The following is a 72,089-nucleotide window of genomic DNA, read 5'->3' as shown; positions in this document are numbered from 1 at the left end:
TCAATATTTTTAGTATTTCTCATGAATAAGATTGATAGCAATTCCCAATGTTTCTATTTTCCCTTGTATCATTATTTATTCAATTATTTAGAATAACACAACTCAATTTATAATTTTAGAATCTCACGGATTAATACACTATTTCAGTCATCTCTCCCCACATTATTAAATTTGTCATCAAGCAATAAACATTATTTCCTGTAGAATACAAACATCTGCCTATAAACACATCAAATTTTAGTAGAAAATAATTTTTGCTAAAGTGTGGTCCACGTTATAATGGCAGTGGAGAAAGATAGGAGAACAACGTTGCCGATCCTCTGTCTTGACAATGCTTTCTATAGACGGTAGCTGATACAGGTTTATTGATGTGATATCACTTTTTGTGTAGTAGAGAAGTTGATATTGTGGTGATTATTCATATTAAATGAAAATAAAGAAATTGTCAAAAATCTCAGATTTATTGGCGAGTTGGCCACAGTCATGGTGAGTCTGTTGCTTAAGCCTCCATTTTGTGACACCGTTAAGTGGGAGGAGGCTTTTCTAGCTGGGCCAATGGCAGGCATTCATGCCCTTGACCAATAGCAGTGACAATTTGATAATTTCTTAGTATTTTTATTTGATATTTGATGTGATATCAACTGTTCATTCTCGTTTGAAATAATGAATTATATTTTATCAAGCAATAAATAATTATATTTTCGATAAAATTTTCAAAATTAAGATGAAATAGTTTGTTACTTAATTATCAATTCTATATTGTTGAGAGACCACCTGGTAGTATTAGTTAGTATTTTTATTTAACATTCGATGTAATATCAACTGTACATTCTCGTTTGAAATAATCAATTATATTTTATCAAGCAATAAATTATATTTTCGATAAAATTTTCAAAATTATGATAAAATATTTTGTTAATTAATTAATAATTCTAGATTGTTAAGACTACCTGGCAACAGAGCAAATCGAGAAAGAGATAGCGCTATCAGTTTTGTTGAATGATAGACAAGGATAGCAATTCCATTGCTAATCAAACACTGCCATTATAACGTGGACTTCACTATATCCATAAATTCATCACATTTTAGTAGAAGATGATTTTTGCTAGAGAACAAATTTCCTGTGAAACAGTGATAATACGGACTTGATGTGGAGTTAAAATGGAAGTTTATCGCAACTCCTTATCAGGTGGACAATTTGAGGTAATAAGCCGTGAAATATATGCTAGATCATGATCGCCAGGTGGTCTTTCACAGTATATTATATGCCAAATTATATGTTGAAGCATATAATATATGCTACATTATAGGATGCATGTTGCATATGCATAAGTTACTGGACAGGAGTATATTTTGTATACATTAGATAATTTGGACTTGATGTTATTACTATATGGAGAGTAGCCTGTCAACAGCTGGAGTCACTGGATTCTCTTTCTTCTTTTAGTTCTTCTTCCTATCTTTTTCTCTTCTCTCTGATACGATTTTCTTAATTCTTCTTCACTTCATTGTTATCCGTCCCTCTCTTTTCATTCATTATCTCCCCTCCTTTGGTAGAGAGTATAGTGGGGAGGATATTTTTAATATTCTTTCCGAAGAATGGACATTGATAAGTCCAAAGCTCCGCCAATTTATGTGGATGCATAACAATATAATTATCTATAGTTATTATATTACAAATTACTTTTTCATATCAAATACAGTTCAATAATTATTTTCTTAGTCTATATTATGTAAATTCATCTATAAATTTGCTGTATTGTAAGCTATTGCATATAAGTGTATAAGCTAGTATATATTGTAATCTACATAAATAAAGTACTCAATCAATCAATCAATCAATCACTCCTCTTTTATCTCAAAGCTCTTTCAAATTAGGTTCTAACAATATTGTTATTCAACTCACTACAATTAACGAGCTTACTCGTTTCCTTATTAATATGAGCATAGAATAAACAATTAATAATATACAGGACAGTGGATTGCCTGTACATAATATACCTGTACAGTAGATTGCTATTTCTATTTTATAAGCCAACCACCTATTATTATCTAATTGTTCAATTTTTTCTCACATTTTCTCTCAAATCTTCCTTTAATTTGGAATTCTTGAAAATTCTAGAAAATCTCTTTTACATATATCACTCTCCTCCCACAATATCATAATAATTATAGTGAGTTTCACCTTGTAATGGCAGAGTTTATTTAGCAATGGTATTGCTATCCTTGTCTATCATTCAACAAAGAGGTTAGCGCTATCTCATTCTCGCTTTGCTCTGTGGACGAAGCGGCTTTCAATAATGTAGAATTAATAATTAATTAACAAAATATCCTATCTTAATTATGAAAATCCATTATTACATTATTGAGAAATATGATTTCTTGTTTGATAAAATATAGTTGATTATTTTAAACGAGGAAGAACAGTTAATATTTCATCAATAAACCTGTATCAACTACCGACTATAGAAGGCATTGACGAGACAGAGGTTCGGTATCGTTGTTCCATCTTTCTTCACAGCCATTATAACGTGGACCTCGCTTTAGTTATTCCTAAATGATAACTTTTCTTTTCAGCTTCATTCTCTTTCTCTCTCTATGTATTACCTTCTTCAACCAACCTCTTCTTGAATACTATACTTATGTCCCCTAGTACATGCTATTTCTTTGGCTTTTTCTTAATCCTTATTAATGTATATAACCATGTTTTCACTATATCCTCCCTCATTTTGTGATAATGATTATAACAGAAAAGATTTCCTAGAAAAAAAAATTAAACAGCTAAGACGGAGTATAGTATTCTTTTACAATTTTAACTTTGTTATTAATGCCAATTATAAGTACAAAAAAATTGAAAATCATAGTAGAATCATTTAAATTTTCTTTTTTATTGTTTTTTACAGTAGACTACAGTTACACAGTAGCAACCCCAACCCTAAGAAAAAACACTTTAAAGCCCACAAACACCTCCACAACCCTCTTAAAAAGCAAAAACCCCGAAATCCTCTCATGAATTGCAAATATTGAATCTAACCCAGAACCCGCCAACGTAAAGTATAACAATAACCACTACAGAGATGTGGTAAAAGCCATGTAAATAATTTTATTAATACAAGAAACCCAGGAAGCTGGCAAACTTCTTTTATAACATTTTCTTCCCCCTTCTTCTTCTTCATCACCTTCTCCTTCTTCTTCTTCTTCTCCTTCTCCATCCTCTCCTCCCTTTTCTTCACGTTCTTTTTCTGTCCTTGTCTCCTTTCCAGTTTCTAGTGCCGTTTCAAATCTTTCCTCCCCAATAATGTTTATCCTCTTCTTTACCACTCTTCTTCTTCTTCTTTTTCTTCTTCTTCTCCTCCCATCTTCTTCTTCTCCTGTGAACCGTCTTCTTCCACTTCTTCTTCTCCTTCCTTACACCCACCTCATCCTCTTCCTTCTTCTACTCCTTCTTCACCATCACACGTCTATTCTTTCCACTTCTCCGGATCTATCGCTCCCCTTTTTTTACACAATTCGTACATCAAGTCCATTCTTCAACTTCTGTACTCTCCTCTCTTTCTCACATTCCCTTTCATTCTATTCTGCCACGTGCCGACTTGTCACCTGTCTACCTGACATCTTTCTTCTTCTTCATCTCCCTTGTCATCTTGATCTTTTTTCGTCTACTCACTTACAATTTCCTTTCTGATGTGAATTTAAGATAAACCTATCACATGAGCTGTGACAATGTGCCATGTTTCTGACATAATATTATTATATTGGATGAAATATAAATGAACCTTTTTACAGCATCATGACTGAATTTTAAAAATTGTTACTTCGTGATATTCCTATACTTCAATCAAATTTTGCATTTCAATTTTGTGAGTCTATATTTTTAAGTTCTTCATTGTGGAATGAGTCCTGTCCTTATAATCATTGAACAAGTCATGACATGAAAAATTGAGGAGTGAGGGAAATGGCGGTTATAACAGTCACGAAATGGCGTTGATGACAATCTGATGTCACAGCTCAGCCAATGGGAGAGCAACTAGAGAAAGTTCTCAAAGAAAGAGGGAGGAGTCAGTCTAAATCAAGTGTAGCTGTCAGCCAATCACAGACAAGCTCTATTATGGAAGCAGTTAACTAACTGCTGAAATATTATCACTGTATAATAATTATTATTTCAAACATAACTGTTTACTACAATGTAATGACTACTGTATTGTTCATTCAATATACTGTATTCTATTCAATGAATAAATAAATAAAAAAGTAGTATCTTACATAACAAGGATGGAGAGGGGCCTTTTGCAGGCGAGAATTATGTTCCTAGTCGAGGTGTAGCATTGCACTGCAAAATACATTCACGTCCAAGGAACGTTCCCTTTTCTTGTCATAATAATCTAAAGAAGAATGATTGAGAAATAGAAAACATTACCTGCTTGGGCTGACGTTACTACATGCATTCTATAAACATAACCTAGTTTACAAATTCCGAATCAGGAAGTTGACAAAACTTCCACCTGGAGCGCTGAAAGTGGATTTTTGTAGCAGTTTTGCTGTCCCTATTTCGGAACTAGGAAACATACTCGATTGTAAAGAAAACATATGGTTTCATTACAGTGGAGTATGCTGTAATGAGAATCATATGTTTTTTGTTGTGTAAAAAGCTGTTAACCGGATTGATTCCATGCATGGAAAACAGCGTAATTGAATGATTATGATAAAAATAAATAAACAGCAGTCCTTCGTTTCATTTATATAGCTTTCATCTGATGATTGAAATAATTACTAGGCTATAGAGTAACAATAATTATTTTTTATCTTTTCGCTAATTGAAAGAATAAGACTTTCATATTGTCAATACCACTTTTATTTTTGACAATATCAAAGTCTTATTCTTTCAATTATGGAAAAATACCACAACATCTCATACCATACAATCAAATTTTCGCTAATTATTTTAGTAAATCACATCATTCTCTCTCTCTCTTTCTCATCTTCCCACATTTAATGTATTGTAATTCTGTTCTTAACGATATGCAAGTCACTCTGAATGATAAACTACAGCGTTGCCAAAATTATTGTCTACGTTTCGTCTACTCTCTCCAACGCCATGATCATATCACCCCAGCCCACATTGCTAGTTCAACATTAAAGCTTCCCAATCAAAGGCTTTTTCGAATAGTCAAGCTTGTTAGAGATATCTTGAAATACGGTAATCCGAACTATTTTAAAGATGATTTCAAATTTGTCTCTGAAGGTAGGAGGATAGATGCTTCACATTCTAGAACCGGAGAAAGTACTTTAAGGATACCCAATCATCGAACTACTATTTTCACAAAATCCTTCTTAGTCAGTGCCTGTCGTGCATGGAATGCACTTCCTGTTTCTATCAGGTCCATCGAGAGCTGAGCGAGCTTCATCCTGACTTTAAAAAAACATCTTTTGGAACAAATGACTGAAACTGTCCGGCCCTAGAACGATCACATGCCAACCATCCCCCACCCATCCACAAATACAAACCTTTAAACCTGCTATAGAACGAATTGTATATATATATATATATATATATATATATATATATATATATATATATATATTATATAAACTCATTTTATTTCAATTATCCACTGCATACTGCTGTATATTACTGAAAGTTGATTACCCTGATCTACTTTCAGCCTACTTAATTTTATTAATCAATTATTTGATCTTATCTACCTATATAATTATTTTACTTTATCAATTTTGTGTTTTTTTTCTCTCAAATATTCATATTGATTAAAACTTTCACAATATTTCCATTAATAAATAAATCCTTAGTTTAAATAATGAAATTAAAGTTTTGGTAGAGAGTTAGTGGGGTGGATATTTTTAATATTCTTTCCGAAGAATGGACATTGATATGTCCAAAGCTCCGCCAATTTATGTAGATGCATAACAATATAATTATTATCTATAGTTATCATATTACAAAATGCTTTTTCATATCATATACAGTTCAATAATTATTTTCTTAGTCCATATCATATAAATTCATCTATGATTTTGCTGTATTGTAAGCTATTGTATATAAGTGTATAAGACAGTATATATTGTAATCTACATAAATAAAGTACTCAATCAATCAATCAATCAATCTTCCGACCCATTTCATCATATTATTCTCTCATCTCTCCTGAATTTCTCAAGGTTTTCAATTTATTGTATTCTCTGCAGTTATTTTGCTCTATCTTTTCATGCTTTCATCGTTCTCTCTCACCCACTGTTTCTCCACTTTTCTTCCTTTCCTAACTACATTATATTATCAGAAGTTTTCACTCAATCACACATTGTAATCATTGTAATATATATTGTAATCTACTCATCAATCAATCAATCAATCTTCCGACCCATTTCATCATATTATTCTCTCATCTCTCCTGAATTTCTCAAGGTTTTCAATTTATTGTATTCTCTGCAGTTATTTTGCTCTATCTTTTCATGCTTTCATCGTTCTCTCTCACCCACTGTTTCTCCACTTTTCTTCCTTTCCTAACTACATTATATTATCAGAAGTTTTCACTCAATCACACATTGTAATCATTGTAATATATATTGTAATCTACTCAATCAATCAATCAATCTGTCGTGTTCACAAACTGAAGAGAATCTTATTCACCTCCAGAAAAACGGAGAAGAATACAAGAAGTGGAGAGAGAGGAAGACAGAAATAGAAGATGCGAAGTAGAAAGACAAAAAGAGAGTAAGTAATTGAAGTAAGTTAAGGAGTCATCCTCGTTGCGGTAAATAAATCACAAGGGTGTTTCAATTTGTGTGCGTCATGCGTCAACTTATAAGAGTGATATTCTCATGTGTGTTCATGTTCATTCCTGCGCTCTCTAATTGTTCGTAGAAATTTGTTCGAGCAAACGACGTGGGAGGAGAATAAGAAAAGCTATAGTGAGTTTCACGTTATAATGACAGTGTATAAAGATAGGAGAACAACGTTGCCGATCCTCTGTCTTGTCAATGCCTGTAGCTGATACAGGTTCATTGATGTAATAACTGTTCACTCTCATAAAAAATAATCATCTATTTCTAATCCTCAAAACAAGGAGAAGAGAAGAAGAATAAGGGACGAATGAGGAATGTAAAAAGGAGAACAAAAATCAAAAAGAGAAGCAAGAGATGCTTGTGAAGGAAAGGAAAGAGAGAATTCCAAGAAAACATTTGAACACGTTCCCTAGACAGAAGTGACAGCTAAGCAGTTAAAATGTTTGAAATTTGGAACGGAAATCATGCTTTCTGCCTTCTGTTGCATATGTGGTATGTGAGGGTGTAATTTGGTTTAGTACTCACATGTCAATTTTGTCTTGAGTGGAGTCTAAATGTAGGAGAAGTGAAATGTTCGTATGTTGTTATTGAATGGGAAAAACTAAGAAATTGTCAAAAACCACAGATTTATTTATACTCAGAAAGACCGGTTTCGGTTATTACACCATTGTCAATCTCTGTTAAACTGATCGATTCTATTCAATATGAATAAATACCACAATATCAACTACACAAGAAGGAATTTGTTATCTACTTTAATATAATAAAGTAGAGAATTGATTTATGAACGTAGGGGATAGGAAATTCACGAATGACGCATCATCACGTCTCAACTACTCAACTGATTAACTTGGAATTTTTCATATAGATTCCTTATTAACCGAGGATGCTTATAGATCTATTTCAAATACTCCAAGATTCCAAGTTCCTAGTTCTCTCGATCTCGGATACACCAAGGTCATATCAGAGTTTCAATACAACTGGAACTCGAGCTTTTGCTTAGGAGACTAACTCCAAACCACAGAAAACAGCATAGTATTCTGTGCATCAAACCAACAGTATTCCTCAAAATACCTCTAAAGCCAATTCCACATTTCAGTGTTCTACCGCTATTCGTTATGATAAAAGCATCTGGAGTCATTGATTCAACCCTACCAAATAGGGTCTATGAAGCTTGTCCCGTCAAATACCAAATAGTAAATTTTACCATTTGGATAATATGTCCCAATAAAAAAATCTGGTGTGGCGCACATGAAAGTTGTGTTTCCTTGCCGTTATGAAAATTTGACATCTGACGCTAGTGTTCCCGCGCATCTCAAGTCCACTATTCAAAGATCCAAGCCAGCTGGTGACAGGACAATAAGGCTGGAGACACACGAAGTATGATTTAATAGAATCAACAGTTGCCAACAGTTAGTAATTGAAATAATAACATTTTCTATAACTTCGAGCTTATTTTAAATTTCAGGTGAAAATGTTACTGAACATTAATTGAAGAGATTTTCATGCTCAACCTTTCCACTTGGAGTTTTGTGTTTAAATTGTATCTAAAGCCTGATAAAGCCTGGAAATCTAAATTCAACTTTGCATAGATGGGGCGGAGCTCCTGAAAGTTTTACAGATATGGGACTTGATAGAGCTCATCAATGGCTATTTTGGGTATAAATTTGATCAAAATCGTTGGAGCCGTTTTCGAAAAAATCGTTAAAAACCCTGTTTTTGACAACATTTTCACCTTTTTTTCCGCCATCTTGAATTGCATCAGATCGAAATTGTTCGTGTCGGATCCTCATATTGTAAGGACTTTAAGTTCCAAATTTCAAGTCATTCCGTTAATTGGGAGATGAGATATCGTGTACACAGACGCACATACACTAATACACACACACACACACACACACACACACACACACATACAGACCAATACCCAAAAACCACTTTTTTGGACTCAGGGGACCTTGACACGTATAGAAATTTGGAAATTGGGGTGCCTTAATTTTTTTCGGAAAGCAATACTTTCCTTACCTATGGTAATAGGGCAAGGAAAGTAAAACACAATAAAATGAATAAAATGTAGTGTATAGCTTTGCAATTTCAATTCCACATGTTATTATTGACATTATATGAAGTTATTTACTCACTTTCAACTCAAAATGACACTGCAAATCACATTAGAACAGCTTCAAAACAAAACCAGCATATGACACATGAATGCTTAAGAGCATGTAACAACAATTCACAATAATATGGCGATCAGATAGTTCTAAACAGCTTATGTATTTTACAGAATAGGCCCTTGACTACCGCTGGGATTCATTACTGTTACTTTCCTTGCCCTATTGCTATAGGTAAGGAAAGTATTGCTTCCCGAAAAAATTAAGGTACCCAAATTTCTAAATTCTGTACGTTTCAAAGTCGTCTTCGTCCAAAAAAGTGTTTTTTGGGTATTGGTCTGTATGTGTGTGTGTGTGTGTATGAGTGTATGTGCGTCTGTGTACACGATATCTCATCTCCCAATTAACGGAATGACTTGAAATTTGTAACGTAAGGCCCTTATAATATAAGGATCCGACACGAAAAATTTCGTTCAAATGCGATTCAAGATGGCGGCTAAAATGGCGAAAATGTTGTCAAAAACAGGGTTTTTCGCGATTTTCTCGAAAATGGTGCCAACGATTTTGATTAAAGTTATACCTAGAATAATCATCGATAAGCTCTATCAACTGCCACAAGTCTCATATCTGTAAAAATTTCAGGAGCTACGCCCCATCTATGCAAAGTTTGATTTTAGATTCTCAATTAACAGGCTTCAGATACAATTTGAACAAAAAATTTCGAGTGGAAAAGATTCAGAATGAGAATCTCTACAACTTATGATTAGTAACATTTTCACCTAAAATCAAAAATAAGCTCAAAATTCGAGAAAATGTGATTATTCAATTGCAAACTGTCGGCAACTGTTGATTCTATCAAATGATTCACTATGAAGAGATAGCACACCTCGTGTGTCTTCAGCGTTATTGCCTTGTCACCAGCTGGCTCAAATCTTTGAATAGTAGACTTGAGATGCGCGGGAACACTAGCCTCAGGTGATCAAATCTCATAACGGCAAGGAAAGTTGTGTGAGTGCGCCACACCAGATTTTGTAGTTTAGGATGATCTATTCACACACTGGGATCCGATGAGCTTCTATTGTCCCAGTTGTAGTCTGAGGTTGGTCATTTTGCTGGGACATATTGTCCCGTTGGTAGTCTTTAGGGATAGATATAGAAGAACGAGCTGAAATCTGAAATCGACCTGACCGTTCTGTTCGTACGCTATGATTGGAAGATTAATTCGTTCAGAGATATGTCGAAAAAGTCATCAAGTTGCTTAAACATCTAGATTTCAACCTCTACAAAATGTTCTATCAGCTTGATACAATGGGAAATGCTTCCCATTCAATTAAGTCTGAAAGTTCGAAATAAATATCACTAAATAGCCGGTGAACAGTAAAACAAGTCAGGCTGTGGTTTAACATGTGGGTAAGAGAGGAGTCCATAGCATCAATTGAAACCCTTAAAAGGGGTACGCACCCCCGGAAAGGGGACACAGAGTCGCCAAAGTGTGGCGGCGAGGGAAGCGGGTTCTATCTACAGGTGACACCCTAGTTTCACGGTTGGTGAATTCGTTTCGTTTCTCTCTCTGGGTGATTCGAGATCGGAAATTATCGTTTCTCTCTCACTCACTCCTTCTCTCTCTGTGCCATTCAAGATCGGAAATTCTCATTTTCTCTCTCTCTCTCTGGGCGATTTGAGATCGTGAATTCACTCTCTCTCTTCATTTCTCTTCCTCTAGGATGATTCGAAATGGGAAATTCTTTTTCTCTTTATCACTCTCTCTCACTCTCTCTTTATCTCTCTGGGCGATCCGAGATCGGAAATTCTCATTCACACACTCTCTCTCTCACTGGGCGATTTGAGATCATGAATTCACTCTCTCACTCTTCATTTCTATTCATCTAGGGTGATTTGAAATAGGTAATTTCTTCTCTTTCTCTCTCTGTCTCTTTCAGTCTCTTTCAGTCTCTCTCCTCACTCACTCACTCACTCTCTCTCTCTCTCTCACTAACTCACTCTCTCTCTCTCGCTCTCTCTCTCTCTCTCTCTCTTTCTCTGGGCGATTCAAGACCGGAAATCCATTCACTCTCTAGCTCTGTGGTTTTGTCGCCTACCAAACTCGACCAACTACACTGAGGTCCACGCTATAAAGTCAGCACCTGATTAACATTGATGTTGCTATCCTTGTCTATCATTCGAAAAAGTGGATAGCGTTATCCTTTGCTACCTCTGCATAGTTGCCAAATTACTTGTAAGCTGTGAAGAGAATATTATGATGAACTATAGTGAGGTCCACGTTATAATGGCTGTATTTGATTATTGATATTGGTGTTGCTATCCTTGTCTATCATTCGAAAAAGTGGATAGCGTTATCCTTTGCTACCTCTGCATAGTTGCCAAATTACTTGTAAGCTGTGAAGAGAATATTATGATGAACTATAGTGAGGTCCACGTTATAATGGCTGTATTTGATTATTGATATTGGTGTTGCTATCCTTGTCTATCATTCGACTTAGTGGATAGCTCTATCCTTTGCTACCTCTGCATAGTTGCCGAATTTAATTGTAAGCTGTGAAGAGAATATTATGATGTGCTATAGTGAGGTCCACGTTATAATGGCTGTATTTGATTATTGATATTGGTGTAGCTATCCTTGTCTATCATTCGACAAAGTGGACAGCTCTATCCTTTGCTACCTCTGCATAGTTGCCGAATTATTTGTATGCTATGAAGAAAATATTATAATGTGGTATAGTGATGTTCACGTTATAATGGCTGTATTTGATTATTGATATTGGTGTTGCCATCCTTGTCTATCATTCGACAAAGTGGATAGCCCTATCCTTTGCTACATCTGCATAGATTCAAAATTTTCTAAAATAACTTGATTAATTCAATAAGAAGTGATAATTGAGTGTTATATTTAAATATAGTTTGGTGTTTTAATTTCTCTTAATTCAAAATGTTTAGCTTATATTCATTTTTGGACGAAAATTGAACTAGAATCTTTCACAGTAGAAACATAACCTATTTTTTGGACATTTTATTAATTTATCAAAATTTGAGAATGGAATAGATTTGGGCCAAGCCTGTTGTTCCTTCCTAATCATATTTATATGATTTGTGATTATGTCCACGAATAAATGATGAATAAATAAATGATGAATAGTTGCCAAATTGCTTGTATGTTATGATTGTTATGAAGAAATATGATAAACTATAGTAAGGTCCACGTCATTTAGGCTGTATAAGATTTAAACATTAGTGTTGCTATCCTTGTCTATCATTCCACACAGCATATAGAGTTATCCTTCTCCACCTCTATAAAGTCGATCTTCAACAATGTGGAAATACAGTTAATCAAGTGAATATTCAATCTAAATATTGACAATTTATTATGTAGTCATTGAAAATATATTTTTATAATATAGAGTATAATTGATTATATCAAACAAGAATTAACAGTTAATATAACATTAGATATCCGGTATCAGCTATCGTACGTATACAGCAGGCAGTGGCAAAATAGAGTATGCGAATCGACAACACTGCTCTCCTATTTTTCTCCACTTAACGTGGAACTCGGTTCTATTAAATAATCGTGGAACTTGGTTTCGTTTAATAATCAGCAGATAACCCGTGCTCCGCAAGGGTCTAATTAAAAGCTTGACAAACTGAAAACTTGACCTATTGAAACCTTGAATAATTCAAATAGGTCTTTAACCATCCTCGGTAAATTAAGAATCAATAAGCGGAATTTCAAGTTAATCAGTTGAGTAGTTCAGACGTGATGATGCCTCATTCGTGAATTTCCTATCCCCTACGTGTATAAGCTGCCAGCGGGAATAAAAAATAATGTAATTGCGAACAAGTTTAAGAAAGACTTTCATGACTAGCTTGTTCTAAGGCCATATCATTCCTTAAGTGAATTTAACAACAATTGAACTCCGACACATATTGGATCCTATTCAATATGTATTAGTTTATTATTGTTGTGTATTAGTTTATTATGTATTAGATTATTCAATATGTATTAATTTACTGCATGTTTTCTGTTTATTGTAAGTTTTATGACTACGCGTGATATGTGTAGTCAATAGTCAATTGACGTTGCTTATAACTTGATTGTTCCATGGCAATAAAATGTTATTTTTTATTTAATTATTCTTTCATTTATTGTACATAGTATAGATAAAGAGCCTCAATCGATAAAGTAGCTTGAATAAAGTAGCTTCAATCATATACACGAATCATCTAGAATCTTGTCTTGAATAAGCAACAATAATAAAGATCATTCATTGAACTGAGAGTCCAGAACGGGTTGACGTCTCAAATGAAGAGATTGGATCTGACAAGTTGTTGACAGCCAAATCCGGCTTAGTGTCTTCCCATCTATGATTGGCCAATTCCGATCCAATCACGGCTCTCTTTGTACGAACAACTATAGCTTGATTCACACTGTAGATGCTTCTCGTTATCAACCTGCTCGATATACTAACTGGTTTGAGATTTGGCCTTCTTGACAAATCCTCTTACAAGCTGTGTCATTAGGATCAACTGTTGACGTTACTCGATTTTTTCGGTTTGATGACATCTTTCATCTTCAAAGCGATCAACATGAGTAGGATTAATTCAAATTTAGTTTCAAGAAATTTATCTCACTTTCCGTGAGTGAGTAAACGGAAAACTAAGGTTCATTTGAATAATCGAATTGAAATTTGAAACCAAACCAAATCTCGTGTCCTGTCATATTTCAAACAACAACTAACCACCTAATGACTTACTAAACACTAACTAATTAATAATACGCACAACAAAAACTAACAAAACCTACTCTAGAACATGGTACGCCATAGTGGAGTAGGTCAATTTCCACACAGAAAAATCTAAACAAGTAGAGGACACATAAGATTTCTTTGTAACCAACTATTGTATGTAATATTGTAATTTATCTAATATTTTGTGTTATTGATGTTGTAGTTTTAGTTTTTTTTTGGAAAATAAACATTTTATTCATTATTCATTCATTTATTCAATTTTGCGATAAAAAGAATGTAAGATATTGTATCAAATACTGATAGAAACGGCGCTAGAAAAAGATAGCCCCATTTGCTTTGTGGAATGACAAACAAGGATAGCAACACCAATACTAATCAAATACTGCCATTATAACATGAACCTCACTATGGGAAGATGATACAAGGATGATAGACAAAGATAGCAACACCAATGCTAATAAATACTGTCATTTTAACGTGGAACTCACTATGAGAAGATGATACAAGGATGATAGACAAGGATAGCAACACCAATGCTAATAAATACTGCCATTATAACGTGAGCCTCGCTATGGGAAAATGATACAACGATGATAGACAAGGATAGCAACACCTATGCCAAAAAATACTGCCATTATAACGTGGACCTCACTATAGCTTTATTAAGATTAGATTCATCTTGAGTGTGAAAGTCTATTGATTATTATAATTGAAGCATTTTTAGTTTAGTCTTTAGTTTTGAAGAGGAAATTGGACTTTTTGAAGTGAAAGTGAAATCTTAACCTTATTCTTTTTGACACTTGTATTTGTAAAAATTTGGGAGAAGACAGTTTTGTGCTATGCCTGTTGTCTTCTCCCAATCATATTATATTTATTATAATATTATGATCTGTAATTGCCAATGAAATAAATAAATCATTAAAAATCTGGTGTGGCGCACTCACATAACTTTCCTTGCCGTTATGAAAATTGATCACCTGACGCTAGTGTACCCGCGCATCTCAAGTCTACTATTCAAAGATTTGAGCCCGCTGGTGACAGGGCAATAACGCTGGAGAAAACACATGAGGTCTGCTATCTCTTCATAGTGAATGATTTAATAGAATCACAATAATTTGCAATTGAATAATCACATTTTCTCGAATTTAAAGCTTATTTTCAATTTTAGGTGAAAATGTTACTGAACATTAAATGTAGAGATTTTCATGCTCAATCTACTCCACTTGATTTTTTCGTTTCAATTGTATCTGAAGCCTGATAATGGGAATCTATCTGCATTGATGGGGCGAAGCTCCTGAAATTTTTACAGATATGGGGACTGTGGCAGTGATAGAGCTTATCGATGACTATTTTAGGGATGAATTTGATCAAAATCGTTGGAGCCGTTTCGAGAAAATTGCAAAAAACGCTGTTTTGACAACATTTTCGCCATTTTAGCCGCCATTTTGAATTGCATCAGATCGAAATTGTACGTGTCGGATACTTATATCGTAAGGACCTTAAGTTCCAAATTTCAAGTCATTCCGTAATTGGGAGATGAGATATCGTGTACACAGACGCACATACACTCATACACACACACACACACACACACACACACACACACACACACCCACACACACACATAAGACCAATACCCAAAAACACTTTTTTGGACTCAGGGGACCTTGAAACGTATAGAAACTTAGAAATTGGGGTACCTTAATTTTTTTCGGAAGCAATACTTTCCTTACCTATGGTAATAGGGCAAGGAAAGTAAAAATTTTCACATATTTTATAATAATTGAACAAAGAGCACATTCTACAGACTTCATGCAATTAGTGTCATTCTAAGTTTAGACCAGTTTATCACTCTCGATTTAGACCAGAGTAAATTCGGGCCAGTCAATCACTCGAAGTTTAGATCAGTTTATGAACACCTCCACAATATCAATAGATCAATATTAGCAGCCTATAATCATAACCATCATTAAAACCACAATCTATTTCGGACACAACACAATTCAGCCATCAAACCGACCTGAAATTTCAATTTCCATACTGACATGTCTTTGTTACCGTTAACACAAGCTGGTTTCACATTGTATATCTGTATATAACTGATATTTAACGAGGTATTAGGCGCTACTATAACTATATCTCTCTGTAACGAACACAGTCTCAAATTGTATATAACCGATATTGGACAATGATGGGAGCTTCTATTACTGTATCTATGGATTGGGAACACAAGCTCGTTCAATGTTGTATATCTGTATATAATCCACAGCTTTTGGAAGCTATCATTGTGAGGTCCACGTTATAATGACAGTGGATCTAGATAGGGGAACAGGGTTGTCGATTCTCTGCCTTGCTACTGCCTTCTATAGAAGATAACTGATACCGATGTATCTGATGTGATATCAACTGTTCATTCTTGTTTGAAATAATCAATACATTTCATTCGTCAAAAAATATAATATTTTTTGATAACTAAGTAATGAATTTTCATAATTGATATTACATACTTTGTGAATTTATATATTTCTACATTGTTATGAAACGATCTGGCAACACTGAGGAGCTAGAAAAGGATAGCGGTACCCATTTTGTTGAATGATAGACAAAAATAGTGACACTAATGTTAATCAAATACTGCCATTATAACGTAGACCAAACTGTATCACTAGATTCATTGATAACGGACGCAACCTAATCCAAATTTGATAAAACCGATGTTTAGGTATTACGATCTCCTATTACTATATATTATCTATTAGGAGCAAAATTTGATTTGATGCTGTATATCTGTATATAACCCACATTAAACCAGCTATTGGGAGCTGCTATAACTATAGTTATTGATTGAGAACACAAGCTGGTCTCATGTTATATCTATATATATAAAAGCGAAATGGCACTCACTGACTGACTGACTGACTCACTCACTCGCAGAACTAAAAATCTACTGGACCAAAAACGTTCAAAATTGGTAGGTATGTTCAGTTGGCCCTTTAGAGGCGCACTAAGAAATCTTTTGGCAATATTTTAAATCTAAGGGTGGTTTTTAAGGGTTTAAAGTTCGTCTTCTAGCATGTATATTCTTCTTATTCTCTTAATTATAATTGAAAAATGTCCATACCATTTTTATGTTAATATAGAACTATAATCTAGAGAGAGTACCTCTTCGAAACAGTTGTTAACTGGTAACTAAATTAATAATTTTGTCAGCTTGGCATTAAGTTGAGTTGTTGACTTTGTTAGGTTGGCACCAAGTTGAAGATTGAAATGCATTTATCGCGGAAAAATATTGATTGGTCACTGCTACTTCAATCAGAGCTATTCCTGGGAATATTATATTACTGGCCGTCAGGCTCGCTTCGCTCGCCATATCCGTTTAGCCAGACGTTTAGTCTGGACCCCCGACTGGATCGTCCTAACATATGACAAAAATGCTCAAATGAAAAATGCAGGCGAGCGAAGCGAGCCCGCTGATCTCACTTTTTGACGATCCAGTCGGGGGTCCAGGGGGCTCAGCCCCCTGGCTAGACAGACATGGCGAGCGAAGCGAGCCTGACGGCTAGTATCTGTATACTGTATTACTCAAATTTGAACAGCTATCAAGAGCACCTATAACTATATATCGATCAGGTCATGTGTCACATTGTTTATTACTTTTGGCAGGCTTGACATGTCACAAGGCCTCTCTCACACTCTTTCTCCTTCTCTCTTCCTCACCATATTTCTCTCTCACACTGTTCCTCTCATTCTCTCTCTGTCTATCTCTCACACTCTCTCTTTTCTCATTCTCTCTCTCACTCTATCTCTCTCTCATACACTCTCCAACTCTCTCTCACTCACTCACTCACTCACTATCGCGCTCTCTCCTCTCTCACTCTCTCTCTCTCTCTCTCACTCACTCTCTCTCTCTCTCTATCTCACTCTCTCTCTCTATGTCCATGTATGTCTATGTCAGGGAAATATCAATTCCATTATTGGTAGAGTAGAGTAACATGCTGTGTTGAATCCATTCTAGACGTTCTATTAGACGAGATTTAGCGAGAGTATAGACGTGTTGAAGCTACATTGTCAAAGCTAAGTGAGAATCTGTGTTCAGTCTGGGATAGATATAGCGTTTGTTGAAGCTCTTGTATCATCTGTGTTGTCAAAATAATATTCTAATCAATTTATTCGTTTTATATTAATTCTTTTTGTCATAGTCATTCAATTTCAGCTGTTTTACATCCATGGAATCAAGCCGGTAAATAGCTGATTGTAGAACAAATAAACATATGATTCTCATTACAGCATACTATAATGTAATAAAATCATATGTTTTCTTTACAGTCGAGTATGTTCCATAGTTCCGAATTTGGAACAGCAAAACTGGTACAAAAACCACCTTTTAGCGCTCCAGGTGGATGTTTTGTCAACTACAATCAAGAGAATCCTGATTAGAAACTTGTAAACTAGGTTATGATTATAGAATGCATGTAGTAATGTCAGCACAAGCAGGTAATGTTTTCTGTTTCTCGATTATTCTTTTCTAGATTATTATGACAAAAAATAGTGTTACTTGGACGTGAATTTCTTTTGCAGTGCTCTAATGAAATTCTAGTTGAGGCGTTAGCCTCGACTAGAAACATCATTCTCGCCTGCAAAAGGCCCCTTCCCGTCCTTGTGACTTAATATACTATTACTGTATTCATATCATTAATTCATTCATCTTCCATTCAATTATAATTACTGGTTAGATATAATTTGATATCATTAGTATACAAATTTCATTGGGAGAAATAAGGGCCAATTTCCGAGCTCGGGATTTAGCTGAGTTCTAGACTTTTAACAGCTGGAGTCAGAAAATCGGGTCTCCAAAACAGGTTGTAGTCATAGTTTTTATGATAATCTTTATTTTCTCATTTCTATATTATTGGAAACGTTTTCCCTTGACGAAATGAAACATTTCCAATAATTCAAATAGCTAAAACTACAAACTATTTTCTCTTTATTTTATTTTGTTTGAATTTTCTAGTTTTTCAAAATTTTATTTGAACGTGGACTGCGACTGCGCCCCGTTTCGGAAAGCCAATTTTCTGTCTCCAGCTGTTTAAAGTCTAGAACTTAGCTGAATCCCGAGCTCGGAAACCGTCCCTTATTTTCTCCCAATAACATTTTTAAACTACTTATATAATTTTTTTATACATTACTAATATATTTTTACTGATGATATCAAATTATACCTAACCAGTGATTATAATTAAATGTTAGATGGATGAATTAATGATGATTTGAATGCAGTAGATATGCAGCTAGATACCTAACTCTGAAATCGGCAATAGTTGTTGGTTTCACATGCTACTTAGAACAACTCAATAAAAATTTTGATTGTAGATTTTACAGAATATTCTAAGAAATCTGGAAAATACTGGAAGGTGATTATCTGATTATCAGAGGGATCTCAAAGTTGTCCTCATACTGAATTTTCATCCTCTGTACTTTCATAAAAAAACTCAATACTCTCATGAACATTTACTCATAAAAAGTATACAAATCGTATTGTTCATATTTTTTTATCCTCCTAATTCTTATTGATTCATACAGTAAGTACATCATCAAAATGATAGGGGAAGAAAAAATAAGGTAACCTTGTGCTATTCCTCTCCCAAATTAAGATAAGGTTACTCACATAGTCCAAAATAGGTTAAGTCTTGTAGTTGTTCACTGGTTTTTTCACAAAGTAGACTTCTAAATTAGGATGCTTCAAAACCAAACAGAGATAAATATTCCACATTATTATCATTACTAGAATAGGGAATATCCACACATTAAAGAAATAATTTTGCAGGACCAAAAAACACACTCTTTCCCATTATCAATCGTAAACTTCCATTGTGAGTCGAGCGAATTGAAACATACATTGCAAACATGGGACCAATAAACAATAAACAAAAGCGAAAAAACACATTTCGCAGATTTGTACATCTCAGAGATTATTAACAGACGGTACACGTCCCTGATTGGTTCGTGAAATTGACGAATCACAGCATCGGAATTATACGCAAACATGAAGCTACGATGATGGACAATTCTCGCACAGCAGACAATACACAGACAATATTTGTCCATACAGCAGACAATATGCATACAACGGACAATATGCTGCATGCATACAACAGACAATCAGAGCGTTTCGGAACAAGTGGATGTTGATATGCTTACACCGGGGAAAACACATAAATCGTTGAAAAAATAAATGGAATTCTGTTGACGTTGCAATACAGGATGTGGAGGGACTATGGATGAATGTTGGGGGAAAGAGAGAAAGAGCGTTGGAGCCTCGAAGTATCTCTGTTTTGCGTGACGGGAGGAAGAGGAAATGGTAGAGAATGGAGAGGAGAAGTAGCAGAAGAGAAATAGTGTAGAAGGTAATGAAAGAGGGAGGAAAATTGGAGGTGGGAGATAGCGAATCGGTAGGCTAGGAGTTTATAGGGTAGATTGAGACAGATTGAAGATACCGTTTCAATGTAGCAATCATTTTGTAGTAATCATCATATAGTAGAGGTATTCACAATGTTGGAGTTAGCTGGCTAAGTCGAGCTATTCGCTAACTCCTGCTATTTGCTAAGTCTGTGTTAACTCAATGCTATAGTGGTACGTTAAAAAAAATTAACAGACGAGATGGCAGATAGCGCAGGTTTGAGTCTGCTAACTCTAGCTATTTCTGTTAAAACGGCAGCCATATGTTTATAATCTAACTTTTTCAAACTAACTTTAAGTTACACAAATTATCCGCTTGGATTGCTACTGCAGTTAGCAAATAGCAAGGTCTATAAAATACAGGACATGACACAATCCCGTGATACATTGCAAAATCGCCATTTTATGGGGTTCTAGTTCACCAATTTTCAAATTTATCAGCTGTTATCATTAAAGATTAAACAACATGATGAGTTATTTTGTTATATTGTTCAAGAAATATTTTTAGCTTTGGATTGTAGAATAAATTATCCCCACAGAGTAATAATATTTAGATTCCAACTATAGTAACTGAATTTTTAATTTTTAGATTGGGAACTTCAAACTCTTTTTGAGGTTAGCCTTTTGTCCCAATGCCTCATGAATATCATAACAAGTTACAAGAATAAGAACAATTTTTAATGATAAAAAATGAATTATTGAACCATTCATTATTGAAATTCCATTATTAAAAAATCGAAAACCTGAATTTACATATTATCTGAACCAGAATGTTGTTTTTAAAAAGCATAAAGCATGATTTTGCTGTGAGCAGATTGGAATATTTCAAACGTACCGCCATAAAGTCCCCACATAATGGCCGCTCAATAAGAAACACGAGTGTCATGACCTGTGTTTATAAACCTTGGCTTATAGCAGATGGTTTTAGATGGGGCGTTCACAGTCCAGAGTTAGCAAATAGCACTTGAGCTGGCTAAAACAACATCGTGAATACCTCTATTATTCATTTTTGCCACACTGAACAGGAATCAGCTGTTTTCCAGTCCCTATGTAGATCTGGAAGACATTGTTTGCAGACGACTCTCGTCTGACGTCAGAACAGGTTTCTTTCCGGCCTAGGCCGCTAACATGGAACTAAGAAAGGTGATAAAAAAACAGCTGATCAATAAACTTTTCATTACCCAATAAATGAAACATTTATAATAATATCATCTTATTGTAATTTGAAAGAATAAAAAAGTATTAACTCAAGCTCCCACATAATTGAACATCATCTTTTAGGTTATTGAGACAAATCAGAATAAAAAAATAAAAATACTTGGACAATTTCCTGATATTCAGATTACCTCAGATTTGTAGAGCCATCACCTTCCACTTCTGCTTTCGGAAGTGCTTAGTAAACAACTATTCCCATTATATATATTGTTTATTTTTGTGTGTGGCGAAAAATAGCGTTCGCACCACGGGCAAAAATGTTTCTCCGGCTCTCAATCTTTTCTAATCCGCGGCCTACGGCCTCGGACTTGAAACCCGAATTTGAGCCGGAAAAATCTTATTTTCTGCTCTAGGTGCGAAATATACTGTTTCTCTGGTAGTAATGAACAATTAAGAGCGTTAACTCACATTGTGCCTGAACATTTAGATAGTTGGGTTCGTTTAACCTTCAAATTTTAATAACAGACAATATTGAGCTCAGTTGATGGACTTCAAACAATCCTAACTATGAAATCTTTATTTGAATCCTAGGCCTGTCAAAAACATAAATATGAGCATGGAACATATTTATCAACATCATTATCAGGCCACCTGATTTTGAAATGCTTACCCAACAGCTTAAAATCATTTTCATGAATGAAATATTCCAAACCCTTCTTTTCTCATTCACCCCATCTTTCCAACTGATCAAATATTAACTCTCATACCTCACTATCAAGACAGAATCTCAAGGAAAACATCTATATTTCTCATCAGCTATGGTGAGGTCCACGTTATAATGGCAGTATTTAATTAACATTTGTGTTGCTCAAACCTTGTCTATCATTCAACAAAGCAGATAGTGCTATTCTAACTCCGCAAAGTTGCCAGATTAATTTTAACAATGTAGAAATATGATTAATCAACAAAATATCTATTCTTAATCATGGAACTCCATTATTTGATTATCGTAAATAGTTATTTGTGCAACTAGTGCGCAAAGTGACAGTTTGCTGCACCGAAAGAAACGTTTACGCCCGAGCCGTAGGCGAGGGCGGAATGGCTTCTTGAGTGCAGCAGAGGAACTTTGCGCACTAGTTGCACAAATAACTATTTACGATAATCAAATAATGGAGTTCCATGATTGAGAATAGATATTTTGTTGATTAATCATATTTCTACATTGTTAAAATGTCTGAACACAAGATGGCTGAACCGACAAGCGCGTGACCTAGCGGGAAGAATCGTACCTAAGTTTGTTTCATCCAGCTAAAAATAACTGAAACACGATTCAGAAATTTAGACTTTTGCTCAAATTACCGAGAAAAATGCTCGATGTAAACTGAGAAATATTTATAAAAATAACATAGACAACAGAGAATATTTATTGTAGTATTGTTATGTTTTTATTATTTCTATTTATATGAATATCGAACGGAAATCATTTAACCTCAAGATTCGAATTTTATAATGTATATTTGCTACTTTTCTCATTTCTTGCAGTTGAAATAATAATTATCAATAGAAAAGAACTATTATTTATTATTAAATGATGAGAATTCGTAAATAATGATTATTTAATTATGATTTAGATGAACATTATTCTTGTTTTGGATTTCTAGATTAGGATTTTATCATAAATGTAGGGTAGCCTTTGAAATGATTCTTATCTAAATCTAATCTATCACAGTCATTGTTACCAACTTAATTTTTGTTTTTGTGCACTAATCCTCCATATAACCCACCAACTATTTTGTGTTGCCATGTTGCAAATCTGGAGTGCAGAAAAATTTTTTCCCGCACTAGAGCGGAAAAGTGAATCTTTGCGTTCTATAATCAGTGCAGGAATCGTCACTTTTCAAGGTAACTGTAGGAAAAATATTTTTCCCCTACTGATCAAGTATAATTATTGATTATTTTAAACAAGAATGAACAGCTGATATAACATCAGATATACTGGTATCAGCTATCCTTTATAGAAAGCAGTGAAAAGACAGAAAATCCTCAACACTGTTCTTCTATTTTCCTCCACTGCCATTGTAACGTTGACCTCCTTATAGCTAATGTCGTTGAAGAGGAAGGTGATTCAAGGTGGTTTGATAACCTCAGTTATTATTAGCCTAAGGCTTGCTACACACACATAGATTTTTGTGTGATTTTTTGCCGTTCTTATAAATCCTTCAAGATTGAACGGAACTTGACAAACATAACTGGTTTGACATCATCTGTTTAATGTTATAGGATTTATAAGGACGTCAAAAATCTTACCACTAACAATTGATGTTTGAGTAACTGGCTCACTACTAACGACAGGACATCAATTATATCACTAAACTTGTATCAGCTACCGTCTATAGAAGGCATTGACAAGACAGAGGATCGGCAACGTAGCTCTCCTATCTTTCTACACTGCCATTATAACGTGGACCTTACTATAGATTGAACTTCAACTCTTCAAACAATTCTCAATCCTGTATTGGACATGAAAGAAATCGATCAACCACATTATTGAACAAAACTTGACAGGTAAAAGGTAGAAGCATAGTGAAAACTACTGTGAACCCCCAAATCTAAATATAAAAGAAAGCTCAGCTGATAATTGCTGACCATAGCTGTAGAGTGGAAGGGTTGGAGTGAATCCATTTCAAGGGAAGGATTTGAAGGGATCACCCTCTATTTGCACAGGGTGCTATTGATGGGAGAAATCATCCGACTCAAGAAACAATTGAATCCCTGCGACTGTTCAGATCTGATGAGACACGCTAAACAAAAGAGAATCCGTGTTCCTTGTGAAACCGTGATTGAGTGAACACTTCTGATGATATGATGCAGTTGGGAGAGGGAGAGATATAGAGGAAGAGTGAGTGAGAGAGATAGACAAAGAGAATGAAAGAGACTGAAAAGAAAGAAGAAATACAGAAAATAGAATAAAATGGGAATTATGAAGAGTATGAATAATTTTTGGATAGTAGTTCTCATCGAGTCTCCATCTAGCTGTTAACCCTGTTGTCAATGTCTGCAGAAGCAGAGGTCTTCGGGATGATTTACAGCATTTATTTAGGATTTTCGTTAAATAATAATTATATATTAATTAGCATTCGAATAAATGCATTCTCTATTTAATTCCATCTGTAAATTGATAAAATTAACAAGGATGGTAGACAGAGATCAGAGAAAACCTATACTATTGTTTCATTCTATGCCGAGATTACCAAAATAGAGTAAACTAGGAAAATGGAGAAAGAAACAGATTAAGAGAGATAGAACTGTTTAGAATGAGTGAACAAGAAGGGTGCGAAGATGTACTGATGAAGAAGTACTGAAAGAGTTCTAAATGAATCTGTGCTCTATAGTGAGGTCCCGGGTTCAAACCCTCTCAATACCAAAAGTTTTTTAACCAGATCACTCCCGTGTTATCGGATGGGCACGTTAAACTGTCGGTCCCGGCTGAAGTATGACAGTCGTAAGGCCCATTGACGGCTTAAATTATATATTCAGGCGGTGGGACCTTCCCGCAAGGGACTCCCCACCAACAAAAGCCATACGAATTTACTTTTTTAGTAAGGTCCACGCTATAATGGCAGTGGAGAAAGATAGGAGAGCTACGTTGCCGATCCTCTGTCTTGTCAACGCCTTCTATAGACTGTAGCTGATACAGGTATATTAATGTAATATTAACTGTTTATTCTCGTTGAAAATGATCAATAATTATATTCTATTTAAGCAAGAAATTATATTTTTCAATAATTTCATAATGCATTTACATCAGTTCCACATTGTTAAAAGACGATCTGGCAACAGAGCAGAGCGAGAAACAGATAGCGCTATTCGCTCTGTTGAATGATAGACAAGGATAGTGATACCATTGCTAATCAAACACTGCCATTATAACGTGGACCTCACTTTAGTAAAAGTGTTATTGAGTGTAAACTTCTGATAATATGATGTCGTTAGGAAAGGAAGAGAGGTGGAGTAACAGTGGGTGAGATAGAACGATGAAGGCATGAAAAGATAGAGCAAAATAACTGCAGAGAATACAATAAATTGAAAACCTTGAGAAATTCAGGAGAGATGAGAGAATGATATGATGAATAGGGTAGGAAGACGGAGAAACACACAAGATAACTGGGAAAATGTAGAACGATTTGGAATGGAAACACATTGAACAGGGAGAGAGATTGATTGATTCATTCATTCATTGAATACTTCATTTATGTAGATTACAATATATACTGGCTTTTACACTTATATAAATAGCTTACAATACAGCAAAATTATAGATGAATTCACATAATATAGACTAAGAAAATAATTATTGAACTGCATATGATAATTATGAAAAATCTGGTGTGGCGCACTCACACAACTTTCCTTGCCGTTATGAAAATTGATCACTGACGCTAGTGTTCCCGCGCATCTCAAGTCTACTATTCAAATATTTCATTGCCCTGGTGACAGGGCAATAACGCTGGAGACACACATGAGGTCTGCTATCTCTTCATAGTGAATGATTTAAAGAATCAACAATAATTTGCAATTGAATAATCACATTTTCTCGAATGTAAAGCTTATTTTCAATTTTAGGAGAAAATGTTACTGAACATTAATTGTAGAGATTTTCATGCTCATCTACTCCACTTGATTTCTTTTTGTTTCATTTGTATCTGAAGCCTGATAATTGGGAATCTATCTGCAGTGATGGGCGGCGCTCCTGAAATTTTTACAGATATGGGACTTGTGGCAGTTGATAGAGCTTATCGATGATATTTTAGGTATGAATTTGATCAAAATCGTTGGAGCCGGTTCCGAGAAAATCACGAAAAACCCTGGTTTTGACAACATTTTCGCCATTTCAGCCGCCATCTTGAATTGCATTGATCGAAATTGTTCGTGTCGGATCCTTATATCGTAAGGACCTTAAGTTCCAAATTTCAAGTCATTCCGTTAATTGGGAGACGAGATATCGTGTACACAGACGCACATACACTCATACACACACACACACACACCACCACACAACACACACACAACACACACACACACACACAACACACACACACACACCACACACACACACACACACACACACACACACACAACACACACACACACACACACCACACACACACAACACACACACACACACACACATACACACATACAGACAATACCCAAAAACCAGTTTTTTGTTTGGCTCAAGGGACCTTGAAACGTATAGAAATTAGAAATTGGGGTACCTTAATTTTTTTCGGAAAGCAATACTTTCCTTACCTATGGTAATAGGGCAAGGAAAGTAAAAAAGCAATTGGTAATAGCTATAGATAATATTGTTATGCATCTACATAAATTGGCGGAGCTTTGGAATTATCAATGTTCATTCTTTGGAAAGAATATTCGAAATATCCTTCCCACTAACTCTCTAACAAAAAGGAGAGAGAGAGAGAGAGAGGGAGAGAGAGAGAGAATGATAGTGAGATTGGAATAGTGAATGATTGAATAATAGAGAGATTGGAAGAGAAGGATAGATGTGTGAGAGAGAGAAAATCACTGCAAAGTGAATGTGTACAGAAGTATTTGAGGTTCATTGATGTATGGAGTTGGAAAGGGGTTGTAGCACATACAGCATTTGACAGGAGGGTGTTAGTTGCAAACTGGACTTTGGAAACCTTCCAGGACTCTCTATCCTTCTATCCTTCGTCCTGCATCCTGGACCACCTGTGATTGACTCAGCTGTCCGACGGACAACAAAAACAACGTCGAAACAATGAGTCAGCAATCATCATCATCATCAAAATCATCTACACTGTTTGCATGGGGTACTTTTTCGATGGGATTCTATTTGCTTTTCCATTTATCTGCTTATTCTCTCTGCCTGTTCTTCTCATCTTTCACCGATATTTTGTCGTCTGCTCCTCTTCCTCCTCCTCCTTCTCCTCCTTCTCCACCTTCTCCTCCTTCTCCACCTTCTCCTCCTCATCCTTTTCCTTTGTCTACTTCTTCTCCTCCATCTCCTATATTTTTAATATTCTTTCCAAAGAATGGACATTGATATGGTCCAAAGCTCCGCCAATTTATGTAGATGCATAACAATATAATTATTATCTATAGTTATTATATTACAAATTGTTTTCATATCATATACAGTTCAATAATTATTTTCTTAGTCTATATCATGTAAATTCATCTATAATTTTGCTGTATTGTAAGCTATTGTATATAAGTGTATAAGACAGTATAATATATTGTAATCTACGTAAATAAAGTACTCAATCAATCAATCAATCAATCAATCTCCTATACCTCCTCCTCTTCATCCTCCTCTTCTACATCACCATTATGTAGATGCATAACAATATCATTATCTATAGTTATTATATTCCAAATTGCTTTCTCATATCATATACAGTTCAATAATTATTCTCTTGGTCTATATTATGTAGATTCATGTATAATTTTGCTGTATTGTAAGCTATTGTATATAAGTGTATAAGACAGTATATATTGTAATCTACGTAAATAAAGTACTCAATCAATCAATCAATCAATCAATCTCCTATACCTCCTCCTCTTCATCCTCCTCTTCTACATCACCATTATGTAGATGCATAACAATATCATTATCTATAGTTATTATATTCCAAATTGCTTTCTCATATCATATACAGTTCAATAATTATTCTCTTGGTCTATATTATGTAGATTCATCTATAATTTTGCTGTATTGTAAGCTATTGTATATAAGTGTATAAGCCAGTATATATTTTAATCTACATAAATAAAGTACTCAATCAATCAATCACCTCCATTTCTTCTTTTTTCATTGAATGAACATTTCCTCCTTTTCTTTAATTTTCTCTCCGTTTTTCTCTATTCTAATTATTTTCTTCTTCTTCTCCTTTAATCATTATCTTCATACTCTCTACTTAAGATCTCATTCATGAACTTCTTTCAACTCCTACTCCTACTTATTAAAATACATCTAAACATTTCCAATGTTAAACTTTAAATTCAAGCTACTTAAATATATAATTATTATTAAAAATAATATTAAAATAGAAAACATCAAATAAACCTTAAATGAATTTAATAAAAAAATATTTAAATAAATATTTATAAAACGTGATTATTATTCTCGTAGTTTATCGGATTGTTTTTTTCCTTTCTTTTCTCGTCTTCATTCTTTTCCAAGTTCTACTGTTTATCATAACACTCCTCATTCTATTATTTTCAGACATCTCTCCTCCTTTCATTCCGAGCATTCTCACCATAAATTTATCCACCTCAACATATCCTGGATATGTTGAGAGAAAATAGAAAATAAGGTAACCTTGTGCTATTCCTCTCCCAAATTTAGATAATGTTACACATAGTCCGATATAGGTTAACTCTTGTTGTTGTTCACTTCACAAAATGTTCAGTCCTTAATTATTTCCACAACGTAGATTTTTAAATTCAGATGCTTTAAAACCAATCATAGAAGATGAATTTCACATTATTATCACAAAAATTAACTGATGACAATAAGCTAAGGTGAACGTGATATTTTCGAGCTCAAATTTTAAGTGGTTTTATTCTTTATTTTATGAATTTAAGTTTGTTTATTTAAGTTTTGTTTTAAGTTTTGAAGGTTTAAGTTTGTTCTGTTCAAATTTAAGTTTAGTTTGTTTCATGTTTTTACGAAAGTTTCACTATCAATCCATCCAAATTTGAAATTGTTTGTTTTATTCTAATCTATATTCTTAGATAATGATTTGGTGTAGAAAATTAAAATGGACATAACCTATGTATAATATTTAAACAATTTGAAACTAAATTAGGAAATTTAAAAAGTTTCGGGCAATAGCCTGTTTTTTCTTCTCCGATCATTGTATTGTTTGTGCTAACCTAATAAATTAATGAATAATAAAATAAGTAATATTTATTCGTGGATACAATATTACAAATCATATAAAATAATATTGGGTAGGAACAACAGGTTTGGCCCAAAACTATTCCATTCCCAAATTTTGATAATGTTACATGTCCATAAAAATAGGTTATGTTTCTACTGTAAATAGTTCAAGCTCAATTTTCGTCCAAGAATAAATACGAGATGCAAATTTTAAATTTAGAAGAATTAAAACACCAAACGTTTTACACATATTACAAATATTCACATATTAAAGAAATAATTTTGACCAAAAACAATCTTAAATCTATACTCATTGCCTGCAGCTCTAGCATGACAGCAGCAGAGTCATCAACCTCTCCTATTACTTTCACTTTCCGTTACTTTCACACTCTCTCTCTCGCACTCCCACTGTCACTGGGTCAAGGCCAATGTTAGTCAGCTGATTCAATCGGCGGTGCAATTCACTTCAATCTGTCAGCTTGTATGGGAATAACGTATAAGTAGAACAGGTTGAATATTGAATCTCACTGTAGCTAGACAGTGTTGGCAGTTCTTCTATATTGTTTTGCTATTCACTTTATTATTGTAATTCACCATTAGCTCTCAGCATTATTCTTCTTGAGCTAGGTTAACACCAAAGTTATTGACAAAATGTGGATAACTCAATCCTTATAGATTCTATTAGATTGAATAAAACTTGACAAACACATATGTTCATCATGTGTATGATAAGTTATGTTCAATCTAATAGAATCTATAAGGATTGAGTTATTAACATTTTGTTAATAACTTTGGTCGATACGCAGCTTTAGATTCATTCATTCTATGGATGAATTGTAACAAATCAAATTATAATCCATTGATGAATGAATTACAATGAATCAACTCATATTGTTTCAACGTCAATCTTTGAATTATTCTGTTCTTTTTCTAGAATTAGGCCTAATACTCTGAATTTTCTTTGATGGGTACCTTCTTAATTTCAAGTTATCAATTTTCAAGAAATTGATGAACTGAATACTATGACTATTGATTGATGATTTATCCTATACTATTAAACGAGTAATTTCTGTTCATATGTTTGTATTTCACCGGATTTCGGAAACGGCTATAACAATTCTCACAAAATTCATAACATAGTAGGTTTATAATATAAAAATTTGATTGCACTAGGTCTCATCCCTGGGAAAACTCGCTGAAAGACATTGGAAGGATAATTATTATTCATCATTGGAAAAACAGCTGATAATAATTATTTCGTCGTCTGTTGAAGACGGAAGTGAGTGAGCGAGTTCATGTGTGTGGGACTATGTCAAAATTATGACTCAGCTGTTGAACTTTTTGAATGAAAAAGACTGAGAAATTGTCAAAAAACCACTGATTTATTGATAATTAGAAAGACCGGTTTCGGTTATTACACCATTGTCAATCTCTGATGAACTGTTTATCAGAGATTGACAATGGTGTAATAACCGAAACCGGTCTTTCTAATTATCAATAAATCAGTGGTTTTTTGACAATTTCTCAGTCTTTTTCATTCAAAATGGATAATTACCACAATATCAACTTCTCAACTACACAAAAAATGTTGAACTTTTGTAATCATTCAATCAGGTACTTACTGCCAAAGACCTTAAAGATGATATCTCTTTAAGGTCTTTGCTTACTGCCGGTTGCAAAAAAGCCGGGTTATTTTAAATCCTGATTAATTCTAGTGGAACCATCTTTTTGAAATGGTCTTCTCTGATTTGGCTCACGTGAAATTGATCAGGATTGAAATTAAACCGGCTTTTGTGCAACCGGGCCTTTGTGAGGGAAATGTTTAGATTCCTCTGGGAATAAATCTCAATTCACTGTGATTAGATAGAACATTTCTGAATGAACTATAAATATTATTATAATTTCTTCTTTCGTAATTATTTTTCTATGCTTTTGTACTCCAGAGCGAAGCTCGGTCCCCGATATTCATTTCATAATCCGACACAGTGCTTGGTCAGATAAATAGTTATTTGTGCAACTAGTGCGCAAAGTGACAGTTTGCTGCACCGAAAGAAACGTTTCGTGAAATGGTTTCTTGAGTGCAGCAGAGGAACTTTGCGCACGTATTTCACATTAAGTTTTTCCTACAGTTACCATTGAATATGAAAAGTGGGTAATTATGGGTAAAATTGCCTGAAATGCATCAAATGTTTTTCTGTGTAATTTTATTATTGATAAAAACCTTAATCCTAAAGTCCTTGTTGTCCTTGGTTATAATATCTACTTAATAATTAGCGCGTTGTGCTTGGTTGCACCTCTGCTCACTATAGCAGCCACAGCAGTCACTGTTACCAACTTCATTTTGATTTTGCTGCACTGTTGCTCCATATAACCTACTAAGTATTTTGCGTTGCCATGTTGCAAATCTGGAGTGCAGAAAAACTTTTTCCGCACTAGAGCGGAAAAGTGATTCTTTGCGTTCCGTAATCAGTGCAGCAATGGCCACTTTTCAACGTAACTGTAGGAAAAAGTTTTAAAACATGTCTAATGAATGTGAATTTCCTCAAATAGTTATGTGATATTTGACTACATCATCTTTGTTTTTCCCTCATTCAATTTAATTTTATTGTATTCATTCGAGCTTCCAATTAAAATGCACAATAATTTCAGCCGTTTGTTTACACCAAACATTTATTTCAACACCTTTACATATAAACACTTCTCCTTCTTCTAATCAACACCAATGTAAATAGAAATATCAGGGACCGAGCTTCGCTTTGGAGTACAACAGCATACAAAATTTTATTACGAAAGAAGAAATTATAATAACATTCATACAGAAATGTTCTATCTAATCACAGTAAATTGAGATTAATTCCCAGAGGAATGCAAAAATTTTCCTCACAAAGACCCAGTTGCACAAAAGCCGGATAAATTTTAATCCTGATTAACTTCACGTGAACTAAATCAGAGAATACCATTTCAAAAAGATGGATCTACTGGAATATTAATCAGGATTGAAAATAACCCGGCTTTTTTGCAACCGGCACTAAGTACTTGATTCAATGATTACAAAAGTTAAACAGCTGAGTCAAAATTTTGACACAGTCTCACCCACATGAACTCGCTCACTCACTTCCATCAGACGACGAAATGATTATTATCAGCTGTTTTCCCAGTCATAATTTTGACACAGTCCCACACACATGAACTCGCTCACTCACTTCTATCAGACGACGAAATAATTATTATCAGCTGTTTTCCCAAGGATGAATAATAATTATTTTTTTAATGTCCTTCAGCGAGTTTTCCCAAGGATGAGACCTAGTGCGATCGGATCTTTATATTATAAACCTACTATGTTCTGAATTTCGTGAGAATCGTAAGAGCCGTTTTCGAGATCCGGTGAAATACAAACATATAAACATCTAAACATCCAAACATCTAAACATCTAAACATATAAACATCTAAACATCTAAACATCTTAACATCTCAACATCTCAACATCTAAACATCTAAACATCTAAACATATGAATAGAAGTTGCTCGTTTAATAGTATAGGATAAACATATAAACATTTGAACATCTAAACATCCAAACATCTAAACATCTGAACATATAAACATATAAACAGAAGTTGCTCGTTTAATAGTATAGGATAATGTCATTATAACAAGGATCTCACTCATCCCCTTATCAATTGATTGTGACCAGATCTTTGTTACTACTGCTTCACACAATCTTCTCCTTTTTCATCTTCTTCTACTCCTTATTCTCTCCCTCCTCAACTTCTTCTCTTTTCCTCCCATTAATCAGCACTCAGAAAGCTGTTCACATGCAAATCCGTGTGCGAAATTACAGACTCCAAAAACCGGCAGACAGACTTGCCCCCTTCAACTCTGAATGCTATATTACTCGCAAACCACCCCTGCTGTTCCGAGGGGCAGGTTTCGCCCCTAAATTTCGGGGCACCCTGTTGTGGGGTAGTACATCTCCACCCCCAAAATGGCGGAGCCTCCCTGCTAGGGGGTGTTTCACTGTATTAAATATTGCATCATTACAAACACAGACTGTGTGACGTGTGTACATCAAGATAATTCTATTTGTACATGCATTAGTGGGGGGTATGGAACCCACTTTCAGGGGTATGAACCTTGGGGGGGAGGAAGCTTGCTGCTGAATAATCATGTGCGAACGCACGCGTGCGTGAGTAGTGATTGTTTGTCTGTATGTTTGTTTCCGGATGAAATTTTATCGAGCAAATGCAGATACCCCGGTAGACTGAAAGGGTTTGTCTGGGGTAATCCCCCAGACTTCGCAGTATATAACAACGGTGGTAGTCAATCAATATATCCGGTAACTAAGGGTTTTGTTTCCATGGATGTCCAGACTTTAAAGCTCAAGTGTTTGATATTCTCGATTATTGTTCAGCTTTTTTTGTGTTGTAGTGTATGTGATAAATTTTGTTAGCTATTGGTTGAAATAGTTTGTAATTAGCACTTATTTGTTGAAACTTTTTTACACTACTTCTAGACTGAACGAAATTATAATTATTTGACCTACTCGGGTAACAAAACAATTCTCAGTTTACGCTTTGAAGGCTGCCAGAAACCATGAAGAGATTCAACATAACAATCAGAACATCCAAGCTCTATACCTCATTGACAACTCCACTACAGTCAGGAGACTGAAAAGGAAGAAGCATACAGATCTCATGTAAATGACAGATCGGGTTCAAATATAGCAAATATAATGATACTGAAAGTAACAGAGCATGGGCATTGCTCAATTTGACTATGAAGGAGTCATATACCCCTTTACTGTCAAACTTTAATCTATTAATTTATGCTAGAATTGAACTGTTCATCAACCAGAGTGTTAGATTGCAGTCAAATTACAAGAAAAAAAAGTTTACACTTCACTGTTTTACTTCTCAAAACTTTTCTACCAAACAAGATTTCAAAAAAATACTAATTTGTCCTTCTAGTGTCACCTGAAATGATCTGACTTTAGACGTGATCACCAGATACCTCCCATGTAATTGGGGTTATTTATGTACATAAATGAGTTTAAACATAGATATCATCATAGAGAAAGTATATCAAGCAGATATTCCATGGTATAGGTCGTTTATCTTCCAAATTCCAAGCCAATTTTTATCTTTAATAATGAATAATAATTATAACTTTTATTTCCATTAAAATGTATACAATAGAACAAGAAACAATATATGAAATGATTTTTGTAAACTCAAGCCGATTACTGTCGACTACTGTCTATTATTACTGTTTTGTTGGGGTGAGAGTGTAAGAACGGCACAGTATGAGAGACTACCAGCGTCACTCAGCTCCACGAAAAAGAACTACTAGGACTGTCAGCTTGAGTTAACAGTGAAAATTGAAACTTAAACGCCCTAACCTTGGGATATCCACTTGCGCTATCTTTTCTCTAGAGAAAACTACTACCTATAATACTGCTGTATTCTGTGTCTATTCTGTATCAATTCACTCCTGATTGTGAGAGAGCATTTAAGCATGTATTGACGTAACCATTTAGTCATTCATTTATTCATTCATACATCGAGTACATAAGATTTGCGGGAGAAAACATCAGGCTCTGAAGATTCGTATGATAAATCCAAGATCATGAATTGAATAAATGGAAGATAAATAACAGCATAGACTAACTAAACATTTGGACCTGTGATTCATTTAGGGCCGGTTCCCGAGCTCGGGAATTAGCTAAGTTCTATAATATTTGAACAGCTGGAGTCAGAAAATTGGCTTTCCGAAACGGGGTGTAGTCGCAGTTTTCATGATAATCTTTATTCTATCATTTCTATAATTGGAAACGGTTTTCGAGATGAAACATTCCTAAATAATTCAAAGTAGCTGGTACTTTAGCCTACACTATTTTCTCTTTATTTTATTTTGTTTTCAATTTTCCAGTTTTTCGAAATTTTATTTAAACGTAGATTGCGACTACGCCCCGTTTTGGAAAGCCAATTTTCTGACTCCAGCTGTTCAAAGTCTAGGACTTAGCTAAATCCCGAGCTCGGAAACCAGCCCTGAGTCATACATTTATTTATTCATACATCAGGCTATGAAGATCCGTATGATGAATTCAAGGTCATGAATTAAGTGAATGGAAGATGTTTATATAAATAACAGCATAGACTAACTGAACATTAAGATCTGTGACTTATCATGATACTTTCTGTGATTCATTTAGAGTATTAAGCCAACCTTCAAAATTCAAAATTTTCAAATAATTATTCCTGGACCGAAAATCCGTGATTTCATAACCTCAACCTTTGGACAACATTTACATTTCACCGAAATTTTTGGAGATAAATAGTACAGGCTCAGCCTAGTTTTTCCTCCAAAGTCATAATTATATTAAGATTATAGTGTTTCATACAATAAGTGATTGAATAAATAACAGCAGATCAAGACAAGACAGAGGATTCTGGAGTTGTAAACAACAGTCTGGAGGAGTAGGAAGGGAATATCCAGACAGAAATTGGAAAAAATCCCCCTAGAAGCTTTATTTGCATTGATGGCTGTGAACAGATGAAGGTTCCCTTGAAGGAGCCCTTAGCGCCCTTAATGCAACGCCAGCTCAAGTCAAATCGGATTAAGCCTGTCTGCATTCCAAGTACACTAGCTCAAGACTCCTTTTGAAGTGTCAGTATTCCTCATTAATAGCATCAATGTTTGCCATTAGATTAATGCTGACAGTATTGAGAGATACTAGGAGAAGACAAAGCCCTTCACCCTTCGACTAAGGCCCTTTCAAACTTTCAGTATTTCTAGTTCATAACATCAGTGCTTGCCATGAAATAAGTTCTGACAGTATAAAGTGAATTTTACAATAGCAAGACAATGCCCTTCACCCTTCGACCTACGCCCTAGTGTCAATGAGTTGGGAGCCCTTTTCAACTTCACTACTAGCTTCCTTGGGTTAGAAAGGGTGTTTTTTAAAGAATGGATCTAGAAGTCCAGGTATTGATTTCGATTCGATAAAAGTAAAAAGTAAATTCGTATGGCTTTTGTTGGTGGGGAGTCCCTTTCGGGAAGGTTCCACCGCCTGAATATATCATTTAAGCCGTCAATGGGCCTTACGACTGTCATACTTCAGCCGGGACCGATAGTTTAACGTGCCCATCTAATAACACGGGAGTGATCTGGTTAAAAAACTTTTGGTAATGAGAGGGGTTTCGATTCGATAAGTTCCTTTTACTTTCCATTATGGATGCCTATTACTTGAATAATAATATTACTCAATAGACTATAGTGAGGTCCACGTTATAATGGCAGTGAATAAAGATAGAAAAACAACGTCGCCGAACCTCTGTCTTGTCAATGCCTTCTATAGACTGTAGCTGATACAGGTTTATTGATGTAGCCCAATATTAAATTCAAATTCAATTTTATCAAGCGATAACACTTTACAACTGGCCATGTCAACAGGTATTGAAAAATATAATTAATTGATTATTCTCGTTAAAAATGATAAATTATATTTTATTAAGCAAGATATTATATTTTTCAACTATTTCGTAATGAATTTTCATGATTGAGATGAAATATTTTGTTAATTGATAATTCCGCATTGTTGAAAGACGATCTGGCAACAGAGCAAAGCGAGGAAGAGATAGAGCTAACCGCTTTGTTGAATGATAGACAAGGATAGCAATACCATTGCTAATCAAACACTGCCATTACAACGTGGACCTCCAAATAGCTCTATTACGTGTACAATGAGGAATCAATAGTTTTATCATCTATTTGATTGTATGGAAGGAGTAGTTTTAGTTGTGGTATATCTCCATAATTTGAGAGAATAAGACGTTTATGTTGTCAATACCACTATATTTGCTCAAAATCAATTAAAATCATAGAACCTGGTTTCATGGCAACACCTGCCACATATTCAGCTGAAGTTCAGTTCAACTGGAGTTCAGTCAGCTGGAGTTCTTTTCAGCTGAAGATCTGGTAGGTGTTGCCATGAATCCTGGCTCTATAATTTTAATTGATTTTTAATGAACTATCTATATTGGTATTGACAACACCCAAGATACACCCAAGTATAGATCATGTATAGTCTATACACCATCCTTGAACAAAACCACCGTCTTACTCTTTCAAATATTATTATAATTATTCATTCATGACCATCGATAATAACAGAAACGTTTTGCATGCTTTGTGTGTTCTCAGTACAACATATCCTCAGAAATATCATTCCAATTTTACAGAAATATTACAAATCTCATTCCAAGCAAACCAATCCCTGACTGCATTTCCAAATTGGATCAAACTTCCAAATTAGAGTTGATTGCTAAGTTTTGAATTTTCCCCCATTTCACAAAAGTGGAGGAACAGCAGCATTTGGCTTGATTAAAATCATGCCTTCAAGAAAGGGGCCTTTTCAAAAAGAAATCTTCAAATTAAAACATTGGTCCTTAAGGGACCCCGAAATCCCCCGATTTTAAGTTAGGCGCGTGAGGGTGAACTGGCGAAATCGAAATTTTGAAAGAAGAACTTCAAAACGCATGCCGTGCTACTCTAAACACGAGGCTAGTATTTTCATGTTCTTGTTCTTCCTTTTTCATTTTTTTTCTTCTTCTTCCTCTTTTTCCTCCTCTTCTTCTTCTTCTTCTTCTTCTTCTTCTTCTTCTTCTTCTCCTACTTCTTCTTCTTCTTCTCTTTCTCCTTCTTTTCTTTTATCTCTATCATCTTCCACAATCATCCTCTTCCATAGTTTAAGGGGTGTCTACAAGTGGAGACACAAGATTCTTCATTTTCTCAAGTATTTTCCACTTTTCTCCTTCTTTTTCTTCTCCTTTTGCTTCCCCCACCTCCTTTCTTCTCATTGTCAGCAAGTTTCTTTAGCGCGTGCCCCTCTTGACTTTCTTGCTTGCCTCCTGATATCTTGAACAAAATTAAAGCCATCAATTTAAAAGGAACTCTGCTTCAAACACCTTCTCTTCTCCCTCTTCTTCATCATCATCATCTTCTTTTTCTTCTTCTTCTCTTACTCCTTCTTCTTCTTCTTCTTCTCCTCCTTCTTCTTCTTCTTCTCCTCCTCCTCCTCCTTCTTACTTTTTTTACGTTACTACTTTCTTCATTATTTCCCTCTACGCCGTCGAAAGTCTCTGAATTGGCGAATTAATTTTCAAGAAGCTTAAAATTTTTGGCGATGAATAGATGATTGATGTCTTTCAAGAGTGACTAGCCGATTAGCCTTGATTGATCTGAAACAGCCACTCTATAGCCTGCTATATCATAGTGATAGCTATTTTTGGATTCTGTAGCAGTGAATATATATTATCAAAACAAAGGACTTATAATATAGGGAAGTAATATTTGAAGAACAATGATTGTATTGTTGCTCAACGTACAGCAATCTAACGCATATGTAATCCTATCAGGCCATCGGATCATCTAAATTCAGATTATTTTTTCAATTCAATTCTGAGATATTTTTCAAGATTCATATCATAATATTTATAGTCCAGTCAATATAGACATAAAAAGGGGGTGTGCTTGCAATAATTTATATTGTGGTTCTGATCCTTTAATATATTATTTGGGTACATAAGAGAAGTCCAGAACCAATTTATTCATGCGAAATTTCCTTGTGCTAGATACAGGGTGGCCCAAAAACGTCGTATTTTCTCGTATGAAGTGCATCTAACGGGTGATTCTCATAGAACATGATCCCATGAACTTATGTCATTGTGCGAAATATCAATGTGAAGACTATGTAGTTGGTGATGATGGTTGAAGATGAAAATTAGGTGTTTTTCACAATACAAGGAGCATTGTTGTCAGGTGTACCTGGAAATCTATAAGATATAGAGCGCTCTACTTGATCACAGATTGTAGAGCACAAAAATACGCCCAGAGGGATTTTGAATTATACATCTAAATGGTAACAATCGGAAGATATTGTTGATCAAATCTAAAATACATCAGAATTGATTTTTTCTTCAAATTTCACTCTTTTTTGGAAAATCATAACTCAGTACTCATTGGAAATAGAGAGTTTCGAATAATCTCATCTTATTCCGAATTACATAATCTAGAAGAAAAGGCGAGAGCAAATTTCTCCGTCCGATTACAATATTTGGCAGAAATAACTGAAAACTGGAAAATGAGCCGAAAATACGAGGTTTTTGGGCCACTCTGTATTTAGCACAAGGAAATTTTGCATGAAAAAATTGGTTCTGGACTTCTCTTATGTACCCAAATAATATATTAAAGAATCAGAACTACAATATGAATTGCATGCACCTTGTATATAGTGACTGGACTATTAAACAAGAACTAATCAATGAGGAAACTTCCAAACAATGTTCGATACGAACAGTTTTTGATACGAAATATGTGAATTCATGATAAGTGGTATATTGATGAATATTCTTCATCTAAATCAATCGAAATTCAATATTGGATGTCAATCATTTCCAAGCAATCCAGAGTTGTATGATACCAGATTCATTCATCGCATTATGAATTCCAAACTATGTGTAACCTTATCTAAATTTAGGAGAGGGATAGCACAAGATTACCTTTTTTTCTCTCCCTATCATTTTGATGATGTACTATTGTATCAATCAATAGAGAATCACATATAGAGCAGAGAATAATAATTGAGCTTGTAAACGTGTCTGTTCTAACGCAAAATGGTGAGAGTTCAAACTGTGTATAGTGCAGTCCACGTTATAATGACAGTATTTGATCAACTTTGGTTTTGCTATCCTAGTTTATCATTCGACAAAGCCGGTGGTACTATCCTTTTCTAGGTCCACAACGATGCCAATTATGTTTTTGACATTGTAGAAATATAATTAATTATTGCAGAGAATCGGTATCGCTGTTCTTCTATCTTTATCCACTGCCATTATAACGTGGACCTCACTATAGCAGTATAGTTAGTGTATACCGTATCTTAAGGGGGCCTCAATTAGAGAATATGGCCCTGGCTAGACTTAGATCATTAAACACTGTCAGTATATGTTGAATTTGTAGCCCATTGATGCTATTTACAGGGATAGCTGACAACTTTAAGTGAATTTCACTCAGTTTGAATCCACTTTAGATAGTCAGCATTGGGTAACTGGGAATGAATTGATGCTGTTTACGGGGAATACTGCCAGTTTAGAGTAAATTTCACTCAGTTTCAAACCATTTTAATCTGTCAGTATTGGGTAAATGGGAAGCATTGATGTGGTTTATGAAGGAATTCTGCCAGTGAGATGAGAAGTGAACGGAGTTGGGTCAGAGTATTTAGGTTCTATCTCACGTTGCTAATGAAAGGGCAACCAGTGCCCTTATACTTTTCACAGTGACCCTGGTTCCCCTCTGTTCCCTGGAAGTGGAAACTTTAGCCCTTTCCCTTTCCTTGCACAATCTTGGGGCAATTCGAGGAGTGGAAATTGTTTAGGATTTAAATGAGTCACTGTCAATGTTGTAGAACCGTTCCATACTGAGATAAAAACACAAATATATTGTCAAATTCAACCGTTTTATTCTTTGGTACAGGACGATGGTTTGAAAACCAGATAAAAAAAATCTGGTGTGGCGCACTCACACAACTTTACTTGCCGTTATAAAGATTGATCACCTGACGCTAGTGTTCACGCGCATCCCAAGTCTGTTTATAAACAAAGATCTGAGCCAGCTGGTGACAGGACAATAACGCTGGAGACATACGAGGTCTGCTATCTCTCCATAGTGAATCATTTAATAGAATCAACAGTTGCCAACAGTTTGCAATTGGGTAATCACATTTTCTCTAATTTCGAGCTAATTTTCAATTTTAGGTGGAAATGTTACTGAACATTTAATTGTAGAGATTTTCATGCTCAATCTTTTCCACTTGGAATTTTTTGTTTAAATTGTATCTAAAGCCTGATGATTGGGAATCTAAAATCAAACTTTGCATAGATGGGGCGGAGCTCCTGAATTTTTTACAGATATGGGACTTGTGGCAGTTGATAGAGCTTATCAATGACTATTTTAGGTATAAATTTGATCAAAATCGTTGGAGCCGCGAAAAACCCTGTTTTTGACAACACACACACACACACACACACCACACACACACACACCACACACACACACACACACACACACACACTCACATACAGATCAATACCCAAAAACCACTTTTTTGGACTCAGGGGACCTTGAAACGTATAGAAATTTGGAATTTGGGGTACCTTAATTTTTTTCGGAAAGTAATACTTTCCTTACCTATGGTAATAGGGCAAGGAAAGTAAAAACGGTAGAATTTGACAACGTATTTGTGTTTTTATCTTATTATGTTTGAGATTTTTTGGGGACAATAGAAAGAAAGTTGAGCAGCCTCGAATTCGGGATGATGTTGTACCAAGTTTTGATGTTTTTTTAGAGAGGAGTGGAAGGTGAAAGAGGAGATATGATCTTTAAGCTGGAGAGGAGGGGTGAATGGTCCTTGAGGGGGAAGGAGGTAAGATTTTGGGGCAAAGGGTGAGAAAGGAGTAGGGTTTTTGAGAGTAGAACCAGTGGTCACTTCCTCACGACCCTCTCTCAAAGACTTTACGATTTTGTCTCAAGAAGTCCTCTTCAATTCCTAGAGAAGGCTTCCGTCTTGTAATCGGATAGAAGAAAGTCAAGTGGGTAGGAGAGAGGAGATAGGAGAGGGAACGAGGAAGTTTAGTGTTTTTCATCTGTTGAAATCCTCTTTAAGTTGTAAAGTCTTGTGCTAATGAATAATGCTCAAGGATCGTGAGAAGATAAAATTAAATATGATATCAATATTATAAGTGTGAATTTATAGGGACGAAACCCTCATTGGAGAATATTGTATGGTTCAATTGGGAGTTTTTGATCATTGTACAGCAAATTGAATTTCAGAATAATTGAAAGAAATTTCAATTATATTGATAAACTATCCGTCAACTCGCCGTCAGGCTCGCTTTGCTCGCCATATCCATCTAGCCAGGGGGCTCCGCCCCGTGGACCCCCGTCTCGATTGCCCAAGAATTAGATCAGCAGGCTCGCTTCGCTCGCCTTCATTTTTCATTTGAGCATTTTTATCATATGTTAGGACGATCCAGTCAGGGGTCCAGACTAAACGTCTGGCTAAACGGATATGGCGAGCGAAGCGAGCCAGACGGCTAATGATATAATATTCCCAGGAATGGCTCTGATTGAAGTAGCAGTGCCCAATAAATTTTTCCGCGATAAATGCATTTCAATCTTCAACTTTGTGCCAGTCTAACAAAGTCAACTCAACTTAATGCCAACCTGACAAAATTATTAATTTAGTTACCAGTTAACAACTGTTTCGAAGAGGTACTCTCTCTAGATTATAGTTCTATATTAACATATGGTATGGCTTTTCTTCAATTATAATTGAGAGAATAAGAAGAATATACTTGCTGAAAGACGAACTTTGAACCCTTAAAAACCACCCTTAGAGTTAAAATATTGCCAAAAGATTTCTTAGTGCGCCTCTAAAGGGCCAACTGAACATACCTACCAAATTTGAACGTTTTTGGTCCGGTAGATTTTTAGTTCTGCGAGTGAGTGAGTGAGTGAGTGAGTGAGTCAGTCATTCAGTCAGTCAGTCAGTCAGTGAGTGAGTGCCACTCCTCTTTTATAGTATAGATTATGCATTCCATATTGCTTAAGCTGGGTTCTAACTCTAACAGAATCAATACAACATGACCATAGTGAAGAAAATAATTCATGAAAGGGACAACGTTATAATGGCAGTACTTGATTAACATTGGTGTTGCTGTTCTTGTCTATCATTCGACAAAGCAGATAACGTTATCCTTTTCTACCTCTGCAACGTTACCCGATCGTTTCTCAACAACGTGGGAGTATAATTGACAAGATATTCCATCTCAATTATGGAAATTCATTATTCAATCATAGTAAAACATGTTTTCTGAACGAATAACATGTATTTGATTATTCTAAACAAGGATGAACATAGAATATCACATCACAGATATACCGATATCAGCGATCCTCTACAGAAGGCAGTTGTAAGACAGAGAATCGACAACGCTGTTCCCCTATCTTTCTACACTGCCATTATAACGTGGAACACACTGGTACCTAGACCAGAATCAATGCAACATGGCTTAATGGTGGGTGGCTTATAGTGCTATATCTGCTGGCTTATCCCTAATAACTCCATGTTGGGCCAGAGATTTCAACAGACCATTAACCTTAATTACAATAACTGTAGAGTAGGCGAAAGCACCCTTGTTTTGCAAGTTGTTTGTAGATAGGGGGTTTGTTTTGCAACCCTATAGGGTTTCTGGACCCTCCCAAAAACCGAAAACCTGGACCGCAGAATCATACTATCGTTGATATCTTTGTAGGAGTATTTTCGAGTGTTGGCTTTTGAATGGATAAAAGTCAAATACTAGTGTTACAGTACGGAGATATTTTAATACTGTAAAGTATTCTCAATTATATTATTATTTTGTTGGAATCTTCATTGATAATCCTGTACAACCTATTGAAATTTATAAATTAGTTAATATCAATTTGTGATTGAACAACTCATCTTCTAACAAATTTTCCATATATAATAACTCCATTCACTTCTTCTATTTGTCTTATTATTTTGTTCTATTACAGTACTTTCTATGGTATGGAGATTTCATAATACTGTAAAATATTCTCAATTGTATTATGATTTTGTTGAAATCTTCATTGATGAAACCCAATAAAATTTCTAATTTAGTTCATATCAATTTGTGATCGAACAACTCATCTTCTAACAAATTTTCCATAACATCATTCACTTCCGGTAGTCGCGCCATACTCAATCACACGAGCAGTCGCGTGTTGTATCTTGTACAACAAGTGTTATATACTCTGTCTACTGTCAAAGCATATTTATTAATTGTATAATTACTTTTTCCATCTTCTTGGATTATTTTATGCATATGAGCATTTGGATCATTACCATTTCATAGCCCATTAAGCAAAGCCATCATTTCTATGTTATTGGTTCGTTTACAGTCACCGTATACAGTCTTTCCCTATCTTATGCACTGTGGCGACTAAATGGCACCTAAAGACTGAACCATTGCTCGGTTGATACTACAACTCAGTGGAGTGATGGGGGGAAAGTTTTGGAATGCATAGGTGACTCATTCACTGACATCACTCCATTCAATATTTTCGTGCAGCAAAAAAACTGACACTGTTGTACTTTTTACAACAGCGCGACTGCCGGAAGGTTAATATTCTCTTTATATCATTTTATCCTCTTTCTCTCACCCATATATCCATCTATATTTGTATCTCTTTTTCCACTTCTTCGTCTCATTTATACGTCATGACCGTACTGGTCTATGATTGGCTAATAGCTGAATAGACTTGCTCCTTCCTCTAATAGCACGTTCCTAAGCTGCTCTGCCATTGGTTGAGTCATTCGTCCGTAATTTTGTGTTAAGAGACGACCGTCATTCCAAACTGAGTTCCATCAATTCGCTGCCATTGGTTCTGTGGTGGGACTTTCCCTCAAGACACTCCTCACCAACAAAAGTCATATGTGTCCACTTTAACATAATATTCCTGTTCTATGATAGAATACATTTTTTGTGTAGTTGAGAAGTTGATATTGTGGTAATTATTCATATTGAATGAAAAAGACTAAGTAATTGTCAAAAATCACAGATTTATTGATACTCAGAAAGACCGGTTTCGGTTATTACACCATTGTCAATCTCTGATAATGGTTTATCACATATTTACAATGGTGTAATATCTGAAACCGGTCTTTCTAAGTATCAATAAATCTTTGGTTTTTTGACAATTTCTCAGTCTTTTTCATTCAATAGAATACATTCATAAGACGACCGAAATTCACACAGGATGTTTCACTGCTCAAGGATAATCGACTCGCACTGACATGAGTTTGGGTCTACCGATTGAATAATGTATTGTTACCAACTCCAAACAATATTATTTATTCCCGGGCTGACAAATAATTAATTTTTGTATAGTAGCGATCATCGAATCTCCATCAAGCTGTCACCCTGTTGTAAAAATATTTGCAATAGCAGAAGTCTTCGGGGTGATTTACAGCATTGAATTGGGATTCATAATAATCAATCAAAATTATGTATTTTCTTTTATTATGTTTCGAATATGTATTAATTGTAAGGCAAATAAATTATTGAAATTTGGAATTTGAAAATTGAAACAATATTTTCCTTTGTAAAAAGATTGCAATCATCCCCTTACAATAGGGTAGCAGTACTAAAAATCACTTTGTATCTCCCTTCTATTTTATAGAGAAAGTGAAGGAGGTAGAGGAAATACCATATGGAGAGGAAATAAGACAGAGATCGAAGAACAGAGGGGTGGAGAACATTCCTCACATACTTTACTTGTTAGGATTTCAAGGTGGTTTACCATAAACAGTACTGTGGTATCACTCTCTCACTCCCTCTCTTCAAAGGTTTTACTCTCTCACACTCTCTACTCTCTCTACTCTCCCTTACTCTCTCAAACATAATATTTCTCTTGAAGATTTAATTTTAGAATTATTTTATTATATTATCGATATTCAAATTGCATTAAATCTCCATTCTGATTTATAATTTGTTCAACTTTGTAGAATAAAAATAATTTGCTATACTGTAATTTGTTGCCAATTAGTGTATAAGCCATAATATATTCTAACTTACATGAATAAAAAACCCTTATCACTCTATATCTCTTAGTTCTTTCACTCTCTCCTCCTTTTCCCTCATCTCTCACGCTCTCTCTTCGTCATTATTTTTCTCTCTTACAATCACTCTCTCTCCCTCACTGTCTCTCTCTTTCTCTCTCCCCCATCTATCGCTCTCTCTTTGTCTCTCTCTCTCTGAGATTTGATGGTTAAGTGCTGAAGGGGAGGTTATCCTCGATACCCTCTCTCAGAATGGACCTCTTAAGATCCAAACTTCACCGTTTAATGTAAAACATGTATTACAGTAGTACCTTAACTTTTGCGTAATCAGTCATTTTTCTTGCTTAATAATATTATAGAACTCTTTGGTTTAATATGATTCACCATGTTATTCTACTGCTACTGGTATCTATTCATAACGCTAGAATGTAAGTTGAATTCTGTATTGTTAAAAACATGAATAAAGGAATCTGAATCTGAATCTCTCCCTTTCTCAGTTAAGATCTCTCTTTCTGTCTCATTCCCCCATACTACTCTCACTCATTCTTTGTCTCAATCACTCTCTTATCCTTTCTCAGACATACACACACTCTCTCTCTCTTTCTCTCTCTCTCTCTATCGGTTTGACAAGCAGTGCTTAATAAACGAAGGTATTTAATTGGTTGAGAGAGTATATATCCTGCGAGTATCCTGCAGGATACGAGTATACTTTGACGGCAGGACCAGGATCGGAACGAGGAATGTGCGCTAGTCCTGTACAAAGGACTCTCCTAGATGATGAGGGTGGGTGGTTGTGGAACGTTGGTATGAAGTTGATTAGATTGTTTGATTGGCAGGTGAGTGTTGTGGGTAGGGTGAGTTGCAGGGGAGGGGTGAGATGAAATACACACTGATGCATCAGACGACTTGCATCAAAGTAAATTGTTTTCGGTTGACAATTATCAGGTATGCACTAGGTTCTACCACAAACCTAACCTGTTTTGTTAGTCTATGGTACTACCTCGAATTCAATACCTTTTGAGTGCTCATTTGATTCAAATATAATAATAAACTTCAATTGGATATCATGACAAAATGATTGATTTTATAGTTTGCTGTTTTCCTGATCTCCAAGTCTAGTTTAAAAATACACACACGCATCTTGATTCTTGGACGTATGATGTTTTGCTGCCCTTTCAAATTCTATTGGATCGAGCATAATTTGGCAAACAGATTATATGTTGAAAAGTTTTCCAATATCCGTCTAATCGAGTAGATTTTATAATGATGGCAAAAAATCGATGTTTGTGTAACTGGCTTTAGCGTTCGTTATACGGGTGTAACGAATGTAAAGCTGCGTACACATATTCGCGCTTCCAACCCGCACCGAGCACGCTCCTCCCTCGTACCGCCCTCTTACCGCCCTCGTACCACCATCGAACCACAGTCGCTCCGCCCACGCACCCATCATGAACGTTACGGAAGATGTTAGATCTTCTCGCGTTCCCCGAACGAACCACTGTTGCTCCCCGGTCGATCATCAATCGCTCTGCTGGAGTGACGTTCGGTTGCGGAGCAGAGCGAAAGTCTGTACGCACCTTTAGGTCAGAGGCCCTGAAATTGATCAGTTGCGACCTGAAAACTCTGACACCAGACCTCAGCCAGCCAGGTCACTCGATATTATTATTAGACGGGTGTCATTCGAATCCATGAGTCAACTCTATTCTTGTTTCCTGTATTCTTCTTTAACTTCTTTTTCTGCCTTTTGGTGTACCAAAAGCTTCGTTCAACTGTTTTCTTCAATTTTTATAATGAATGAATTCTAGTGATGATTGTATTATTTAAGTCAGTTCCCAGATGCCTTTAACCATGGACAATAATTATTGATGAAATAATAGAGTGAGAATCAATATTCAATTCATTCATACAATAAGTACATCATCAAAATGATAGGGAGAGAAATAAAATCTGGTGTGGCGCACTCACACAACTTTTCTTGCCGTTATGAAAATTGATCACATGACGCTAGTGTACCCGCGCATCTCAAGTCCACTATTCAAAGATTTGAGCCAGCTGGTGACAGGGCAATAACGCTGGAGACACACATGAGGTCTGCTATCTCTTCATAGTGAATGATTTAATAGAATCAACAATCACATTTTCTCGAATTTAAAGCTTATTTTCAAATTTAGGTGAAAATGTTACTGAACATTAATTTTAGAGATTTTCATGCTCAATCTACTCCACTTGATTTTTTTTGTTTCAATTGTATCTGAAGCCTGATAATTGGGAATCTATCTGCATTGATGGGGCGGAGCTCCTGGAATTTTTACAGATATGGGACTTGTGGCAGTTGATGGAGCTTATCGATGACTATTTTAAGTATGAATTTGATCAAAATCGTTGGAGCCGTTTCCGAGAAAACCACGAAAAACCCTGTTTTTGACAACATTTTCGCCATTTTAGCCGCCATCTTGAATTGCATTTGATCGAAATTGTTCGTGTCGGATCCTTATAGTGGAAGGACCTTAAGTTCCAAATTTGAAGACATTCCGTAATTGAGAGATGAGATATCGTGTATACAGACGCACATACACTCATACACCACACACACACACACAACACACACACACACACACAACACACACACACACAACACACACACACACACACACACACACACACACACCACAACACCACACACACACACACACATATATATACATACATACATACAGACCAATACCCAAAAACCAGTTTTTTGGACTCAGGGGACCTTGAAACGTATAGAAATTTAGAAATTGGGGTACCTTAATTTTTTCGGAAAGCAATACTTTCCTTACCTATGGTAATAGGGCAAGGAAAGTAAAAATAATATAACTTTGTACTATTTCTCTTCCAAATTTAGATAGGGTTAGACATCAGCCCGAAATAGCTCAAGACTTGTAATTGTTCACTTCACAAAATTTAACAGAATATAGAGCAAGAAGATAACAAGAATCAGACAATATCCTCAGGTTTAATAAGGCTCCATTCATGCATGTACTATCCCAAAAACCATTAAGGAGGGAGCATTATGTAAAGCTTCGTTGAATGAGAAGACTTTAAAAAAAACGTTGAACTATCATATTATTTGGAAAACTAGTTGAATTATGGAAGACGTTGAATCACTATTAATCTCAAACTTTCGAATCTAGTTGAGCTGAAGCAAGTTGATATTGATATTCTTTGAACGATTATCTCCACAACAATCTAAAAGATCCTCTACAAAAATATATTTTTCCTCCACCTACTGGCTAAAGTACTTACTTTACTCCCTGAAACATAATACTAAAGTGTCACTTTTTCGCTCTCGGTAGTAAAAAACAGAAAAACTCCCTAGGGAGTAAAAGTGACTCCATTTAAATAACATGGGAAGCATCTCTATTTTAAAAACTTACATTATAATAGGTTAGAAGGTCTAAGCTCAGATAAGAAAGCATAAAGAGGTGTCTGTCATTGAGTCAACTGAATTCAATACCACAACCATAATTTTGATCAACTCATGAAATATATGTTTGAATGATATTATATTCTTAATATTAGTAGACGATAAAATTTATACAATTTTAAAATATCTTATTCTATTCAAAATACCAGCCAACAAATATTTTTGATCTGCAATTCAAATCTGAACCGCGTCATCTGGAGTCAGCCATTTTTGGTAGACACCCAGCTGATATAATTGTTGCAACTTTTGCTAGATAGCGCAATCGGCAGTGCCAATCAGACGGCCAGTTTTTAGGCTTTAGATTTTAGGCTATGTTGTTAGGAAACATTGTCACCAATACGTAAGTTATTAAAATGATTTTATTTGCAGTTTCTATAAAAAAATGTAGATGGAGGAAAAATGTTGTGTACATCACGAGTGAAAAATACTTTTTCTCCCTCAGGAAAATTGTTGCCCTCGGCTTCGCCTCGGGCTTCAAACTTTTCCCTCAGGGAGAAAAAGTCGTACTTTTCACTCTAGATATACAAATAACTATTTCCTCCACCTACTGTTAAAAGTACTTACTTTACTCGCTGAAACTTGATACTAAAGTGTCACTTTTACTAAAAAAAACAGAAAAACTCCCTAGGGAGTAAAAGTGACTCCATTTAAATAACATGGGAAGCATCTCTATTTTAAAAGCGTACATTTGGAATAGGTCAGAAGGTCTAAGCTCAGATGAGGAAGCATATAGAGTAGTCATTAAACCAACTAAATTCAATACCTCAACCAGACATTTGATCGATTTATAAAATTTATGTTTGTATGCTGAAATTATTATTACAAACTTCATATCACTATACTAGAAAAAATTTATATTTTTTTCTTTTAATCCAAGTTATTCAAAATACCAGCCAACGAATATTACTTATTAACTAATCAAATTTGAAACGGGAACTTCATTATAGCTGTAGTTGTGGCTGTCATTGTTGTTACAACTTTAGCCGACAGATAGTGCTGTCGGAGGAGAACTGTGATTACAAGCCAGCTGTTTCTGTTTACTTTTTAGATTATGTTGTAACACATTGTTTGGTCACATACGTTTTTAAAAATTATTTTATTTGCAGTTTTTATAAAAATGTAGGTGGAGGAAAAATGTTGTGTATATCACGAGTGAAAAATGTTTTTTCTCCCTCAGGAAAATTGTTGCCCTCGGCTTCGCCTCGGGCTTCAAACTTTTCCCTCAGGGAGAAAAAACAGCACTTTTCACTCTAGATATACAAATAACTATTGAAATACCTACTATCTGTTATAGCCTAGGACACTTTATAGTCGTGCCACTCTTCTCATATTATGGGGAATTTGGCACAAATCTGATACAATCTGAAAGTATCCCATATTGATGAATCCAAAGTCTTTCAACGGACTATGAACTTCCTCCAGGCAACAATAGGCTCCAGAATAATCTAGAGTAGAACAGTAGAGTGAGCTCAGTCACCTCCAAATCCAATTTCTCTTGTTAGTAACGCATTGATTCTCTACTATTCTTAATAATTATCCACAGGTTGATTGAATTCATGAACAATCACATTCGTATTGCTCAGAGGAATCAATCTATTCAGGCTGGAAATACAGGTATGTAGAACCTTTGGGTTCTAGATAGTATGAAAGCCTTCTGTCAATCTATTGAATATATGATTCTATAGGTTCTGTAGTCTAAACATTGTCAAAATGGAATAGGATACACAAATCGGAGAATCTATAGTGAGGTCCACATTATAATTGCAGTGGAGAAAGATAGGAGTACAGCGTTGCCGATTCTCTGCATTATCAGTGCCTTCTATTGAGATGGAATTAAATAGAGAATGCATTTATTCAAATGCTAATTAATATTATAATTATTATTTTAAAGAAAATCCCAAATAAATGCTGCAAATCACCCCGGAGACCTCTGCTACTGCAGACATTGACAACAGGGTTAACAGCTAGAAGGAAATTCGATGAGAACTACCATTCAAAAATTAGTTGCCAGCCCGGGAATCGAACCCGGTACCTCCCAATTGCTAGTTACGGCCAGCCAGTAACTGGCTGGTAACTGGCTGGCCGCTATGGCTTCGTATAAAATGAGAGCTGCTATCCAGAGATTGTCAGTTTGGTGTAAGGGTAAGCATTCCTGACTAGCAATTGGGAGGTACCGGGTTTGATTCCCGGGCTGGCAACTAATTTTTGGATGGTAGTTCTCATCGAATTTCCTTTTAGCTGTTAACCCTGTTGTCAATGTCTGCAGTAGCAGAGGTCTCCGGGGTGATTTGCAGCATTTATTTGGGATTTTCTTAAAAACCTTCTATTGAGGATGACTGATAGGCTACCAGTGTTTCTTCTGTGATATTAATTGTTCATTCTTGTTTAAAATAATCGATTATGTGGAATATATTCCTCAATAATGAATTTTCATGATTTTAATTGAATATTCCGTTAATTCATTTGTATTTCTTCATTGTTAGAGAACAATCTGGCAACGTTGCGAAGCTGAGAAAGTATAGCGCTATCTGCTTCGTCGAATGATAGACAAGGATAGCAAGATCAATGTTATTGTCATTACAACGTGGACCTCACTATAGTTTATGTCAAATAACTTATAGATATAATGCTTTGAGTTGTATATCAATGTTTTAGTGTCAAATATAGATATGAAACGTGTATATTTTACTTGTAAGAGACCCTTTGTACTGGACAGACCTGTGACGAAATGAAGTTGATTGGTTTTGAAAATGAGAGTGGAAGATAAGGGTCAAAATACTCCACTATAAATTACTTCTACTAATCCTTCTCTCTCTCAAGTGAAGTCCATCCATCTATCCATCTTATTCTAACAATAATCCATCCAGCTACTTCACTGGAATTACTTCTTTTACCCTTCTCTCTCTCACTCTCAATTCAAGTTCATCCATCTATCTATCTCACTCCACCAGCAATAATCTGAATTCATCACCTATTTAGTCATGGTCTAGGCCAAGATTGTTTCTGATATGGAATGCTTTGAAACCCTTTTCATTACATCCAATTTCTATTACAGCATGTCACAATTACTGCTTCTAGTCTATGCAGATGTCTGTAAGTTGTTTCACAGAAATATTCATCCAAAGTGAATGAAAGTAAATGAAATCCACGTTTGGAACAAATTCTAACAGATTTATGTGATATGTTGTAAGATAATAACAATATGTAATTATTATTATATGAGGTAATATGTTGTAACCTCATTTGGACTATTTTTATCAAAATTAGGGAGAGGAGCAGATTTGGGTTCATCCTGTTGATTCTCTCCCAATCATTAATTTGATGTTGTGATCAAGGAATGTAATAAATGTAATTTAAATAATGTTGTGATTAAGGAATGTAATAAATGTAATGTAAATAATATATTTCAGTTGAGATTCATCCACCCTTCTCTGTACCAAGGTACTCCAGTAATAAAAGGGGTTGAAAAAGGATGAGTTAAATTAGAAAATGTTAAAGTAACTCTTCAGGCAGAAAAGAACGGATAAGATGAAGGAAATAAATGCATGAATCTTTTCCAATCAACTTGCATTTAGATTAAATTTGTCAACTATTTCCAATCGATTACTTGGAGAATGTTCGAGAATTAATCAACTATTTGAAGAATGTTTTGGAATCAACTGAGGAGATTCCAATAATTCTGGAGCCAAGAACTTGTCAGTCATGATAAACAGAGCCTTTATTGTTGAAAATGATGCTTACAAGTTTATACTTCATGTAACTACCTTCAAAAGCATGTTCCCCTCAAATAATTAATCTCATATACCAAGCTATAACCTCTAATTAATTCTGGTTGAGTAATAGAGAAGACAAAAAAGTCTTGAGACAAAAAACGGATGAGATGAGAGAAATAAATGCATGAATCTTTCTCAATCAACTTGCATTTAGATTGAATTTGTCAACTATTTCCAATCGATTACTTGGAGAATGTTCGAGAATTAGTCAACTATTTGAAGAATGTTTTGGAATCAACTGAGGAGATTCCAATGATTCTGGAATCAAGACTTAAGACTAGAGTCTTCATTGTTGAAAATGATGCTTACAAATTCATACTTTATGTAACTATCTTTAAAAACATGTTTTATCCACTCTAATAATTTCTTCTACCAAACTACAACCTCTAATTCTGGTTGAGTAATGGAGAAGACAAAAAAGTCCTAACGAAGCCAAATTAAGAATGGAACATTCTCATTTTCAACCTCCATATCTCCACAAGCAAATCAACTATTAATGGCAACTAAGCGTACTAGTCTCCGAGATATTAAACAATCGATAAAAAGGAATAAAAAGAGGGGATTACATGGGAGGAGAACCGAAAAAGGAAGGGTGAAACATGATAAAAACGCAGAGAAGCAGCGGGAATTACTGTTTTGAGGGTCTTTTAAGCCGATATATCGATTTTGCTTGTATTTATACTCTCAGACCGCTGAGCGGAATACAAAAAAGGCTTTCTCGAATGAGTATATCTGTATATAACTTGAATCTAACCCACTATTTCGACCTATTATTACTATATCTGAAGAAAATAACATGGGAGGCCTCTTAACCGCGCATATTTTCTAATATAGCGTCCTCATGTATTGAACAGGATTCTAAAAACCCCCATTCTCCATACTTGGCGAAAGAATGAAAAATGGCAAGCTCGTAATCCAGGCATTCATCTCCATATCCGTTTAATCCGAACCAAAGTAAACACTAGTCAGCTTATAATGCCCAATAATGACGGATCATTTTCTTGCAAAGCGAGTCTACAATATAGGAGATTGCTCATGTTTGATAATAGCGGGAATTATAAGTATGGTTTCCTATCCCACTGTAAATAATAATATGCAGGTTTGTGTAAACCATACGCAAATATATGTGTTTTTGAGTGGAAAAGAATGTAATATTGTGTTGGATATCCTTTGATCTCATATGAATGTAGCCTATAGCAGAAGAAACTTATACGTTTTCTATTTTAAACTTGTAAGATTGTACTATTTTCTCTGTCTATAGATATATAAAAGTTTGATTAGTCCATAAAGATGCATGTTTGGCTGAGATGTGTATAGGACATAGTTATAAATGGATGTACTCTTATAGTGGAGGTGTAAAGGTATATCAATCTATCGTGACGTACTATAACTCTATAGTTATGAACTGTAGGTGGATGCAATTAGAAATTGCAATAAATTGATCATAGTTGTAAGAGAGGGTTACACTTCATTGTATTTTATCAGCTGTATTCTCTACTAGCTGGCCCGGCGAACTTCGTACCGCCAAACAGTTAATGCATCTCATGACAAACTTTACCTGAGGGGGTGCGATGCGGCATTTTGCATCCAGGTGCTTCTTGCTTATTGGTTTGAATGGAAGAACTCACACACACTGAATCGGACATGGCGTGGAATGGTGTGATAAGACAATCTCCATAAGATCAACACTTTGTATCACCAAGCCGCGCCTTCTCAGGTGCGCTCAGCCTTAGCTCAATCTGATGTCACTAAATTTTTATGAAAATTATCCAACAATCAGTAATAAAATTACATTTATATCTCAATATGGACTTCCTATGTGCTTAGTTAGTTGTGCAGCAGTTTGTATTTTTAGAGTTTGTATTTTTAATGCAGATTGCTGGGAAATTGAATGGTATATCTCCTTGGTGCTGATTTTCCCGTGCATATTCTAAATTTAAAGCATTTAGAGTTCTACGACCCAATTTTATTGAGAATTAACATTTTGTGAATCAGTGGAAATTAAATAATTGTAAAACAGATTTACCGACAGCTGTTGGATGACGCAATGATTATAACAGCTGATTCTTATTTCTATTTTTTTTAGCTCACAAATCTTCTCCCATGAGGATTACATGCAAACTTTGAAGGACCGTAGGAAAGAGTCCTAAAGTCGGATTATAAATTTGATAGGCCAAAAACCTGGTCCTGAACATAACGAATAAACCTATAAAAACATCATCCAACTCGGTGCACACATGAAAAAGTTATTGAATGTTGAAATTTGAGGCTCGATTTTTATTTATATAGATTTATCGTCTATGCTGTAGTGTGATTCACCTATACTCTACATGGAACGGAAAAGAAAGTACCTGTTTATCAGTTATTGCAATTTAAATCTTGCTGTTCATTTGATTTGTATTATTGGATGCGATTTAAACTGGTAAATTATTATTGAGCTGGATATAATATGAAAAAAAAATTGGAATAACTATAGATGAAAAGATAATATTGTTATGCATCTACATTAATTGGTGAGCTTTGACATATCAATGTCCATTCTTGGAAAGAATATTCAAAATATCCTTCCCACTAACTCTCTACCTTGAGACACTTGAAAACTCTTGAGAGAGAGACAGAGATTGATTGATTGATTTAGACTTTATTTATGTAGATTACAATATACTGGCTTATACAATTATATACAATAGCTTACAATACAGCAAAATTATAGATGAATTTAAATAAATAAGACTAAGAAAATAATTATTGAACTGTATATGATAGAAGAAAGTAATTGGAAGAACTATAGATAAATAATATTGTTAATATGCATCAACATAAATTGGCGGAGCTTTGGACATATCAATGTCCATTCTTCGGAAAGAATATTCAAAATATTATCCTTGCCACTAACTCTCTACCAAAAGAGAGAGAGACTGATGGATTGACAGAGAGAGTGTGTAAGAGAGCGAGAGTAAGAGAGAGTGAGAGTGAGAGAGAGTATAAAAATGAATGAATGAATCAATCTTCCGTTGACCTGGCTCTCGAGTGTGAGAGAGTGAGTTGATGCGAGAGAAAGATAGAATGAGAGAGTGAGTGAGTGTTTGAGAGAGTAAGTTATAGGGATGAGTCAGTTCTTCGGTTGACCTCGCGAGCTTATAATGAACCTGTTACGCAGTTCGTAATTAAAGTTATATTCGCTCATTAATTATGGTACATATCCTAAAAATTGTTGATTATCGTTCAATAATCAATAACGGATCGTTATCAGTGGTAAGAATCGGGCGAAATGTGATTTTACTACGAAAACTTAGTTGTCAAAATTTGACGAATTTCATCCGAGCTTTGAAAACCTGGTGAGTCATTCTATGAGATATACTTATTATTTCAAATCTATGACCCTAAACTATGTTCATAACCTGATGAGATACGTATTTTAATAAGATTATGATATATTGTGAGAGGTTGAGATGATTTTTTTTTTGTTAAAAATTGGTTAAATTTGAAAATTGGGTCAACATAACCTCAAACCTTACAAATACGGGTAGCTGCAGGAATTTGAAGATGACCTTGACAGCTGGTTCATCGGCTTCTATTAAAGGGGATGTCTCTTGGTGCTACCAGCTGATTGAATCTACTATAGTGAGGTCCACGTTATAATGGCAGTATTTGATTAACATTGGTGTTGCTATCCTTGTCTATCATTCGACAAAGCGGATAGCTCTATCCTTCTCTAGCCCCGCAATGTTGCCAGATCGTTTTTCAACGATTTAGAAATATGAAAAATTAAAAAAATATTAATCTCATTTATGGGAATTTATTATTATAAAGAGGTTCACGTTATAAAGGTGGTATTTTATTAACACTGGTGTTGCTATCCTTGTCTATCATTCGACAAAGCAGATAGCGCTATCCTTCTCTAGTCCCGCAACGTTGCCAGACCGTTTCTTGACGATGTAGAAATATAATTAATTTACGAAATTTTTGATCTCAATTATGAATATTTATTATCAAGTCATTGAAAACATCATTATAATGTTTAATTCTCCATCGTATTCTCTTGAAATGTATGAATTCAGTGCTATTTATATCCATTTATAAAATAGAATTATAGCACCCTTTTTGGAATTAATAAAATAATAGATTAATATCACAATTTATAGCCTAACATCTTATCTTATGTTAGACTGGCAGGTAACCCGTGCTCCGCAAGGGTCCAATTGAAAACTTGACCTACTGAGACTTTGTAGAATTCCAAATAGGAATATAAGGCCTCGGTAAATTGAGAATTTATGCAAAATTTCAAGTTAATCAGTTGAGTAGTTCAGACGTGATGATGCATCATTCGTGAATTTCCTATCCAGTACATGTATAAGTCAACTCTTTTCTATGATACTAGTAGTTCTGTGAACAGTAGACCTCACGCAGTATTCTCATCCACAAGTACCTGATTGAAACTATAGACCTTAAGGAAATACAGCACAGCAAATAGACTGGCTTCTCCACACATCTGTGTAATCACTTGTCAGCTGATTTATGATGAATAATTCTATAGTATGATTTTTACTCTAATATTGGCGTATGAAGGAGGCTCTTTTTTTCCTTTCATATTATCCTTGAAATGCTAAATTTCCAAAAACTTTGTATAAACGTCGACGCCCAATTTAAAAGGGACATACCTGTCAAATTTCATGAACATCTATTACCGCGTTTCGCCGTTAACCCATCATTTACCACTGTCCTCATTTGAGGACAGTGTCTTTCTTATTTTTTTGTTGGAAGACAAGTAGAAATTTATTTAATGTAATGATGCTACATGTTGCATAATACTATAAGCTTCAATTACCAATTTTTTTTTTCAACTAAATATTGAGGTATGTTGTTGTTATCTTATTTGAAATATTTGTCCATTTATTGCCATGAACATAGCTCCACCATTTATCATCTGTTTTCTTTATTCTTGATTATTTTGATGTAAATTTTCGATGGACCCATTCTCAATGTTTGTTAGTCCACTATATATATCATTGCACAGATAAAATATATAGTACAGCTGATATACAGCTGAGTGAAATGTGGTGTCCTCAAATGAGGACAGTGGTAAGAACGGCAGTGATCCTGATCCCTGAGATTTCTAACCTATAAACCTGCTTCATAGGTTATGAAGACACTACAACGCATGACACACATGAACTACATTACTATTTGGTAAGTACAAATCCACATTGTATAATAAAAATAATAATTTATGTATTCATTTTTGCTTCATTTTATCAGAATATTACTACTATCTCTTGTAAATCAAACGATTTCTAGACTCAGAACAAACATTCAATGTTGTTGTAAATGGAAGATATTTCTATTATATAAGTTCAATGTTATGGCTTATTTAGTGAGGTATAAGTATTCACACATTCTATTGTGTCTGATTTTTTATAAATGAATAGGCCTTTGACATACTAGTATACAAAACATAAACTTACAGGTATTGTTGATTTGTTTGTTACAGGCGGTGATAATGGCTTACTTCTTCAAGGGACCACAACTTTCTGAAATAGAGTCATCTCTGAATGAGATTCTTGATAATGAGGATGTTGAAATTGAAGATGCTTCTGTTACCGTTCTACCTCTAGAGTCAGTTGAACCAGTTACAGATGAAGAAGATATAAATGATTTCATAGGACCACTTACTGTTTCTGAAGTATCAGGTAATATGGAGATTTTTTCTGAAGTGAGAAATTCTGAAAATTCATCCTATAATGCCCCAAAAAGAGATGAAGAAGACTGAAAGAGGAACTTATAATTCTTTCGACAAGAGAAACAAGATTTTCATTGTAAGATGGAATGACAATAGCATTGTCACTTTAGCTACTAATCATGACTCACATGAACCAGTCAGAAATACAAATCGCTATATGAGGAAATTGAAAAAACGAGCACAAGTCCTTCAGCCCAATGTTGTAAAATTATAAAACAAGTCAATGGGGGTGTTGACTTCCATGTCTGGCTTGTTGCTGAGCGCAGAATAAAAATAAGGGGGAAAATTGTATTGACCCATAGAGAACACAATATTCTTGACATGATGGTTGTCAATAGCTTGGTAATAAGTAAGATTATCAGTCAAAAGAAAGGAGAAACACATCAATGCCTCTCCTAGACTTCAAGAGAGCCATCACACTTGCTTTTCTGAAGCAGTCAAGCTTTTGGGAGATGTTGGACGACCCAGAATCCAGGTAGCCAAGCCTTTGGAAGTAATAAGGTTTGATTCAAAAGAACATACAATAAAAAGTGACCAAATCAACGGCGATGTCAGATGGCAAATTGCATTTCTAAACCAAGGACCTACTGTGGAAAATGTAATGTGACATTATGTGTAGAATGTTTTGACCCATACCACAGAAAGGTGTAAGTATAGTATATACTAATAGTACCTCAACTTCAGATAAATAATTATTTCCACTGTTTGTTTTTTCATACCCTGTTCTATTTCAATAAATATTTTATATAATGAACATTATTGTAATAATTTGCTTCTATCCAATATCCTTCTCATTGTATACTATTCATTTATTGGTGGGATTCTGGTAACTATTCATGAAATATCATAGAATTTTATTCTATAGAATATCACCATGCATCTTACCACTGTCCTCATTTGAGGACAGGCGTTTTTCTCAACGTTGACATTTTTTTTCATCAAAATTACTACAAATACTGTAAATATGGTTCATGAGTATTATGTTTTTGTTGAAATGAATTGAATTGAACAGAAAAAAATAATTTGGTAAATGATGGGTTTAATGGGCAACATATAAATATTTAAACATTCAAACATTAAGAGAAATGCCAAACCGTCGACTTGAATCTTAGACCTCACTTCACTCGGTCAATTATGGACTAGTAGGTGTAGTAGGTGATCCGTGCTTCGCAAGAGTCCAATTTAAAACCAGGCATACTGAAAACTTGACCTACTGGAATCTTGAAGAATTCAAAATAGGCCTACAACCATCCTCTGTGACTTAGGAACCTATATTCAAAATTACAAGTTAATCAGTCGAGTAGTTCAGACGTGATGATGCGTCATTCGTGAATTTCTCATCCCGTACGTGTATAAGCGAATTCTTCCATTAATTATATTATCCGTTAGACTACCAACGGGACAATATGTCCCAGCAGAAATGACCAACCTCAGACTACAACTGGGACAATATGTCCCAATAGAAGTTCATCGAATCCCAGTGGGTGAATAGATCATGTAAACTACACAGTAATAAGTCCCAGTCGTAGTCTAGGGTCTATTCTGTAAAATACATCAGCTGTTTAGAACTATCTGATCGCCATATTATTGTGAATTGAGGTTATATTGTGGTTATATGCTCTCATGCATGCATGTGTCAGATGCTGGTTTTCTTTTGAAGCTGTTCTAATGTGATTTGCAGTGTCATTTTGAGTTGAATGTAAGTAAATAACTTTATATAATGTTAATAATAACATGTGAAATTGAAATTGCAAAGCTATTTAATAAATTTTATTCATTTTATCGTGTTTTTTACTTTCCTTGCCCTATTACCATAGGTAAGGAAAGTATTGCTTTCCAAAAAAAATTAAGGTACCCTAATTTCATGTTTTCTATACGTTTCAAGGTCCCCTGAGTCCAAAAAAATGATTTTTGGGTGTTGGTCTGTGTGTGTGTGTGTGTGTGTGTGTATGTGTGTGTGTATGTATGTGTGTATGTCTGTGAACACGATAACTCCATTCCTAATTAACCGATTGACTCGAAATTTCAAACTTAAGGTCCTTATACCATGAGGATCCGACAATAAGAAATTCAATAAAATCCAATTCAAGATGGCGGAAAAATGGCGGATAGTTACTAAAAAACCATGTTTTTCACGTTTTTCCCAAAAACGGCTTTAACGATTTTCTTCAAATTTATACCATGGATAGCTATTTATAAGCCCTATCAACTGTCATGAGTCTCATTTCTGAGAAAATTTCAGGAGCTCCCTAATATTCTTGAGAAAAATGGCGGATAATGACTAAAAATCCATGTTTTTCACCGTTTTCTCGAAAACGGCTCTAACGATTTTCTTCAAATTCATACCATTGATGGATATTCATAAGCACTATCAACTGGCATGAGTCTCATTTCTGGGAAAATTCCATGAGCTCCGTAATATTCTTGAGAAAAATGGCGGATAATGACTAAAAAACCATGTTTTTCACGGTTTTCTCGAAAACGGCTTTAACGATTTTCTTCAAATTTAAACCATGGATTCATTAGCCTATCAAATGACATGAGTTTTTTCTGGGAAAATTGCAGGAGCTCCGTAATATTCTCGAGAAAAATGGCGGATAATTACTAAAAAACCATGTTTTTACGATTTCCTCAAAAATAACTTGACCGATTTTTCTCAAATTCATACCCTGTATAGTTATTTATCAGCTCTATCAACTGGCATGAGTCTCCTTTCTGGGAAAACAATGGGGGGTCCACCCCATCCTTGGGAATTGGACTTAGTAACCTCCTTCTCGTGCATGAGGTAGGTAGGTAGCGCAGTTCATAAAAATAACACATAGTCGAGATATTTCATCTGTAGAACAGCTCTTTTGACGACTTTAAAAAAATGACGACTAAAAAAATCATCGAATTTCACAATTATTCACACAAAGAAGAAGTACTTTGAAAACAATTATTTATACACATATACAAAAGTCTGATCGTAGTTTCAAATATGTGCATGGAAAGTTGTGTGAGTGTACCACACCAGATTTTTTGTATTGGGACATATTATCCCAATGGTAAAATTGATTATTTGTTATTTGACGGGACAAGCTTCATAGACCCTCCCTATTCGGTAGTCTAAGGGTTAAACAAGAAGACAATGCAATGGTCAACTGATGATAACAAAACATGTATGTTTTACGTGATGTGTGTGCACGACAAACTTGCATGTACACACATGTATATCACGCATGTTCGACCGTTAGTGGGCAGCCTAATAGGACCCATTTATAGACGGTAAAATCCTGTCAGTCCTTGATTACAGTTGTTCCGTGTGGTTGTTCACGCTCTTGATCACTGTAAATCAAACTGTAAATTACATGTAAAAAACGGAATAGAGGAGTAAAGAACAGTACTATTAATCGCTCACGAAATTTCACTTACTCTCCTTTCTTCTTCTTCTTCTTCTTCTTCTTCTTCTTCTTCTTCTTCTTCTTCTTCTTCTTCTTCTTCTTCTCTCTTCTTCTTCTTCTTGTTCTTGTTCTTCTTCTCTTGTTCTTGTTCTCTCTTCTTCTTCTTCTTCTTCTTCTTCTTCTTCTTCTTCTTCTTCTTCTTCTTCTTCTTCTTCTTCTTCTTCTTCTTCTTCTTCTTCACACTTTCTCAAAACAAAACGCTCTGTCATTTACTTTGCCGGCATGAATCACTCCAATTTACTCAAGTCACTCAGGCATTTCCGAGTCGGTTCAGTCTCTTTTGTTCTCGAGCGTTTGATACTTGATTGAGCCATGGACTAAAGACTAAACAAAGATCTTTGATTGGTTATGTCTGTGATTGAACTAAATTCGTGTAAAGTAGTAATGAAGGAATAATGAAGCATATAATATATATATATATATATGCATATGTATTCATAGGCAAAGTTATAAAAAGCTTTACACTTAATATGTTAAATACTAATAGAATCTAGAAGTTATGGAGCAACTGACATGCCTCTTCTACAGCAGCATGAACTTCTGTCAGCCCTCCATGATAGGAGTGTTGTGGACCAAAGACCTTGGAGATGCATAGACTCACATGCAGCGCTAGTGTCGTACTTGGAATTGAAATCGGCCATTGAGGGGGCAACTAAAGATTATTACATACCAATGCCTTTGTAATCTATAGTATTACAATTATAGATATATATCTCGTGCTAAAATACCCCAATGGCGGCCTTCAATTTCAAGTAAGAGCTATCATTGGGAAGGCATAGGCATTGCTGGTCTATATCTCTTTAAAGTCTTTGTTGTGGACACTCAGATACCAGGTGATTCATTGATTGAATTTGTCCACATTGGCACAGAGAATCAGAGGTCTATCCCCATGCTGTCATCAGCTCAGCTCATAATGAAGGCATAAAGTCATATAGTGAGGTCCACGTTATAATGGCAGTGGAGAAAGATAGGAGAACAACGTTGCCGATCATCTTTGTCATGTCAATGCCTACTTGACGGTAGCTGATACAGGTTTATTGATGTAATATTAACTGTTCATTCTCGTTTAAAATAATTGATTATATTTTATCAAGCAAGGAATTATATCTTCCAATAATTTCATAATGAATTTCCATAATTAAGATGAAATATTTTGTTAATTTCTTGTAAATTCTACATTGTTAAAAGCCGATCTGACAACAGAGCAAAGCGACAGAGAGATAGCGCTATCTGCTTTGATGAATGATAGACAAGGATAGCAATACCATTGCTAATCAAACACTGCCATTATAATGTGGACGTCACTATGGGAATAGTAATGCATGAATTAATGAATTGCATAGAAGTGCATTATAATCTAATGGTGCAAATGAGTTAAGATAAGATAAGATAATCTTTTTATTCAACACAGTACACTTTATAATATACAGTTGAATAACGTCAGGTCTTAATAAGTAAAAATAATAAGTACACAATAAAAAGCACACATGAAAGACTAGAGTAGGCCTACCTACAAACTAATTATGCTACCTTTTATCACTAAAATCCTTCACACTGTAGTAGGCTTGTGAAACCAGGAATTTATACACTTCACTCTTGAAAATTTTTATATCAGACAAGGACTGCAGCTCGGTAGGTAAGTCGTTAAACAACTTAGCTCCAATATAAGAGGGCATTTTCTCGTACAACTGCAGTCGGTGTTGTCTCAAAGACAGTTTATTCCTCCTTCTGGTATTATAAGTGTGGATATCAGCAATTGTATTCAGATCAGATAAATGTCGGTAAAAGATCAGATAAAATGATATCCTCTCATTTTTGAGATAGGTAGTGGAAATGCCTGAATAAATAACGACAACATAGCTGATTCATAAGCAGTTGTATCTTAGAGAGAAAGTTATATAATGTGAAATGATGTGATGATAATAGATAAACCGAATTAACCTATAGTGAGGTCCACGTTATAATGGCAGTGTTTGATTAGCAATGGTATTGTTATCCTCGTCTATCATTCAACAAAGCGGATAGCGCTATTTCTGTCTCGCTTTGTTCTGTTGCCAGATAGTCTTTCAACAATGTGAAATTATTAATCAATTAACAAAATATTTCATCTTAACTATGAAATTATTGAGAGATATAATTTCTTGCTTAATAAAATATTATGATTGATTATCTCTTTCCTGTATAGGGCTACTTGTATATAATATAAAGAAAATAATAAAAATCTCAGTACCCTTTTTTTTAAATATTTTATCACAACATGTTCCGGTCATTTATGCCATTTTCAAGTGATATCACTAATGAATGTTGTGATAGAATATTTAAAAAAAAGGGTACTGAGATTTTTATTTATTTTCTCTATATGATTGATTATTTTGGACGAGAATGAACAGTTGATATTACATAAATGAACCTGTATCAGCTATCGTCTATAGGAGGCATTGACAAGACAGAGGTTCGGCAACGTTGTTCGCCTGTCTTTCTCCACTGCCATTATAACGTGGACTTCACTATACCTCCGATGTTCGATACAAGTTGTAATCATCCACGTGTCAGAGTGACTCATTAGAAAATTAAAATACTCCCAAACAACGTTTAAGTCTTCACTCCACTCTACTTCTTCTTCTTCTTTCTTCTTCTTCTTTTCTTCTTCTTCTCTTCTCTCTTCTTCTTCTCTTCTTCTTCTTCTTCTTTCTTCTTCTTCTCATTCTTCTTCTTCTTTCTTCTTCTTCTTCTTCTTCTTCTCTTCTTCTTCTCTTCTTCTTCTCTTCTTCTTTTTCTTCTTCTTCTTCTTCTTTCTTCTTCTTCTTCTTTTCTTCTTCTTTTTTCTTCTTCTTCTTCTTCTTCTTCTTCTTCTTCTTTCTTCTTCTCTTCTTCTTCTTTCTTCTTCTTCTCTCTTCTTCTTCTTCTTCTTCTTCTTCTTCTTTTCTTCCTTTTCTTTCTTCTTCTTCTTCTTCTTCTTCTTCTTCTTCTTCTTCTCCTCCTTCTCTCTTCTACTCTCTTCATCTCTCTTTTCTTCTTCTTCCTCTTCCACTTCTTCCGTTCATTTCTCTCCTTTTTCTCTTCCAACTTTCGATCCACATTCCTCATTTTACGAAAAAAAAACTGAGTCAATAATTACAGCACCAACTTAACAGACAAAATTGATGGGCCGCGGCTCGACCATCGATCAATTTTGACCGGAGAAACACAACAGACACTTAACTCGGATTAAAAATCAGTCGGCCATATTGAAAATTTGGATAGGCCAACTGACAGCCTAGCAACGCCAAATACACCTGAACAAACAAGGTGATATCCATAGTTATAGACAGTAAGCTGAATAGATTGATGTAGTGTAATATTTGAAAGCGGAGCTTAATTTTGCTGTATAATTTTGCTGTATTGTAAGCTATTGTATATAAGTGTATAAGCCAGTATATATTGTAATCTTCATAGATAAAGTACTCAATCAATCTCTTACTCACTCTCTAACCCTCTCTCTCAAGGGAAGAATACCTGAGAATTTCTCGGTTTCTAATTTCCTAAGAATGAACGGTTATCTCTTCAGATTTATCTGATATATCTAGATGAAGATCATCTAGATGAATTTATTATATGAGAGTAAACATAAATAGTGAGGTCCCTGTTTAAATGGTTATATTTGATCAACATTGGTGTTTGTATCCTTGTCTATCATTTGACAAAGCAGATAGCGCTGTTCTTATCTAGATCCGCAACGTTGCCATATCAGTCTCTTACAATGTAGAAATATGATTCATTAACAAAATATTCAATCTCAATCATATAAATTTATTAAAAACGTATTTTCTTGACAGAAAAAATATGATAATTGATTATTGAGAAGAATGAACAGTTATTATTACATCAGATATACCGGTATCAGCTATGGGAAGTAGTGACAAGGCAGAGAATCGGCAACGTTGTTCTACTATATTTTTCTCCACAAACATCATGATGTGGATCCCAATATAGTATTTAGGTTACTTGATCTTCATCTAGATATATCAGATAAATCTGAAGAGATAACCGTTCATTCTTAGGAAATTAGAAACCGAGAAATTCTCAGGTATTCTTCCCGTGAGAGAGAGGGTTAGGGAGTGAGTGAGAGATTGATTGAGTACTTTATCTATGAAGATTACAATATATACTGGCTTATACACTTATATACAATAGCTTACAATACAGCAAAGTTATAGATGAATTACATAATATAGACTAAGAAAATAACTATTGAACTGTATAGATATGAAAAAGCAATTTGTAATATAATAACTATAGATAATAATTATATTGTTATGAATCTACATAAATTGGCGGAGCTTTGGACATATCAATGTCCATTCTTCGGAAAGAATATTAAAAATATCCTCCCTACTAACTCTCCACCAAAACGTTGATTTCATTAATTAAACTAAGGATTCATTCATTAATGGAAATATTGGAAAAGTTTTAATTAATATGAATATTTAAGAGAAAAAAACAGAAAATTGATAAAGTAAAATAATTATATAGGTAGATAAGATCAAATTATTGATTAATAAAATGAAGTAGGCTGAACGTAGATCAGGGTTATCAGAGAAGAGAGAGAGAGAGAGAGAGAGAGAGAGAGAGAGTGAGAGAGAGATAGAGAAAGAGAAAAGACTGTGAATGGGAACGAAAATACATTAATTGATTACAAACTTGATGTCGGAAACCCGGAACACTTTTTGAAAACAATTTAAAGTTCACCAAAGTAAATGTAAAAATGTTGAAGCAGAAACACAGTAAATTATTCAGATTAAATCTGCACTCTCCACATCATAGCATCTTCATTTTCCTCCACTTAGAACTTTAATAATCTAAATGAAATGTCATCAATAAATTCACCACCAGATGGGGCGAGAAAAACGCGAGTTTAAAATTTATTTCGAAAAGTTTACAAGTGCAACGATCATCATAATATGATCGTCAAAACTTGCTACCGACATTCAACTTATGGAACAAACTTTTCAACGTTAAAAATATTCGATGACGGGAAGGGAAGAAGAAGAAGAAGGAGGAGAAGAAGGAGACGGAGGACGAGAAGGAGAAGAAGATGAAGGCGAAGAAGAAGGAGAAGGTGAAGGAGCAGGAGAAGAAGTAGAAGGATTGATTGATTGAATGATTACTTTATCTATTTAGATTACAATATAAATACTAGCATATACACTCATATAGAATAGCTTACAATACAGACAAATTATAGATGAATTTACATAATATAGACTAAGAAAATAATTATTAAACTGTATATGATGTGAGAAAAGCAATCTGTATTAACTATATATAATTTTGTTATTCATCTACATAAATTGGCTGAACTTTGGACATATCAATGTCCATTCTTCGGAGAAAATATTCCAATATTGAATGAAAAAGACTAAGAAATTGTCAAAAAACCACTGATTTATTGATAATTAGAAAGACCGGTTTCGGTTATTACACCATTGTCAATCAGATCTGATAATCAGAGATTGACAATGGTGTAATAACCGGAACCGGTCTTTCTAATTATCAATAAATCAGTGGTTTTTTGACAATTTCTTAGTCTTTTTCATTCAATATTGAATAATTACCACAATATCAACTTCTCAACTTCACAAAAAGTGAAAAAAAAATATTCCAATATCCTTCCCAGTATCTCTATACCTAGGAGAGGGAGTAAGAGAAGAAGAAGAAGAAGAAGAAAAAGAAGAAGAAAAAGAAGAAGAAGAAAAAGAAGAAGAAGGAGAAGAACACAGTTTAACGTGAGTCTCACTATTATTTATATAGTGATGTTCTATTTCTATTACACCAAAGTTTGTAGTAATTTCGACAAACTTTGGACCAACTTGATGTTTGGATTTGAGCTTTTTCAACGTTTCCTCCAAATTTAATTTCCTGAAAGTTTATTTCTGTCCGTTAAGTATAAGTCCATTTACCATGATGAAGTTTTCCAGAGTTATTAAATCAGTTTTAGAAGATTATTATACGTTTAACATTGAGTTAATTTCATGAAACTAAGACTAGCATAATTTGTGTTTTCATAATCATCGAGTTCTCAACAAGCTAGATTATCTGTATTTGATGGAGAGTAGGTTTATATTATAAGAGAAAAGATAGCATGATAAGATATTCCATAAATTTGAGATATTCACAATAAGAGATTTTGAAAACAATATAAAAATCTTGAAGTACACTTTTTTTCTAAAACTTTAAAATAGTTCAAGAACTAGTTTCGACCCTAACTTGAGTCATTTTCAAGTTGAAATGTGACCTAACTCATTTTCAAAATGACCTAAGTTAGGGTCGAAACTTGAACTATTTTAATTTTTTTTTAAAAATGAAGGGTACTTCAAGATTTTGATATTGTTTTTATTAATTTGTTAAAAATAGCCCATGTGAGTAAAGTATTTTCACAAAGAATCAGTTTTTTCTCACATCAAAAATGTGGTTTTATAATTGAATTACTAAACTTGTTGCTCTGATAGATTGAAACGAGCTCTGAATATTCGCATTGATTTCTGCATTGGCTGATAATGCTAACCATAAAGTTTCATTATTAATGAATGATAAGTATACGTAATTTGAATGAAATGAGGTAGAGAGGATATTGAAGTTATTTGATAAAGTCTGCAATTATAACATGATTATATTCTATTTTCAAGTTAATCAGTTGAGCCGTTCAGACGTGATGATTCGTCATTCGTGGAATTCCTATCCCGTACGTGAAAGCCAATTCTTTCCTTTATTATTTATTATAGATGACGAAATTCTACAAAAGAAGCTCGTATTAAACCACCACGTTCACACCAGATTCATCAACTGAGATTTCAAGAAATTTCGGCAATTTGTTGCAATTTCTTACAGAACACAGCAGCATTGAACTTGTTTTTTACACAAGAAATTGAAAAAGAACTAATTTTGTAAACAATATTTTTTTGATAACACTGGTGTAAACGTGACTGTATGAGAATATTGACAAAACTTGGTCACTATTTGAATAAATTTCAGAGTTTATCATTGAACTTAGTCTAATTTATATTGTTTATGAATTTTAAGCTTCAAAAACACTCCAAAACTACAGTATGAATATCAATAAACTGAGGTAGCCAACTAAATCATAAAGCATATCCTATACTATTGAACGAGCAACTTTTGTTTATATGTTTAGATGTTTAGATGTTTAGATGTTTGGATGTTTGGATGTTTAGATGTTCAGATGTTTATATGTTTATCCTATACTATTGAACGAGCAACTTCTGTTTATATGTTTAGATGTTAAGATGTTTATATGTTTATCCTATACTATTGAACGAGCAACTTCTGTTTATATGTTTAGATGTTAAGATGTTAAGATGTTAAGATGTTAAGATGTTAAGATGTTTAGATGTTCAGATCTTTAGATGTTCGGATGTTTTGATGTTTATATGTTTGTATTTCACCGGATCTTGAAAACGGATCTAACGATTCTCACGAAATTCAGACCATAGTAGGTTTATAATATAAAGATTCGATTGCACTAGGTCTCATCCCTGAAAGAACTCGCTGAAGGAAATTAAAAGGATAATTATTATTCATCCTTGGAAAACAGCTGTTAATAATCATTTCGTCGTCTGTTGGTGATGGAAGTTAGTGAGCGAGTTCATGTATGTGGGACTGTATCAAAATGATGACTCAGCTGTTGAACTTTTGTAATAATTCAATCAGGTACTTAGTGCCGGTTACAAAAAAGCCGGGTTATTTTAACAATCCTGATAATCCAGTAGAACCATCTTTTTGAAATGGTCTTCTCTGATTTGGTTCATGTGAAGTTAATCAGGATTAAAATTCAACCGGCTTTTCTGCAACTGGGCCATTGTGAGGGAAATTTTTGCATTCCTCTGTGAATTAGTCTCAATTTACTGTGATTGGATAGAACATTTCTGTATGAACTATGAACGTTATAATAATTTCTTCTCTCGTAATAAATTTTTCCATCTGATTCAATTTTTATCCCATACTATTAAACGAGCAATTTCTGTTTATATGTTTAGATGTTCAGATGTTTGTATTTCACTGGATCTCGAAAACGGCTCTAACGATTCTCACGAAATCAGAACATAGTAGAATATGAAAATTGATAATATGAAAATTCGATTGTACTAGGTCTAATCCCTGAGAAAACTCGCTGAAGGAATTTAAAAGGATAATTATTATTCATCCTTGGGAAAACAGATGATATTATTTCGTCGTCTGTTGTGTGGGACTGTGTCAAAACTATAACTCAGCTGTTGAACTTTTGTGATCATTCAATCAGGTTACAAAAAATCCGGGTTATTTTCAATCCTGATTAATTCCAGTAGAACCATCTTTTTGAAATGGTCTTCTCTGATTTGGTTCACGTGAAGTTAATCAGGATTAAAATTCAACCGGCTTTTGTGCAACTGGGCCATTGTGAGGGAAATTTCTGTATTCCTCTGGGAATTAATATCAATATACTGAGATTGGATAGAACATTTCTGTATGAATTTTATTATAATTTCTTCTTTCGTAATAAATGTTTTATGCTTTTGTACTCCAGAGCGAAGCTCGATGCCCCATTTTAGTTCATAATTCATAAAGTAACGTAAAACCCAAGGTACCTAGGATCATAGATGAAGGATAAGTAAGTAAGTAAGTAAGTAAGATAACTATATTATTCTTGTCTCTGCTAGAATACATTGTATATTGGTACAAACCAATATTATATGCAAACCAATATAATATTACAAAGTATCCCATACACAACATAAATCATCGAAAACTATAAAATAAACAGTAGTACCTATGTTACAGTTTCTCCTATAAGCTTCCATCATAGTAAAACATGAAATATACTCGTTTCAAAATAAATTGACACCTGTCACATTCAAAAGTAGCACGTCTGTCTATTCCGTACATACTGCCAGCTTCAATAAATCATTCTCCAGAGAGATTTACCAAAATGTCAGTATTAGTTAAATTGGAAGCTATCAGTGTTAGTCATAAGGGAAGCTGACACAATGAAGTGAATTTCACGGTCGTATATGACTTTAGAACGCTTTACATACATCGTAAAGTATCCAAAGCAATTTAAATGAAACGAGTCTGATTTGTTCCACTCTTACTGGTCATATATATTTCTAAGTGAGGTCCACGTTATAATGGCAGTGGAGAAAGAGAGGAGAACAACGTTGCCGATCCTCACTGTCTTGTCAAGATTGTGAGATTTCAAGATTGAGATTGTGTCAAAATTTCAAAGTTTGTGTTTTTGATTTCTTTTGACGGAATCTATCCAGTGTGAAGACTGGTCATGGATGAAAAGAAAATTGAATTGAATTGAATTGTCAATGCGTCTGCTATAGACGGTAGCTGATACAGGTTTATTGATGTAATATTAACTGTTCATTCTCGTTTAAGATAATTAATTATATTTTTTGAAAAAAAAATGTATATTATTATTCAATAATTTCATAATTGAGATCGAATATTTTGTTGATTAATTATGAATTGTACATTGAAAATAATAAATAATAATGTCTCTGGTCGAGGGTACAACACGACCAGAGGAGTTTATTCAAATTATAGACGTAATTACAAAAAGCATATAAGCATAGAGAAACAATAGCGTAAGTAGATATCCCATGGTATAGGAATTTTGTCGCACTTTTACTGTTATCTCAAGCCGATTACTGTCGATTATTGTCAATTTTTACTATTTTGTTGGGGTGAGAGTGTGGGAACGGCACAATTTGAGAGACTACCAGGGTCA

The sequence above is a fragment of the Nilaparvata lugens genome, chromosome 11 (genome assembly GCF_014356525.2).
Source record: "Nilaparvata lugens isolate BPH chromosome 11, ASM1435652v1, whole genome shotgun sequence".
Lineage (NCBI taxonomy): Eukaryota > Metazoa > Arthropoda > Insecta > Hemiptera > Delphacidae > Nilaparvata > Nilaparvata lugens.
Note: the sequence above shows the minus strand (reverse complement) of the source record.